Raw genomic sequence first — 72089 nt, forward strand, 5'->3', positions numbered from 1 at the left:
TATCTTGTGCTCTTGGGACTGTTGCCCCTACCAGAAGGATCTGATCAATTTGTTGAGGTCATGCAGTAATTGTTTTGGCAGCTTGAAAATTCCCATGCAATAGGAGGGGATTGATTGGATCACAGCCTTGACAAAGATCTCCTTCCTTGCTTGTGATAGTAGCTTGGTTTTCCAGCTACTTAGTTTGGCCTGCACTTTAGCTAATACCTCTTTGAGATAGTAGGGATCTGCCAATAAGGGCTGGTAAACCCAAGTATTTCTCACATGAATTGGTCCCTCTAATTCCAGCAATGCTTGTTACTATCTCTTTAGTTTCCTCTCTAGTGTTCCTGCTGAAAAAGATTGAGGTTTTTTCCTTGTTCAGTCTTTGCCTTGATGCTTTCTCATATGTGTCCAGCTGGTGGTAAAGATGAATCCATTCAATCGAGTTGGCCTTGCAGAAAAGTAGAGAGTCATCTGCAAAAGATAGATGATTAATGTGCAAATGGTTCTTTCTAATGGATAAGCCTGTGATGAAACCATTACATTCTGCCCTATTAAAGAGGTAGCTAAGAGTTTCACCACACAAGATGAAAAGGTAAGGAGATAGAGGGTCCCCTTGCCTAAGGCCCTGAGAGGGGCAGAAAAAAGCTTGGGACACCCCATTTACTATGAGTGAATAAGTAACTGAGGTAACACATTTCATGATTAAACCAATCCAAGAGTCTGAAAAGCCCATCTTGTGCATAACAGAAGCCAAGAATTCCCACTCAATCATGTCGTAAGCTTTACTCATGTCCAGTTTTAAGGCCATAAAACCATCCTTCCCCTTCAACCTGGCTTTCATGGTGTGCAGGGATTCAAAAGCCACAATGATGTTGTCGGTTATAAGCCTCCCTTGGACAAAAGTTGTTTGTGTAGGGGAAATGATCTCAGTCAAGACAGTTTTGAGTCTATTTGCAATGGTTTTAGCAATGATTTTGTAGAATACATTACACAGACTTATTGGCCTGAAGTCTGTGACTTGAGTTGGGTTAGTCTTCTTTGGGATGAGTGCTATGAAAGTCTCATTTAGTTTGCCTTCCCACTTGCCTCCATTTAGTGCCTCCAAAGCTGCCTTACAGACTCGAATGCCTACTATATCCCAGTATTCCTGGAAAAACTTTGTTGGGAAACCATCAGGCCCAAGGTAGCCTAATGGATTCATACTGAATATGGTTGCTTTAATCTCTTCAATTGTAAAAGGTTTGGATAGGGTCGAGTTCATGTCCTCTGTAACTACTTGTTCCATTGCTGCAATACAGTCCCCTATACCCACTGGTTGAGAGGTTGAATATAAGTTAGAGAAAAACTGTTGGAATGCATTGCATATTTCCTGAGGATCATTTGTTTCCTGACCTGAGCTAGATTGAATCTTGCTTATGGTATTGGTTTGTTTCATCTGACTTGCACACTTATGAAAGAACTTGGTGTTTCGATCCCCATCCTTTAGCCAGGCCTGTTTAGCTCTTTGTTGCCATTTGAGATTTTCTGCATCCATAATACCATTCAACTCTTTCTGCACCAACTTTATCTCAGCACTTAAATGACCTTGATTCATATTCTTCAGGTGGTTTAACTCATCAGTTTTTGCTTTGAGATACTACCCTTTATTCTTATGATCATTTCTATTCCATAGTTTTAAATCCTCCTGACAGAACCTGAGCCCTTGAAGAGTTCTTTGAATGGCCCTTGGTTTATGAGCTGAGGATTCCCAGGCCCTTTTGATAATGCTCTCATAGTCCTCCAAGTTGCTTCATACCTGAAGATCCTGCTTCTTTTTTTAACAGTATCTTGTCCCTTTGATTGAATCAGGATAGGTTTGTGGTCTGATTGGGTACTTTCCAAATGAGATACTGCATGGGTGGCAAATTTGTCTATCCAAAAATTGTTACCATAGACCCTATCAAGTCTTTCTTTAGTGTATTGGTCCCCCTCCTTATTGTTTGCCCAAGTAAATCTATCACCATGGAAACCTAAATCATACAGGTCACATGAAGACAATGCCTCCCTGAAGTTAGCCATCTGTCTATGAGGTCTAAGGGAGGCCCCAACTTTTTCTTTTTGATGGGTGATCTCGTTAAAATCTCCAAAACAAAGCCAATGAGTAATATCACCAGGTTTTAGAGCCTTTAACGGGTTCTAGCTCTCATGTCTTTTTATAGTCATGGGATAGCTATAGAAGCCAGTAATTAGCCACTAGGAATTTTCTGAGATGGGCTTTAACATTGCAGAAATATGTTAGTTAGTGTATGTGAAGAGGTCAACTTCAATAGATGAATTCCAAAGTAAGGCTAGACCACCACTCCTTCCTCTACTGTCCACACAAAAGCAGCTATCAAATCACAGTCTAATTCTTAACTTTTCCATTCTATCACGGGTGCACTTAGTTTCCATAAGAAAAACCAAGTTGGGGCACTTTGTTTTCACCAAGAGGTGAAGTTCCTGAATTGTTCGAGAGTTCTCAAGCCCTCGACAGTTCCAACTTAAGCAGTTCATTGGGATTGGTGGGGCTGCAAAGCAGCCTCCACCAAACTGTTCTGAGTTTTGCACCTTGCAGAGATGAGCCTTAGCTTAGATTTCTTATAGTACGAATGCCACCCAAGTTAATACCCACATATATACCTGAATGTATTCTGGTGATCACCAGGTCTCCCGGTTTTGGATCCACCTTGCGGCATAGCCAGAGCTCCCATCCGTCCAAAGTAGGGTTGCCTAAAAATTTGAAAATCTGACTTTGTATTATTGGAGTCAAAGCTCTGGTAATTGGAATCGGATTTAATGTCTGGCCGATTCAGACTAATGTGACATTACCTCCATCTCCGAATCTAACTTTTACTTTCAACTCCGGCCTTAATAAAAATATATATTATTTATCATATATACTCATATAAAAAATCTAAAATTCATATAGTTAAATTCAAGAATATTAATAGACTTGTAAAATAATAATCAATATGATATTTGTTAAAAAATATTATTAATAAACTAATAATTAATTACATGTACAAACTACACATCATAGTATCACCATGATAAATATTACATATACTAGGATAGATGACATTTGACTAATTAATAGTGGGTTATGTACCATGTATAATGTATATATTGTAAGACTATTAATTTATTACCTAGGTTCTAATTTAGTAGGATGTAACTAGTTTCTAATACAACTGCAGATGCAAAAATTTGACTAGGACTAGGTGGCTTAGTTGATAAGTTTGGATATGATTAGATGACTAAAATGATAGAGTTTATCCTACCATTAACTTGGTAATTTTGGATGGATGTAAATTATTTATTGACTTTATCTATAACAATAATACGTTTACCTAGGAGGTATTTGAGATTGTTTAGATAAGTTATAAGTGAAAAAATCGAATCACAAGGAATCTGCACTTATCCAGAAAAGAGGTTGATCTGAAATATATTATTGCAATGAAAAGTTATCGCGAAATGTCAGCATTCCGTCAGGAGACGACTTTGCGGTCGTTAGCAGAGTCCTACTAAAATAAAAACTGCTTTCAGATTGTTTATTTAAGGGATCCTATTGGTTAGGATCTGTAGAGATTCAGGTCTAGATATTTTCTAGAGTACTTTCCAATGCATATTTTGGTGAAAAAATTTCTTGGATAATTTTTATACTGTTTCTCTCAGAGAGTGGTACATGTGTGTGAGAAAAGTGTTTTGTTTCTCTTTTTGAGTACGTGCATACTCCGTATCGGAGTTAAGGTGATTAAGTTCAGCCACTGGAGTTTTATGAGAAAAGTCAATGTTTGAAGATCGTCAGAGGTTCTGACTGCTACTGTGGTAGAAGAAAATGGTCATTTGTCTGGTTAAGTAAGAGTGTCAATTGACAAAAGTTTTGTAATTGAATTTTACTTGTAATTTATTTTTAAATAATAAAATTGACTTTTTTGGGATTGGTTGCCTCGTAGGGTTTTACATTTAAAGAGTTCTTTAAAAGGTTTCCATTTGATACCAATCTTGATGTTATGCAATTTGTTTACTTTATGTTATTATTTAATTATTAAATAATTACAAGATTAATGACTAACCAATTTGTTGTGTGAATTGGTAGATATTTTCGTTGTGTTACGATACATGGGTACTTGGGTAATTTCAACAATATTTTACTTATATTTGAGTTGTCTTTCCTATTTATAATTTGTTCAACAATGAATGATTGGATGATAGACATTGTCATTGGACCATGATGCTCCTGATTGCTGTTACTTGTTAATTGTTATCTAGGGCTTTGGGTGTTGGCTTCATCCTTGACTAGATAGTTGAACAATTATTTTATTATTTTTAGTTGATTTGAGAGTTTGGGACACTAATATGAAATTATGAATGAAAGTATATCAAGAATAATATAAAAGACCTAATGTATAGTTTTAATTAAGTAAAAAAAGTCTAAATCGAACTATGTTATGATGAATTGAAGTCGGAGTCAGAGTCAAATTTCGAATGACTCCAACTCAGTCGTTGCTCGACCCTAGTCCAAATTGTACTAACACTAGCACATCATTAGGCACATGCGTGTTCTTCAAGAACTACCACTTCTAATTGTATCTACACTTCATGGAGATCCATATTCAACCCTTTTTATATCATACTGCTATTAGATTTTCCTTCTGCAAATGAAACCAATATTCACGTGCAACAAAAATGGTAGTTTTGCATGATCTAGTTCGTTTTATTTGTTTCTTTGTGGAACTAATAAAATGGTAGGTTCAATTGAAAAGATTCATATGATTTATAACATAGAAATCTCCCTTTTAAACTTAAATAGTGTGAAAAGAAATAGTCATTGAAATATATAAGATGTCCTGTCAAGACATGTACTTGGTTGTTGGGCTCGTTTCTGAGCAAACCCAGCAGTACCCTAGAGGTGATCCTAGCTAAACTTAAATTCACAAAAAGGTAAAGCATCATTAAATTATAAAAAGCCATGACCTTGGTCGTTACCTTCGTTGATTCACGAATGCAACATATTTTTACTTGATTCTTTTTAGTCATCCTATATGTATTAATTATGCCACTGCTGAACGATTTTTAATTTGAAAATGCTATTTTGACATCTTATTTTGACACTTCCTATATTTTATTTTATTTTTTAATATCTTTTTATTTAATACCTATATTTTATTTTATTTTTTAATATCTTTTTATTTAATAGATAAGGAAGTAATTTTTTATATTTTTTAAAAAAGTTTAAAAATGATAAAAAAAAATGTGAATAAAAAATATTAAAAAAAATAAAAAGATAAATTTGTGCTAGGTAGCACCCCCAACGGTCAATGTTGGCGTCAACCTACCACTACTCTTTTTAATTTCCTTTTTTGAAAACAAGACGATATTATCATATTACTGCAAATTCAAAGGGATTTAGAGATGAAATAAGTTAGTTTTAGATTAAAAATGAAAGTTGAAAAAAATATCGTTAGAATATTATTTTTTAATATTATTATTGTTTTGAGATTTAAAAAAGTTAAATTGAGATTTGAAAAAATTGAATTGTTTATTTTATTTTGTATAAAAATTTGAAAAAGTTGTAATGATGAAGTGAGATGAGATGAGATGAAATACTTTTTGAATTCAAATAGAGCAAATAGGCATGTGGAGTCAAAAACACTATGTCTATCACTATTAAAAAATAATAATGTTAAATATAACTTTAAGTTGTGTAAATCTCGTATGTACATTCCTTTTAAACAAAAAGTATTCCGTTCGAGTGGTATATATGGAAAAAAATAAAAGGAATTCTCAAATTTGAATAAGGATATCAGACAAGTTTCCCTTTGGCCGGCTGAACATCAACCATCTTTCTCTGCTATCTTTTTGCCTCCTTGTGATCTCTTCCGTTTCCTGCTCCTGCTTCTCACAGAATTTTCGCTATCTTTCTTTGCCTGTATTGATAATTTGAAACTCCACTTAACAGCACGCCAAGATACATAAAATATCAAGAAGGTAGCATTTTACTTCAGCACAGAACAATTAAATTGTATGATCATTTTACTCAAGCCTCTCTTAACTGTAGTTAACAAAAATTACAGATTTTGAACATAAAAAATTTATAACGAAAAGGAAAATATTGGGTACGTTTAGTTATTAAACTTATCTTAACTCATCTCAACTTATCATTATAATTTTTTTAAATTTTAATATAAAATATAATAAACAATTTAACTTTTTTAAATTTTAAAATAATAATAATATTAAAAAATAATATTTTATCATCTCAACTCTATTTTAAAACAAAATACATAGAATTACAAATACCGCATTGAAAAGATCACCTTCTCCAGATTCAATTTTGGTTTTTCATGGCTCTTTTTCCTACATGAAAATGGGTTTGGGCCCTACACAGTTTCAAACCATGAGCAATATCGTACACTCACTTTTTAAAGGGACACGACGACGTTTGAATGGCTCCCAATGAAGAAACAACAGGTGTCGCTAAGGAGGTAATACCAACAAATTCCAAGATCTGCGCTACGCAATGGGATGTGAGAGATGAAACGCCCAAGCCATCCCAAACATGGGAAAGAGTGTCTACAAGGAAATGGCTGCTAATAGGGTAAAAGCAAGCACGAGGTAGTAAAGTGGTACGGATGAAGTGGAACTTCCCATCACATCGGAATTCGCGGGATAACAAACATCCCCTCCTGGCAAATGGGCTGAACCCCCACGCCGTGCAAGCCCATGGACCTAAGATCATTGACCCATCTAGCTAATAATCGGGGTCCTCAGACGTATTTGCATGGAACTCTAGTCTAACCACCATTAATAACGAATTGATAAGATGACTGTAAAACACTTCCAGCAAGATGAAGTTTCGAATTGCTCGCCCAAGATAACAGCCCTACCCTACACAGTAGTGGGATCAAAGTGCTAACAACCCACAACCCAAACTGGATTGGAAGGATTAAGCCGTTAAGCAGGACCTATCATATAAATGCTCAGTTTATATATACAAGAGGGAAGCATACACCCAAGGTAAATCTTAACTATTCCTTTCCTGGAGATAAAAGGTTGTACGTGTGTTATTCTGACTTAGAAATCGGAGGTGTAGCCTTTCTTTGGTTTAGTGGTGCAGGTCCTTAGACGCTGTTGGCAAGAGTATGAAGCACATTCGTAATAACCTACTCAAATAGAAATACATTAAACTTTTTTATTCAAGAAAAAGAAACAAAAGCATGTAGTATTTATATATAAGAGAAGTACTTTTTTGTAAAACAGATACTGATAAATAAATCCTTGGCTGGGTCGATGGGCCTCTATGAGCTACCAGTAGCATGAACCATGCTTGATTTATTCTGAAGTTTGTCTTCTATTGCCTACGATCTTTGTTTTATGTTGGGGAAATCAGCACAGCGGAAGGGATAAAAACGGTAATAAAAAAGTACACTCTACGCACTCAGTGACACCAAGAATTTAACGTGGTTCGGCAACTGCCTACATCCACAGAAAAGAGCTTCACTATTAAATAGTGGTACACAAGAAAATATTACAGAGGAGGAGGATTACACTCCACTCAACTCAACTCTCTTTTTTTTCTCTCCGAACTCTCTAGGCTCTCTCTCTTTTCTCTTCTCTTCCTTGGGTGTCTCAGAAGCTCTCGCATGGAGCTTCAATTTATAAGCGAAGCATTACCGTGTGAATGCATTTAATATGCATTCAATAGACAGTTGGGCGCTAGGCGCTGGGCGCTGGACGCTGGACGCTGGAGGTTGAGAAGCAAGCAGTCATTGTTGACTGCTTGCTTGGGGCAGGGACTTCAACAATTCTCCCCCTCCATGCCCACTTACTTAGATGCTATCCATCCCAGCTATGTCTCTACATAGCTCAAGCTTCTCACTTGTAACCACCTTCGTCAGCATGTCCGCTGGATTCTCTTTCGTATGGATCTTCACAAGCTTCAATAGCTGTTGTTCCATCGCTTCGCGTATCCAATGATAGCGGATATCAATATGCTTGGTGCGGGAGTGGTACATTGAATTCTTGCTCAAATCTAGAGCACTTTGACTATCACAATGTACCGTGTAGTCTTCTTGACTAACCCCTAGTTCTTGGAGGAAACGCTTCATCCACAACATTTCTTTTCCAGCTTCTGCTGCGGCAATGTACTCTGCCTCAGTTGTAGATAAAGCAACACACTTCTGCAATTTGGACTGCCAAGAGACAGCTCCTCCTGCAAAAGTGAAGAGAAATCCCGAAGTAGATTTCCTGCTATCCAGATCTCCTGCCATATCTGAATCTGTATAGCCTTCCAGAACTGGTTTAGCTCCCCCAAAACACAAGCACATCTTAGATGTACCTTTTAGGTACCTGAGAATCCACTTGACTGCTTCCCAATGATCCTTTCCTGGATTTGAAAGGAATCTGCTAACCATGCCTACAGCATGAGCAATATCTGGTCTGGTACAAACCATTGCATACATCAGGCTTCCTACTGCTGAAGAGTAGGGAATTACTTTCATTTCTTCAATCTCTTTCTTTGAAGAAGGACACGAGCTCTTGCTCAACTTGAAGTGGTTAGCAAGTGGAGTAGTGACTGGCTTAGCATCTCCCATGTTGAAACGTCTGATGACCCGTTCAACATATTTTTGTTGTGATAGCCACACCCTTTTGACATTCCTATCACGAACAATCTTCATGCCCAAAAGTTGCTGTGCTGGGCCTAAGTCCTTCATGTCAAAGGACTTGGATAGTTCCTTCTTTAGTTTGTTAATCTTGGACCTATCCTCACCAACGATTAACATATCATCAACATAAAGAAGGAGTATGACAAACTTGGCATCCTGGAACCTTCGAACATAGACACACTGATCTGCAACAAGTCTCTTGTAACCATGACTCATCATGAATGAGTCGAACTTCTTGTACCATTGCCTCGGCGCTTGCTTGAGGCCATAGAGACTCTTCTTTAGCTTGCAGACTAAGTGATCTTTCCCTGGAGCTTCAAACCCTTCTGGTTGCTCCATATAGATTTCCTCCTCCAAATCTCCATGGAGAAAGGCTGTCTTCACATCCATCTGTTCGAGTTCCAAATTCAAGCTGGCTACCAATCCGAGTATGACTCGGATTGACATCATTTTCACCACCGGGGAAAATATCTCGTCAAAGTCGATTCCCTTCTTCTGTTGGAATCCTTTGACAACCAATCTGGCCTTGTGCTTTATCAGCTTTCCTTGGCCATTTTTCTTCAGCTTGAACACCCATTTGCTCTTTAGGGCTTTCTTTCCTTCAGGAAGTTTCACCAACTCATAGGTCTGATTTTTCTGCAAAGAACTCATCTCTTCTTGCATTGCCTGCACCCATAGGCTTCTATCAGCATGAGTTTGAACTTCCTGGAAGCTCTCCGGCTCCCCCTCATCAGTAAGCAGAATATAGTCTGATTCCGGATATCTCATCGACGGAATCAATAGGCGGCCTCTTGCCGATCTTCTTGGTTGAGCTTCATCAACCAAAGGAGGTTCATCACCATCTAACCCTTGTGGTGGTACACCAGCTGCTGGTGGAGAGGGTTCTTGCTCCCCCTGCTCAACACCCTGAGCTTCTTCTTCTGCTTCTGGATCTCGATCCTGCATATCCTCATTATCTGTGGCGAACTGTAATGGTGCAGGATGTGTATAGGAACTAAGCTCTACTGACATCGAGGAAGCTTCAGTTCCTATATGCTGGTTTTCATGGAACACAACGTCCCTACTTCTGACAATTCTCTTTGTCACTGGATCCCATAATTTGTATCCGAATTCTTCATCTCCATATCCAACAAAGATACATGGAGTTGACTTGACATCGAGCTTCTGTCTCAGCTCCTTGGATACGTGTGCAAAGGCTTTGCACCCAAACACTCTCAGGTGAGAGTAAGAGACATCTTTTCCAGACCAAACCTTTTCAGGAACTTCAAATTCCAGTGGTGCGGAAGGTGATCTGTTGATCAGGTAACAGGCAGCACGAACAGCTTCACCCCAGAATGGCTTTGGTAACTTAGCCATACTGAGCATGCATCTTGTTCTTTCAATGATGGTCCGATTCATTCTTTCGGCTACACCATTGTGCTGAGGGGTATATGGGACCGTCTTCTCATGTCGAATACCGCGATCAGCGCAGTATGTAGCGAACCTTTTGGAAATATATTCTCCTCCATTGTCCGTTCGCAGGCACTTCAACTTCTTTCCCGTCTCTCTTTCCACTAGGGTGTGGAAATTCTTAAAGTGCTCGAAGACCTGATCCTTTGACTTCAAAACATATACCCAGACCTTTCGTGAAGCATCATCAATGAATGTCACGAAATATCTGTTACCTCCCAATGACTCTTCTTCCATGGGACCACATACATCAGAGTGTACCAGACTCAACAACTCTGATCTTCTCTTCGTAGAGGAATTGAACGAGACTCTGCGTTGTTTGCCAAACAAACAGTACTCACAAGGGTTTAACGCTATTCCTTTGGCAACCTTGATGAGTGCCTTCTTCACAAGCGTATCCAACCCTTTCTCACCCATGTGTCCGAGTCTCTTGTGCCACAGATTCGGTGATGCCTCGTCTTCAGCTGCATTGAGGCTATCAGTATCAATCTTCACATGGGTCTTGTATAACGTACCGCAAATATGTCCTCGGGCGACAACCATGGCACCTTGTGACAGCTTCCAAGTGCCATTGCTGAAGTAGCTGTCATAGCCCTGTCGATCAAGGGCTGTTCCCGAAATCAGGTTGAGCCGAAGGTCAGGAATGTGTCGAACATCTTTCAACACCATGGTACAACCAACGTTGGTTTTTATCTGCACTTCGCCAACTCCCACGATCTTTGAGGAACTAGCGTTTCCCATCCTTACCGTACCAAAGTCTCCTGCTTTGTACGTAGTGAAAAATTCACTATGGGAAGTGGCATGGTATGATGCTGCTGTGTCTACCACCCATTCAACATCATGGCTTGCAACGTGCAGACACGTCTCGTCACTGGTGGAGAGTATTGCCACATCTCCCGAAAGAGTGACAAGGGTTTCACCATCTTCTTTCTTCAGCTTACTGCTTTGACCTTGCTCCCTTAAAAACTTGCGGCAGTTTTTCCTTATGTGGCCTTCTTTGCCACAATGGTAACATTTCATGTTACCCGTCTGCTGGTTCCTGCTATTGCTGGACCTTCTACGTGGTTGAGACTTCCCTCTGTTTCTGCCTCCACTTCTTCCTTTATCATCACCTCGAGGCCTTTCTCTACTCTCGGTGACAAGGACATGAGTTTGATTCATGCTTGTCTCTTTTCGTCTGGCCTCCTCATTAAATAGGGCATCCTTAACCATCGTCATGGTAAGTTTGCCATCTGGAGTAGAGTTATTGAGGGAGACCACCAGCGTCTCCCAACTATCTGGTAATGAACTAAGAAGTAGCAGGGCTTGTTCTTCATCGCCAAGATTCAGGTTGACGGATCCGAGCTGGTTAACTAGGTTTTGAAACTCGCTAGTGTGCTCGGCAACAGAGGTGTCGCTCTTCAACTTCAAGTTAACAAGCCGTCTCATCAAGAGGGCCTTGTTTCGAGCAGTCTTAGCTTGATACATATCCTCCAACTTTTTCCAGAGGCTATATGCATCTGTCTCCTGGGCCACGTGGTGAAAAACACTATGGTCAATCCATTGTCTGATCTGACCGATAGTCTTCTTGTGCATCTTTCTCCACACTTGATCCGTAACTTCATCTGGCTTCTTCCCCTCATCTTCCAAAGGGTCAGACAGATCTTTACAGTTCAATAGATCCTCCATCCGAGGCCTCCAAAGACTGTAGTTTGAGGCAGTTAGCTTTATCATCGCGCCTGATGCTGAATCCTCCATGGATTTAGACTGATTCTAAATATAAAATGCAAGTATAGGATCTTTGAAGTAGAATATCGCAAAACGGACAGCACCGTTGTGTCCGGAACGCTTGATTTTGTTGGAAACGAGTCTTGTTTCGTCAAAATCGGACTCAGATAGCACAAGGAATGAGCAAAAGAACCAAAACAGGAACACTGTCGCGCGTGCAGCACGTGGCGCGGCTAACAGCGCGTAGGCGCGTGTTCTTCACGCGCCAGAACCTCACTGGAGCGCGTGTAACGCGTAGGCGCGTGTAATTCACGCGCTCCTCTGGGTCAATAAGAACGTCAGGCGCGTGAACTTCACGCGCAAGGGCCTCTCTGTAGCGCGTGCTGCGCGTGCCGAGAGTGGGTCTCACGCGCTCGTGCCTCACCTGGGCGCGTGTAGCGCGTGTAGCGCGTGTCGAGAGTGGGAAATCAGCACAGCGGAAGGGATAAAAACGGTAATAAAAAAGTACACTCTACGCACTCAGTGACACCAAGAATTTAACGTGGTTCGGCAACTGCCTACATCCACAGAAAAGAGCTTCACTATTAAATAGTGGTACACAAGAAAATATTACAGAGGAGGAAGATTACACTCCACTCAACTCAACTCTCTTTTTTTTCTCTCCGAGCTCTCTAGGCTCTCTCTCTTTTCTCTTCTCTTCCTTGGGTGTCTCAGAAGCTCTCGCATGAAGCTTCAATTTATAAGCGAAGCATTACCGTGTGAATGCATTTAATATGCATTCAATAGACAGTTGGGCGCTAGGCGCTGGGCGCTGGACGCTGGAGGTTGAGAAGCAAGCAGTCATTGTTGACTGCTTGCTTGGGGCAGGGACTTCAACATTTTATACCATGATGAGATTCAACATGATCTTAAAGAATTTATCAAGTCTACCTGTGTAAGACTCGAAAGCATAAAGCTTAGAATTAAGAACTTTAAATATGATTGAGCTCGTAAAACACATCTAGATTTAACATTATGGAGATTTATGGTTAAAAATTATACCTAAGTTAGGATATGAGATGTCACATCCTGACCTGAGGATCGGAAGGTCGAATGATGATCCTCAAAGTTGGCTCAAAACGAGTCATTTTAAGCTTTAAGACGTGTAATAATTGGATAAGTAGGGTATCCCGTCCAAATGTTGATCCCTAGATAGGTTTCATGTTGCAGACGGTGGCATGGTGCAATAAGGCCCATGGTAAGGTTGGGTGCCATGAGAAACTTCGAGGTACTGTAGGATGAAAATTTGCAACTTCACAGAACGTACATGTCTTGATGCCCCTAATTACTTCCGTCTGGATGTTAGGTCGTGATCTTTTCTATTACTACCACATGACTCAGTCATTTTTACACTAAGTTCTCTCTCCTTTTTCCCCATAAATTATTCGAAACCCTACCCAAGTGGTTAGTAAGCATTTCTTAAGAGTTCTAATGCAGAAAAGGAGCTTCATTTCCCCAAGGAGGAACTTAGAAGGAGTGGTTTTCAAGGGTGAGTGTTCCTAAGCCAATACTCTGTCCATTTATGTTCAGTGTTCAATATAGGGAAGGGATATATACTATGGGTGCGGCTACTATGCCGCCCCATCTACCCGCCCAGCGTAAATTTTTTTTTTCTTTTTTTTCTTTCCACATTTTTTAACATATTTAAATACATTTAAAAAATAAAAAAAATATATCAATATACTTAAAATCACTTCCTTAATCACTAAATAAAAATAAAAAATAAAAAAAATAAAATTTGATCAGCGGTCAAATGAAAGTGTCAAGATGGAACGGTATAGTAGACTTTCTCATGTACTATATATCTATTCTACAATAAAAGAGCTATTGTCTATGATAGTGATTTTGTACTCAATGTCTACATTACATTTTTATCATTGAAATTGATGATGGGTTAGGCTTTATAGCTTGTATGACTGTCCATGAACAGTTATTTGTGTTTGATAGCCACATTACATTTTTACCCATGAGCTTTATGATGGGTAGAATTTATAGTCTGTATGGCGTGGGAAGTTAATTTCTTTTAGTTGTGTTTTTTGTCATTTGATTGTCTGGTCTAAATTATCCTAGCATTCTTTAGAAATTGGTTCTTGTCATCTAAATTAGGTTGTATTTTGGGGGGAAACGTCGGTATCCCTATGACTAATGTGTGTCTGTTTTGCTTTGTCTAATGTTATTACCAATCTTGGCTTCACTCTGCATGTTGGTCTAAATTGCTCATCATCTTTATAAGATCTTTTCCTTTGTGTGTGGTAATATCGGTTTGATTGAGGAGAGCATAATGGTATCCTTGATACCACGTGTATGATGCTACTAGCATATTTGAAATTGCATGATTATCCCTACCGAATGTGAAAAAACACGTGGTTTTTGCCTAAAATATCGTTGGTTGTGCAGTGGGAGATGTGCTTATGAGGCCCTTTTTGGTCCTTGCCCTATGTTCGAGGATCTTGGTGCTTTCTTTCTGACGTCTTTACACTGCTTTTCGCTTTTCCTTCCAGGATCATCTATTCCACTATTCTCTTCTTCTTCTTCTTCTTCTTCTTCTTCTTCTTCTTCTTCTTCTTTTTTTTTTTTTTTTTTTTTTTTTTTGGTTCTATAAAATTCTTAGTTCTCCCAACTATGAGGTGCTTCCTTCCCACAGGATTCCAAATTATTCTCACACAAAAAAATTTGAAGCTCAATTCTTTGACTAACAATTTTCTATATTCAAATTGCAAAGAGAACTGTTAAGAGGACCTTTGTGTTTAAAACAAAGCCATTGTTTACTTTTCCATTCATTTTTTTTCACAGGTGTGAGCGTGAGTTTCTTGGTTTTCTTTAAAGGGGCAAACACCACCACAACAACACGAATACTACCAGGTCTAGTTGCATATCTTACTCCTCGAACTCCGAAACTCAAGAAAGTATTAGAAGAACAGCTCCGGTGATGAAAAAGTTGTTGGAATCTCTATCAATCGGTTATGGATAGGTCAACATGCATGTTTGATAGGTGCTCACCCTGGGCTACCATTGTTGCTCTTCAAGGTACTCACTTGCCCAGGGGTGTGAGCAATATTTGCTCACCAAGAGGCGAGCTTCACACTCCTCTCATAATGCTCGCTTTTGGTTGTGAGCATTATTTGCTTGCCTCAGTGCAAGTTGTTGTTTCTTGACCAAGGGCGAGCACTTTTTGCTCATTTCGGGTGCTAGCACTTATTCTCGCCTCAAGCGTAATTTTTCTCTCTACCGTGGGGGAGCACTTTTCCTTTCCTCTTTGCTCACCCCAAGAGTGAGCTTCACACTCCTCTTGTAGTGCTCACCCCAAGTTGCAAGAGAACTCTTTGCTTGCCCTAGTGAAAGATGTTGTTGCTCATCTGATCGCCCCAGTGCAAGCAATCTATGCACAATAATGCATAAAAATATTTGATAAAATGTAGTAGTACTTTTAACCGGACATACATGCCTTGCATGTAGAATCCTTACTAGTGCTCTCCATATGTATAAACAGCAACACTCTTGCTAATTATTTACCCCAAAAAAATGCTTTTTTGTAAATGACAAAAATATACGTAGAAACAAGAAATTTATACCTAAAATTGGTCATAATTGTGAAGAAAATTTAACTTGGGTTGATGTAGATTTCTAAAGGATGTCAAAACTGAGACCTGAATGAAAGTTTTATAGTAACTTGCTCGGAAGTCCGATGCCCATCATATTTGTCGAAATATTACCCAAAAAACTTAGAAAAATTCATTTGAACAGAGCGTGATCTAAACAAAGCATGATCCGAGATTGGTCTAATAAGACTAACTCCGAAATGAACAAAAACAATATTTTTTAGGGGAAAAAGACCCTTGAAAGCCCAGTATGATACTAATTAAGGAGTCTTAAAATATAGAACTAATAAAAAACACATGTAGATATTTTAGCAAACTCAATAGATGACTGGCTAACGAGAAATGAAAGCCATGGGTGAGTGATTACTTAGTAACTAGCTAGTTCCAGCTAGAGGGGGTGGGAGATTCAGCTCCTTCCCCCCTCCCTCCCCCTATACTCGTCTGTTTCCTCATGTGTAGTATTTTGGTTTTGTTTTTGTGTTTTTTCAGGCCAAATAAAGAGAGAATCGCCGATCGAGACTTTCCGACACCCTTTAGCCAATACACGCCCTAATTGGAGGTTGCCCAGCCGCCAATTTTCAAAACTACCAAACGCGGCGCCAATCAGAATGTAGCGTACACGCGCGGGTTGAAGATTCGGAGCTCGTCGGCGCGTGGCCCTCACGCGTCATCAAGGAGCCCTTTGCCACTACAACGCTAGGTTGTTCTAGAACCTGTGACTCCGGATCTTCCAAAATTAACCGTATATTTTCCTCCCAAAATAGCATGCGCCACAATAACGTTTTTGTGCACTATTTTTTCCTTTTTATAGTGTTTTCACAATGTAATTTCTTTTGTGTCCTGTCTTTAATTTTTTAAAAAATAAAAATCCAAAAATATAGTGCCTTCGGACCTTAGTCCGAATGGAGTGGCCCCCCCTCCGCTTAGGCGGTGCTTATGGTTGGGTTGGTGCCCTATACTCCACTTAGTTAGGGAATGGGATTTTGTCACCCAGTTACTGTTAGTTCTGTAATGGATAGAGTTGTGCTATCTCTTAGACTTAGGTCTTTAGAGATTTGTCGTCTGGACTAAACTATGTCAGTCACGAAAGTGTGCTGAAAAGCTATTAACGTTTGTAACTGACTTGTTTTTAAGTCAACTTTGTATGTCCTTTATTAATGAATGAAATGTGGTCCGTTATTATAAAAAAAAATTAAAAAAAAAAAAGAAGAAAAAACTAGATCAAAATGCTTTTCTCTTGTGATATATAAAAATATGCTTTCTTTTTCATGTTTATAACTTGCCTTTGATTTTGAAAGCATATGTCCCTATTATAGTACTATCTTCGCAGCTTTTACAACAGTTTGAGATGAGTTCCGTAGTTTCTAGACCATTCACATACAGATTCGGGCTTTTCAATTATCTGGGTATCTTTTAAAGTACTTTGATTCAGATAACTTTATCATCCTTAAACAATGTAGTTCATATGCATCTTAAATTAACCAAATATAGCGTAGGAGAGATTATTGGCCTATACTATATGGCCACATTAGCCTCATTATTGGTTTGAGCGTCCCAAAACCATCCAGGCCACAGGCTACAACTTCATAAATTACTTAGTTCATATAAAAATAGTATAAAAATAGTATGTTGGTACATTTTTATGAAAACATTTTGTCCAATTGAGTTGAAAATATATTGGGTAGAGTCTAGTTTGCAATTAGAATAAAAACAAATGCAAAGATTGCAAAACCTGATGAAATCAACGTAGTTAGAGTAAATCAGTCACAACTTTGGATCCTTACATCAGATTGAGGTGATATTTGTGGAGTTTGAAAGTTAATGCAATTATCTACAAATTTATGTTCCCAAAGAGCATCATATTCCATCGTTTACTAGGTCAAAATAGTTCGACAATATTAGAATCGAAAACTAGACAAAAAGTTTACTCGACAATTGGCTCAAACAAAAATTCTGAGAATCACTCTTTCACTAGGGTTTAGACTCTCTAAGTAGGAGTGTAACTGGTCCGGTCCGGTCCAGTTTTAGACAAAATTTAGGACCGAATCGGTATGTATCGGTTTTGCATTTTCAAAAATCGATTACGCACCGGTTACCCCCCTAAACCGGTACTTCCGGTTTTACCGGTTCCAGTCCGGTTCGGTCCGGTTTTCCGGTTTTAATCATCTACCATAAAAAAAATTCTGCCATAACAAAAACTACACTCCTATGTAAAAAATCTGCTACCATAAAAAATGTGCCATAAAAAAATCTGCTATAACAAAAAAACTTACTATAGAAAAATCTGCTATAAAAATATAAAATCTGATATTAAAAAAAAAAAAAAACTGTAACAACAAAATAAACCTTAAATCAGAAGCTCATTAAAGTTTTTACAATATGCAGTTATGCATGTATTGATGCCAATTCATAAAAAATACACCAAAAAAAAAAAAGGATCAACCAAAACTGACTTTTTTTTTTAAGTGTTCAATGGACACCAAATAAATTGATATAAAGAAATCTCAAGTACATAAACTGCAACGACAAGCCAAAAGGGCAGAGTACCCTGCCTCTCGTTACATGGCATAACAAAAAAAGCTTCTGAGTTCCTTGTATCAATACACACAGAATAAAGATTAATAGAGAAAGAAAAGTCATCAATGTAATAGTAGAAAATTTAAATAGAGAATACACACAATGCAAGAAAACATTGTAATGATTCAAGACAAAATAGAACACACAAGAAACCAAATCAGTAGAATCACTGATTGACATCCATGCAACCCAAAAAAATTTATCAGGTTCAAATCTATTAACAGATATATATGAACAAACAAACAAAAAGGAAAGAAATCAAGCTATTTTCAACTGGATGGGAAACTATACATGTTCATCCTCGATGGGGAGCTATACAACATATATAAACCCTAAATCCTAAAATATAAAACTATACCTTCCGCAATTATAAAATACAGATTCAGCTTGATGGCTATACAAAAAAACTATAAATATAAACCCTAATCAGATTTCGAAATCAGTAAAAAATCCTAAATCTCAAATCTGTAAATTCGATAAAAAAACCCTAAATGAAATGAAGCAATTAGCAATGAATTGAAACATTGCAATGACTCATAAAGTGAATGTAAGATTTCGAAAATTAAAAAGCATATATATGTTCACATACCGATTAGCTTGCCGAGAAAGGGGAAAACAATATCTGTGATTATGTAGCCTCGAGAACAACTGGAAGCGGAGGAGAATAGAACGGACCAACAATGTCTACGATAAGGGGCTGTTGACGGCGTGAGAGAGGGGCTGAGTGTGAGAGACGGTTGCGGCAACTCAGGGATTCGAGAGGCAGAGCAGAGATGGTCGAGCGGGGAGAGAGAGGAAAGGGGTGGGTGGGGGGAACGTAATATATATAACCCTATTAAACGATGCCGTTTGACCTTTGGGACTAAAATTTTGTCTATATTCATAATATATATAATATATAGTATAGTATATATTATATATATTAATTTTATATATAATATATATAGTGATATTAATATATAGTATACTATATTATATATTATAATACTAACTATATATTATACTATTATAGTGATACTATCATAATAATACTATATACTATACTAATACTAATACTATATATAGTTATATATATTTTGTTATAGTGATTTAACCTGTTAAAAAAAATTATAGTGATTTATATCTAATAATATAGTATAGTATTAGTTATAGTGATTTAGTATAACTATATTAGTATAAGTATAACTATAGTCTATATAACAATATATATATTAATATATATATATAGTGATATTAATATATAGTATACTATATTATATATTATAATACTAACTATATATTATACTATTATAGTGATACTATCATAATAATACTATATACTATACTAATACTAATACTATATATAGTTATATATATTTTGTTATAGTGATTTAACCTATTAAAAAAAATTATAGTGATTTATATCATATACTATAGTATAATATTAGTTATAGTGATTTAGTATAACTATATTAGTACAAGTATAACTATAGTTTATATTAAACTATTAGTATTAGTATATATATTAGTATTAGTTATAGCTATAATATATATTAGATTATATAATGGTATTAATATTAGACTATTAGTATAGCTATATATTAGTATTAGTTATAGTGATTTAGTATAATTGTATTAGTATAAGTATAACTATAGTCTATATTAGACTATTAATATTAGTTATATATTGGTATTAGTTATAGCTATATAATATATTAGACTATATAATAGTATTAATATTAGACTATTAGTATAGCTATATATTAGTATTAGTTATATATTAGTATTAGTTTTAGTGATTTAGTATAACTATATTAGTATAAGTATAACTATAGTTTATATTAGATTTTTAGTATTAGTTAGACTATATAATAGTATTAATATTATACTATTAGTATAGCTATATATTAGTAAAGATATATAATATAAGTATAACTATAGCTATAGTGAGTTTGTTAATTGTTATAGTGAGTTTAATTTATTATAACTATATTATTGATAGTATTATCATGATAGTATTAGTATAGTAATTTATTATAGTGATAGTATTAGTATAGTAATTTAGTATTAGTAATTAGTATTAATTTAGTATTAGTAATTAGTATTAATTAATTACTATATCATTATTTTATATGTGATTATTTAGTATAGTGATTATTTAGCTATATATAATATATCAGTATAATTAGTTATATATTAGTATAGCTATAAATAAAATGTTATTAATAATTTAAATATATATTTTATGTTTAAAGCATATGATAAATTAAATTTTTGCATTTAAGATTAAACTTTATTTTATAAATTATAATAACATTATCCTATATATAATTATATTAATAACATATGATCAAACAAATTACAAATATTCATATTTAATATTAACATAAAATGTTATAATTTTTAAATTATAATATGAAATTATTTCATATATAATTATATATTATATATAAAACTTATATATAAAAAATATTTTGTATAATATTAATTTTGTATAAAACTTATATATATATATAATTTTTATTTTTTTATTTTTTTTTCCAACTGGTCCAGTCCGGTCTTGGAAACCATGGAACTGAAACCGGATCGGGTCCAGCCGGTTTTATGGTTACAAGAACCGGTCTCGGACCGGTTCAAAACCGGTCCGGTCCGGTCCGATTTTCGGTTCAAGTTTACACCCCTATCTCTAAGTGGTTTGGACTTCTAGGGTGTAGAGAGAGGCAATGGTTGTTGTATTCATTATAGATTGGATAGAAAACCCTAAAGAGATCTATTGGGCATTCAAGATCGAATCTCTCTTGATAAACAAACTTTTATCAAATTGTGCTTGTGTTCGAGTGTTGCTGAGTCCATTGATGTGGACATATTCTTTGGTTGTAAGGATTTTTGGAGCTGATGTTGATGCAGAAATTGAGTTGGTGCTCATGGTGAAACTATAAAAAGGCCGGTGGTCCGAAACTACCAGAATGTAGAGATCGAGTGGAATACTTATGATGTTGCAAGCCAGATTTAATTATATACTTAAGCCTCTTGCAAGTATTTGTAAATTGGTTGTAACGAACTAAATTTTTATAGTATATTTTAAATGGTGACTTACACCTGGAGTAGTTTTAAATTTTAAAAATATTTTTCAAATGAATTTTTAGTTCGTTATCAAAATTGATATATTGATTATTTCTTGTGATCTAATTTGATTAACTGATTGTTAATTTAAATATTCCAATAAATTTGAAAAACACCTATTCACACCCTCTAGGTGTATTCGTGTGAATCCCTGATTTTTCATGTTTTAACTATGAACTCGAGATATTCACTTATAACTGACTTATGCTAGATCACGGGCTATGCGCCAAAAGCACAGAGATTCTAATTCTCAAATACCAATGCTTTATTGATTACTTGGGACCTAAAACGTTGAAACGAAAGTCATATTAGTTCATAACTTTCTAAAGTTAAAATTTATCTCTCCATATTTCATTCTCGTCTTGAATTGAGAAGCCTTAACTACTATGTAAAGCACTTATATAGGTGTTGTTCCTACAGTATCATTGCCCTGGGGATCCGGCCTTGATGCGTCGTGGTTTTGTGTGTGACAATAACATACTATGATGAGATATGATACCCAAGCTAGATAATGTGCAGATTTTATTTGTCAGAGGAGGTAAGATACTTGCTACTTCCCTGGTTTCACCTGCCTCTGTGAGCAGGTTTTGAGGTCCTTGCTTTGACAACACTGAAATAATCATCCTGGAGGGGATATTTGGATCCTCCGGGCCACCAAGCCCACGACTAAGAGACCGGCCCAAAGCCTTAGTTTCGAGTTGAAAGGGCTACGAATGGACAGCCCATAATCATAGCCGTGTAGTGGATAGCTCCCAAGAAGTTGGAGAACTGATCCACAATTACAGTGATTATTATAGAAACTCAGCTTCTTGTCACCCTTATTTTCATCTTGCAATAGACATTACACATACACATAAGAACCATTCTGAGCACAAAAATGCAACTAGAGAGAGCTGTACTTCCACCACCCAAATTTTCACAGCCACATGATAAGAACCATAATTCTAAACCTGTGCTGATTTATCCTGAGGTGGAGACGGGGCTTGGAATGGAGGTGCTGGAGGCCCATAATGCGGAACTCTTGCTGCTAGGCTTCGGCCCTGTGCCCTTCCAAGAAGGTAAAATGCTAATGCTACAATCAAGATGAACAGTATCACAGGCAGTGATATCACCACAATGTAACCCATTTTCAGGCTTCTTTAGGCTCTTATGATTCTGCATATAGCATCAATACAAATTTGATCAGTTTAAAGTTCTGTCAAACCAAATATTTCAAACACAAACCTGTTTAAAGTTCTGTCAAACTCACACAAACCCCTCTCTCTCTCTCTCTCTCTCTCTCTCTCTGCGTTGATGCTAAGCAATTTGTTTCATCTACTGGTTTGGTGATACTCGAACATAATTTTTACAGCGCCTGCTCAATCAATGGAAATTGCGTCTCCAGGATTAGTTCACCTTCTTTTTCACTCTGATTTTTGTTTAAGGTTGCCTTTGAGTAGTGAGGTAATCTCAGATCTTCTGTAAATAATAGTAAAAAAATAATGATAGAATATTGAATAGTAGTGAATAATAGTAATGAAAGAGTAATGCTAGGCTGCCGCCCAATAGTGACCACTAGGCAAAACTCATGTATTTTATTTTTTTCATTTTTTCTTTTCACATTTTTTTAAAATCTTTAAACATTTTTAAAAAATAAAAAGATATCAATATACTAATAGTCACTTCCTTAATCAGTAAGTAAAAAAATTTTTAAAAAAAAATTAAATATATAAGCGGTCTAAATGAGAGGATAAAGTAGCATTATTCATACTGAAAAGTAGATAAAAAATAATAATAAAATAATAAATAGTAATAGAGTATTCTGAATTCACTACCCAAACTAGCCCTAATTCTCTTCCACTCTTGTATCGATAAAAAATTATTGGACCTTCAGAAAGCATATACAAAAGCATTTATATACTTTTTTTTTTTTTTGGTTGAACTTTTAATAAAGGCAAGAACTCTTCTAGTAATATGGAATCCATTTACCATCTTTCTATAGTCAACCGGAATATTACAATTTCTTTCTCTTATTACCTTAAATAACTTCTCCTTTTCAAGCGGTATTACCATTCACCAGCTTCCTATACTCAACTTGGAGTACTGCAAAACTTCTTTGATCAGGTCAAATCCTACAGGCTATATTCTCACAAATCCTTTGTTAGCTAAGCCTCAAATCGGGTACATATCCTTTGAAAAGCCTACATATACAACTCCGACTGAAAACAATCTAGGAAAAAAATAAACTGATGAGGTTCTGAATTGAAAATTCCAACCTCAAGCAGCTGCCAAGGATTAGCGAAGCACATAAATAATTAAATAGGAAACAAAATAAACTAGAAAATGAAAACAGAGCTTTAAATCAGTTACTATATACTGAACTAATTCTTTGTACTTACTTATGTCACCCTGAGCTCTGCAACAGAACCCGAACAAGGCTACGAGAGGAGAGGAGAGGAGAGGAGAGGGGAGAGAGCCTAATCACAACTACAGAATATGAAGAGTGGAGAGGAGGTTCTTGTGGTAGCTTGTTCAAATGACGAAGTCCTCCTCCACGCGTATTCTTGATGCATAAGACGCGTCATATCCTTATCCAGTTTACTTGCTACCACCTTCCATTAGTTTTGAGTCAACTTTTTCATTTTTTTTGTTCAGTTTGTTGGGTAGATGAAGAAAAATGCTACTCTGTCGCCCCAAACGTACAGCTCGATTTGACCGTCTGGTATTTTTTTTTTTTTATTGAACGATGATAGAAATGATTTTAAGTGTATTGGTGTATTTGTTTTATTTTTTAAAAATATTTAAATAGATTAAAAAAATGTGAATAGAAAAATAAAAAAAAAAGTTACTTTTGCAACTAACGGTAACACCGAGAGGTGCTACTAGGGCGGCAGAGTAGCACCGCTCGTAGATGAAACTGCTACTCTTGTTTAGCTTTTGAGCGAGGATACCCGCTCTGCCTTTTACCATCGTCGTCTTGTTATATCACAACTAGTATCCGTTTGGATAGTGAGACGAAATGATGGTTTTAAATAAAAGTTAAAAGTTAAATAAAATATTATTTTTTTAATAATATTATTATTATTATAGGATTTAAAAAGATTAAATTGTTTATTATATTTTATGGCAAATTTTGAAAAAGTTGTAATGATAAGATGAAATAAGATGAAACTATTTTTAGATTCAAACGATGCCTTAATATTAAAACATGAATTAATTTGATTTATAATTTCAAAATTTTAAAGTTTATTTTTTAAATTAAATTATATCATGTATAAGGTATGTGGTTTAAACAACTTCTAATAGAATTATATTTAAGTAGGTTATTTGTTACCTTTCATTTCTGAATTTATTATTAATTAATTTAAGCCACATGTAAATAATAATAAAAATGACAATAAATAAAAATTTCTTTACATTTTCTCTTGCTTCTAAATATATTTAGCAAGTATATAAATATATTGTTTATTGTGGATAACATTATTAGGAATGACTGATAATAGCGAATTGTGCATAATTTTTATATTTTAAATAAAGTATTATCATAATTATATAATTTTAATTTTTTTTATTTGTTTTAAAATATTTATTTTTTTATCAAAATAAAAAAAAAAATTTTCGACCTAAACGTAAAAGAAAAATAGAAGCAAGCTGGCGGAAGGAAATGCGGCTGGCTATACACACACGGAAAAAGGAAGCTCCTACACGGAAAAACTGAACTGAAATATAGGAAAAATAAAAATAAAGAAAATAAAAAGAGAGAGAAGGCATTGGAAAAGGATACGGAATTGAGGGCTTTCGAGATTTATTAATAAATAAACCAAATTCCTACACGTACCGGACACAGAGAAAAAGGTGCACGGGAAACCAAAGAAAGGAAAGGAACTAAGCGCCGCAGCTAGAAGAAAGAAAGAAAGAAAGTAAAAAATAAAATGGAGTTATTCCTCCAGTTTTATAATTATATTTATGTTTTGAGAGCATTGTAATTTTTATTTTTTAATTTCTTTTAAATATTACGTTAATATTTATTTATGTTCATATTTTAGAGTTTAGTAATATTATCTATAAGATTGATTTTTTTCTAAGTATTTGTGCATTCAACGATCTATTATTCTTGCTTTATATAATTGAGAGAGATATAATTGTTTATATACGTTCAATCATTTTTTCTTATGATTTAGAATAATCTTAACCAGTTAAGAGTCTGATCCGTAATTTTTTTAAAAATAAAATCTAACATCTTTTGTGATTTGTTTTAACAAATATAAGTGATGATTGAATTTTATATTTTTTAGTGAATAAGAACATACTTTAGAAATTTCCTTTTTTTTAAAAAAAAAAAAAAAAATAGGTTTCAATGATAATATTTTCCATGATAGGAAGATTTATTTCTAGATTATCATTAAGGCGTTTTGAAAAAAAAATCAATTATCATAAATATATTAATATGAAGTTTTGAGACGGATTTCAAAACCTTAGTTCATTCTTCATTAGTAGTTTATTGGTTGTTTAGATTAATTTGTATCTTTAGAATTTATTGCTAAACTATACATCGGTACGGTTCATACAATTGCGAGTATAATTAAAATTTTACAATAAGTTTTTGACGTCATTGTCGGGGACTTGGTTAGGAAAACACATTGAATATTGACTAGATTTGTTCTTCTACTAGTTGTAGTTAGTCAATTGAAAATTTTAAAATAAAAAAGAATTTTGCAAGATTGTGTGATGTATGAAAATGTGGGTACATGATCATACACATCGTCTTACTAGTCTGGGTTTTGATTATTTGTCTACAATGGAGGATGCAACAATTCTTAGAGAGTTGTTTTCACCCATTACTATTGCGGCAAACTTTGAGTTGAAAGCATAAATAATTTAACTACTTCCTATTTTTCATGGTTTTGAGAGAGAAGATCCTTACAAGCATGTAAATGATTTTCTTGAAATTTGTACTATATTTAGGTTCCAGAACTTCACTGATGAGTCAATTCGCCTACACTTGTTTCCTTTTTATTTGAAGGATAAGGCAGATGCATGGCTTAACTCTCTGCTTTCTAGATCTATCATTTCTTAGGATATTCTTGTCACAAAAGTTTTCACTAAATTTTTTCAATATCAAAAACCAATGCTTTGAGGAAAGAGATTAATGATTTATATCAAGAAGACAATGAAAAATTTATGAGAGTTGGGAGAGATTTAAAGACTTGATTATGAAGTGTCTAAGTAGAACTGTGAATACTGTTAGTCAAGTTCAAGATGAAGTTCTCTCTATAGTCCCATGCATACAACACAAATGTGTCCTTCCACATAAGCCTACTTAGAGTGTTAGGTTGAGCAAGCAAATGCTCTAAATAATTTTTCGAAGTCATTTGCTAGTCCTTTTTCAAAGACATTCAATTCTAATTAGCATAATCATCCTAATTTTTCCTGGAGTCAAGATCAATTTCCCATGAATTTAGGTGGACCTTAGATGCAGCAACAAAGTTAATTTCGTCAACCTAACCCAATTTATCCTCATTTTCCTCAATCTACTCCTCCATTTGTGGCACCACCACAACAACAATCATCATTGGAGGAGTCTCTTAAAACATTCATGCACTATACTAACCAGGCCATTCAGGAGATGAAAAATTTCACTTAGATGAATACTCAAGTAATTTCAAAATTAAAGAGTTAAGTTGGCCAGTTAGCACCCCATGTTGGTGAGAGGGAGAGAGGGAGAGAGGAAGGTTTCCAAGTCAGCCTATATTCAGTCCAAAAGAGTAATTGCCTTTAATAATACATTCAGTTCTATCCAGGGACATGAGCATGCTAAGTTCATTACCACCCTTAGGTCGAGTAAACAGGTTGATAATTAAGTTAAAGTACTAGAAGATGAGGAGTTGGACTCCACAGAGAAAAAGAATATCAACCCAATGTCCCTCAAAGTTCATGATTCTAGTCCTTCTAAGCCTGTTGAGAAATTGTTCCTAGAGCCCTATTTCATCATAGGTTGGAAAATACTCAGAAAAATGCTAAATTTGATGATATTTTGGAGGTGTTTAAGAAAATACAAATTAATATACCATTCATTGATGCAATTAAGCAAGTAGCTGCTTCTACGTGATTTCTGAAGGATCTTGTTAAAGTAAAGAGGAAAACTAATGTTGCAAAAAAAGCATTTTTTATTGAGCAGGCTAGTTCTGTCATTCAAAATAAATATCCAGTCAAATACAAGGATCCTAGATCTCCTACAATTTCATGTAAGATTGAGAATCATCACATTGAGAAAGGTTTGTTAGATTTAGAGGTGACTGTGAACTTACCACCTTATTTTGTATATTTGCGGTTAGGATTAGGGGAGCTAAAACTAACTCAAATGGCACTTCAGTTAGTTGATAAGTCTATTAAGATCCCTAGAGGTATTGTCAAGGATGTTTTGATCAGAGTCGACTCATTCTATTTTCTAGTAGATTTTGTGGTATTAGACACTGAGCCCACTCAAAATGTTAGTACACAAATCCATGTTATTTAGGGACGTCCTTTCTTAGCCACATCAAATGCTTTAATTAATTGCCGAAGTGGTGTGATAAAAATCTCTTTTAGAAACATGACCGTTCAGCTTAATATTTTTCATATATGCAAGCAAATATTGGATGATGAAGATGTATGCGAGGTTAATATGATTGAGAGTCTTGTCCAAGACACTTTGATGCAAGCAAGTTGTGAGAACTCCCTAGAAGCTCGTCTAACTTATTTTGGGTGCAATTTTGATATTGAGAAATCATATAAAGAACAAATGAAAATGGTTCATGCTCGAAACATATTGAGAAAATCATTTGAACCTGGTCAAGAAGTCCTTGGTAATTCTCATTCACATCCTTTCCCAGGAAAACTACAATATAAAGGGTCTATGTTGTTCATAGTGCACATAGTGCATCCAAATGGTGCAGTTGGGATTGAAAATTCTAAAATAGTGATATTTTTAAAGTTAATGGTCAACGTTTCAAACTATATTTAAAAATTGAGAGCCTAGAAATTGAAAAAGTGCCACTAGAGGATCTTGCTTATCAGGATCTTTATTTTGGTATCTAGTGTTTTCTTTGTTCTTTTTAGATAATATTTTGCAGGATATAGTTTGTCAATTATGAGCTTGATCATTAATTCTCTCCTCCCCCACTTCTATCGTTTTGAATTCTCATGTTCCTACTATATTTTAGTTTTGTATATTGAAAACATCTATTTGAACATATGATTTTCACATTGAGGAAAATGTTCAGTTTAGGTTGGGGAAGTTGTTCGGTCTTAAAGTTATTATCAATTGCCAATTTGTTGGTTATATTTATTTTCTTTATTTATTGTCGTCATTCTTTTTGTCTTAAAAAAAACCTGTTTATATATATGTTTATGGTATGATTCAAGCATGTTAGGTTTTTATGAAAGAGTTTTGCATGACTTCAAAGCGTTAGAAATCGATTGGCTTAAAATAGATTTTTGAGTGTTTTAGTTTGTGATTTTGATTCTAGGAACTTGATCCTATGGCTTTGAAATCTAGAGACTCTCGGGTTTGATGCTTTGTTTAGATGCAATGTATACTATGACATGCTAGATTTGATTCTTAGATCTAATTAGAACTTGAATGTGAAGTATATGGTTGTATTCGTTCAAGAATTATTGCATAAAAATCAATGATCTAGTCACTTTGTTTCAAGTCCATAAGCATGCTTACTCAGTTTCATAGTTTGCATGCAAACCAATTGTGTTAGGTTATGCTTTGTGAATTTTGATTGATTACTCAAGCAGCTTGAATGATGAACATGTTAGAGAAGTTATTTATGGAATACTGGAGTCCTTGGAGTTGATATGAATGTGTTAGACTAAGAACATCAAGAGTTTGTCTTATTTGACCTAATCTTGATATTTTGCCTCTTTTTTTTTTTAAGTAGTGCATCCGAGTTTTCATGAAATGTGTGATTTGGTGTTCTAACATGATCTTGTAACTAAGGCTATGGTTTTTTAGAGATGTCATTTTCGATTTAAGCATGTTAGAGTGTTAGATGACCAAGTTGAAACAAAACATAATTTTTAGCCCATGACATGAATCAGCCAAGAGGTGTTTCACATAGTTAGGATTAATTTTTGGATGAAATTTACATGAGAAATATAAATTTTGGTATGTTTTGGAGTCCACTTGCAAAATCCTTATTTAGGATCAAATTTATAATTTTTCACAAGTAGATGGGTAACTTTACAAATTTAGCCCTAAGTTAGTGAGTTTTATTTTTATGAGGTTTAACTGAGATATCCTAACCTTAGAAAATATCTCATTTCAGCTTACACATTTTTACACTTGGCTTAACGTTATGCTACACTTCTATAAGTTATCTTCTAATTTACTCTCGGTATTTTCATGTATGCACGGTGGTAAGAATTATATTATTTATATTCATGTCACTTGTGCTTATTGTAATTGTTATACTGTACCATGTCATGTCAACGATTATTTGTTATACGAATATCATGTCATCTATTATTGTTACACGTTCATCTGTTACATGCATGTCATGTTATTGTCACATGTCACGAATGTCATGTCATCTGTTATATGTCATGAATGTCATGTCATCTGTTACATGTTATTCTGTCACATGTCACGAATGCCATATCATTAGTTACATGAGTATGTCATGAAAACATTTAAGTCATGCATGAGTCTTTTTATTCTATCACGACCTGAAATGCTAAGATAGAGAATTATTCTAGTGGAACTCCTCTATCCAATTTATAGTCAACATGCTTTGCATGGGACTTAAGTAACTGGTTACTAGAGCGAAGTCAAGAACCCAACGCTGATGGTGCCAACTACACTTTTACAAGTTCAATTATCATAACATACGCACAGCTGGCACAGATGCCTGTGATGTGATACCAACAGGAGCACACGACCATTGGGGAGTCATGGAGCATCCATAGTTCACATAAACAAACATTTATATATAACAAAGTCATGATCATGTCAAGTCAGGTCATGTTCATGACAATTCATGTCACGTTCAAGTCAAGTCATGTTATATTCACATATAGCCATGTTACTTTCAAGTTATGTCACACATGTTCAAATCTATGTCATGATGCATACATGTCATTTTACTATCATGCACCCATATTTATATTGTTGATAGTTTAAGAGTTGCACTTGTTGGGTTTTGTAAAATCTCACTTGGTAGTCCAACTACCATTTCCCTAAGAATGGTAGATGATGTGTCAGGATATCAGGGATCAGGACTTAACCACCTGGACGAGGTTGACTAGGCCGCAGCAAACGCTCGAGGAGCTCATGGAGTCGGTGCTCCAACTTTTGGATTCCATTTTGGCACTTATAGCTTAGCTGTGTGAGCGACTTGGTATTTAGTGCAGTAGTTTGATTTCATGTCTATACTTATGGAGCGCTGTCTCCAATATTTATTTTTATTCAGACTGATGTTATGACTTTTAGATATGTGAATATTATGGAAATATATTTATGTTTTGGGATATAACATTATGGTACTTGTGTATTGCTAAAAAAAAATTATTTGTTGTGAATATTGCATACTGTTATATGCATGCTAGGTGCATCGTATCTTATGAACAGGGGTATGTGACATTATGTTACATGTCCCGACGTTCAAACTCCGTCAAATCCTAAACGGAGTTTCGGGGGCGTCACATTTGTGTTCAATGAGACCCACAATGTCTCAAAAGTCAGATCTAGACCCACGGCTGCACCTTGAGGTCTCATATTTGAGTTCACTTAAGACCCACGGTGCAAACGTGAGTCTCATATTTGTGCTTTGTGCCGTAGGTCTCATATCTGTGTTCAGTGTGACCCACAACATTTCAGAAGTAAGATCTCTCTCTCAAAAGTTAGAAAAGTATCAACCTCACCGAAATATTGCTAGAGGCGCCGAGATATGTATTTTATGTATTTCTTTTTATCTATTTTTGTGATTTTTTAAGACTCTGAATGGCAAGTCTGTTTGTATATTCGAATCTATATAAATTATTTGAGTATTTTTGTATATCAATATGTACTTTTTGCAGATCATTTGACTTTTTGCAATTTTTTTCTTTTTTGAAATTGTTAAACCTCCTCCAGATTATAGGTAGATGGATATGAGGGAAAATCTGTCCGTCCATTTAATGGATATGAACTAGGGCTGTACACCGATGGGTTCAGCGTCGGTTTCGGTGTCAAACTGAGACCCCACCAACGTCTGCCATGAGAGATCAGAACCATCCGAAACTGATCGATTGGGGAGACGATTGGGGAGAGAAAATAGATCATATCGGTCTCGACATACGTCGGTGTAGTCTTCGATCTACCGTCGGCGTCTTCTGTGAAGGAGGAGAGGAGTGGCATCCTGGGAAGAAGACCTGAGAAGAAGACGAAACCCTAAAATAGTAAAACATGAAGAAGAATGAGGAAGAAGATGACGGGAAGAAGAGTGGGGCGTGTTCAATTAACCCACTTTGAAACGATGCCGTTTCATATATTGTTTTTAACAAATATCATAAGGAAAGCGATGTCGTTTCACTCATTTAAGTGAAACGACGCCGTTTTATTTAACATATATTCAAATATATATATATATATATAAGGGTCGGCCAGTTCAGCGGTTTTTAAAGGGTTCAAACCTGCGCCAAACCGATCGACATCGGTTTCTAGTTTCGGTCGGTTCCGTACTCCGGCGGCCAATCTAATTGGTTTCTGGCCAGTTTGGAAGCCGATCAGACGAATGGGTAGGGGGCTAAGACAGGAATAAGGATTAGGGGAATTTTGCCACCCCACCCAAGTGCGGTGCAGGAAGGGAAACTATCCAGCCATATAGTCTCTTCAATCTTGAAAGAGGGCTACAACACAAACCAAATACTTCATATTTGGGCTGTACAGGAACCGTCCAAACTGGCTGGAAACCAATCAGACCAGCTGTCGAAGAAAGGAACCGACAGGGAACCGGTCGGCAAGCAACACAAAATGCTAGAAACAGATGTCGGCTGGTTGGACGCCAATTTGAACCCATTAAAAACCGTTGAACTAGCCCACCCTTATATATATATATATATATATATATATATATATATTGAATATATGTTAAATAAAATGGCGCCGTTTCAGTTAAAAGAGTGAAACGGCGTCGTTTTCCTTATAATATTTGTTAAAAAAAATATATGAAACAGCACGCTGTTTCAAAGTGGGTTAATTAAACACGCCCCCCTTCTTCTTTCCGTCATCTTCTTCTTCTTCACGTTTTATTGTTTTAGGGTTTCGTCTTCTTCCCACGACGCCGCTCCTCTCCTCCTTCACAGAAGACACCGACGGTAGACCGAAGACCGCACCGACACACGTTGAGACCGATATGTTCGGTTTTCTCTCCCCAATCGACCGGTTTCGGCCGATTCTGATCTCTCATGGCAGATGTCAGTGGGGTCTCAGTTTGGCACCGAAACTGACGCCAAACCCATCGGTGTACAGCCCTACATCATATTAGGTGGAGCTAATTATTTAAGAATGTGCATGATAGCTGTGTGATAGAATACCTCTAAGTTGATTCGAAAGAATTAAGCTAGTTTCTTACAAGTAATTTATTTCCTTTTTTTCTATTAGAGTAAGTCATTTATGGCTTAAAAGCTTTGAATTACAGGTTCATAAGTTTGACTGGAGTTTACATTATTTAAGATTGTTTTAGATTAATTTTCAGAGTTGTATTTTATTTTAAATTTATACTATGATAGCCTATATATATAAAGGAAGTCAAGGGTCATGATTTTGGAGAGGATTGATTGATCATTATTTGGAATTCTCAATCTCTATGAACAAAATCAAAGAAGTTGAGCTTGGATCCCATGATCAACTGAATTATCATTCTATATCGGGTGCAGTCTAGAAATGTGCAAATCCCACAAATTCTTTTAAAAAAAGTGAAACACATGTGGGTACCACATTAAAACTCACGTGAGTGTATAGAACATGCAAATTTCACGTACTCTATTTTTAATCCATCTCACAAGATCAGTTGCAATGGTCAAACTCCACAACGAAAACCATTAATACAGATAACAGTGACCATTCTCTAAAAATTAATTAATCAGTCTCTGAGTAAAGCAATTGTAGATGATTAGCTTAAATGAACAAAGTGCCTCACAACTGCTTTTTTTTTTCTTCTTTGATTTCATAAACATGCATGAGTTGCCTTTTCTCACCAGCAACACTTTCCCTTCACTTGCATTGCCTGCAATTACCTTTGTCCTTGCAATTCTCTCTAATACCATTGTATGCTCCGTGAAAGTCCCACAAAATAACATTAACCAATCCTATTACAAGTGTGGTTAGGATACTTTTGGTTAGGGACAAGTGGTATCTGAGCTTATTAACATCATATCGCTCTTCAACAATGTGTGAAGAAGATTGTAATACTTCATATCATGCTTGGTTATGAAATATTTTGAGAATTTTAAATGCTTTTAAGATTTGAGTTTTGAAAATAGAGGTAAGAAAATTACCAGTTTTTTTTTTTTTAAATAATTATTATATTAAAGTATGTGAAAGTTAATAGAAAAAGTTGAAAATTTATTTGAATTTAGTTTTTTAAGAGTATTTTTGTTTTGAAATTTGTAGAAGTTTCATTGATTTGTGTTAAATAATGATCCCCGGTATTGATTGGATAAAAATTTCAAAAGCTTAAATAGACAAATCGAGATTTAAAGATATTTGTTTCGATTTAAAATTTAAAAAAAAAATTGAAAAATTTTGAAAAACCAAACGTGCCTCATCATGTTGCACGGAAAAGTCTTGACTCTCAATACCATATTTTATTAACTGGTTCTTTTTAGTATATAGCAGAGATCAATGAGCAGCTTCATCATGATTTGATTGATTAGTTCTTTTAGAGAATAGCATAGACCAATGAGCACATTTTCCATGATTGTACCACTAGACACTAGCAATAACAAACCTTGCAGCAACATTTGTTAGGCCTTCTTGGCTCCACCAAACGCACTTGCACCAGTTGCTCACCTACAGCAGCAATGTCTTTGGTAGCTCTTTGGTGCCTTATTATTTGGTAAATGCAGAGATACCAAGAGCACATGTATCAAATCAACACTACCTTTTGTCAGGAACCCTAGCTGGTAGATGGATCGTCTATCAAGGATGTCCAAGTCTGAGTTCTTGATCAATGACTAATGACTTTGTTCCAATAACCCTTTTCTTGACCTTTAGCCAAGGAAGCCACTGGACAAGAAAGAAAAAATACTGGTAACTAGCAAAGGCAACACTGGCGTTTTGGAGCATTTGCGGCTTCAATTCGTTTGTGAAAGTGACAAGTAGCCAACAACAAAATTGCAATAACCAATTTCCCACCTTTCTTCTAACCATTTTGACTAATTCTGCTGCAATTACACATCCAGCAATTCTTATCCTATGTATATATAACACACATGGGAATAAAATTTGCAGCACTGATACACAGAGAGAGAGAGAGAGAGAGAGAGAGAGAGTCCTCAAACAACTGAGGACAACTGATCCAGACCATGAGCTGCTGTCCAAAATCAAGCAGCCCCACAATCACTGAACCACTAGAAGCCAACCAAGGGTAAAAATCTATGAGCTATATGGAGCAGATGCCAGAACTTTGCGTGGCCCAGAACTGTCATGAGCACCAACAGGTTTGTTGGATAATCGACGCTTGTAGCGTTTGAGGACAGATGCCAGATTTTCTTTTCCTTTAGGGAAAGCCACATCACCAGCTGCAGTTCCCGTTCTGCCCTTTCGGCAAGAAATTGCAATCTCTACATCCTTGATCATATCTAGGAGCATCCCTGCAGTGGTGCATTTCCCCCTGCCTGGTTTTGAAGCAGGGGGCAGCATTCCATTTGAAACAGGCGGGATTGTCTTCTGTGGGAATGCCGCAGGGATTTGAAGGCAGAAGCACGGGACCATTGGAGAACGAGGTTTGGTAAATGCAAGATCTATGATCCCCTATTTGTAAAAACATGTCATTGTCAAGATTAACAAGCTAAGAAGATTTTTTTTTTTTAAAAAAAAATCACTAGACATTTCAAGATCATTTTGTGTTTTAGTAGAGCACTGTATGCTTCTTGCACTCACTGATTGAAACAATGGGTGAAAACCCCCTATGACAGATGAATTTAACGAGATATCCCTAAAAGTGCAGCAGGTATTCATCAAGCAGAGATACCGGATAAAGCCACGAATGGTAAAACCTACCCGAACCCAACTAACGTTAAGCAGCAAAAATATGTTTACTGCTTGGTGAAAAAAGGGGCTAACAAGATACCGATCATAGTGCAGAGATCGTGATTACCACAAACATGCGATGCTAAACATATAGTAACAGCATCAACTAGCATATAAACATTTACCTGAAGACGGTTGAGTACGTAAGTATATTTCCCCCACAGCTCTGGCCGGCTTTCCATGAGTGATAGGTCAAGAATCCGGTGGATGCACCACACCCCAAAGCTTACTATCAAATCTGATCTCCAAACACAGCCCTCCCCACAATGAGGAACAGACGAAATCAAAAAGTTATTGAAACTCGCCTCATTAATCCTCATTGCAGTACCAGACTTTCTCTCAGAAGACAAATACTGAGGCTCACCCCCATGAATTACCCGGTTTATCTCTCTAGTTTCAGCTTCATATAAAAATCTCTCCCTAGCAGCCACACGGTCTATTAGATCCTCATCAGCCCCATCATTTTGACTAAACAACCAATCAGATCCTTCCAATTTCAGTAGCTTTACAATGCAATGTCTGAAACCCTGGAGAAGTTTGGCCTCGGAATCCACAATAGAAGTAGCTTCTTGAGTTATTGAACCTAACCTACTTCCAAGTCCTTCGCTACCAACAGTACGAATTTTGTCAGCTACGCCAAACTGTTCATAAGGTTGTCTAGACCAGAGGGATCCAGTATCTATACTAGGATTCAATTGTGAGGTAAAACCAGCTCTGTAAACTTTTGATGGAGAGAGTTCATCAAATGCCAAAGGAGGTCCTGCCCTTGATCCCGAATTTGGATAACCAGTTCTACCAACAGAGGATCCATATCCAATGGGACTGTCCCATTGAGTACTCTTATCAGGTACATACAAATCCCGAGGTGGGACAGAGAATCCTGACATGTCTGGCAAGCTATGGTACTTCTTCGTGTTGGCTGAACTTACCACACTCTCGGCCGGTCCAGAAGAACAAAGATCATAATACGGTCTTTCTGAATGCAATGGACTTTCTCTGGATATTGCCAGGCTCTGGTAACCAGAAGCCTGATCAGAGCTTAATCCATTTTGCATCTTTTGCCCCAATGCATATGTAATCGAGTCTCTGTAGCTTGAAACACCCAAGGATGCCGCCTCCATCTGGTTATTCGGGTGATCAGAGTTTCTGTCTTTAGCCATTCGATAGGATGCAATCTGATAACCATGTACTGTAGCTGGCTGATTATCCAAGCTTTCAAAAGATGGTATATTGCGCACACTAGAATAGCGTCTCTCACCAAAGTCAACATTGCGGCTTGAATTCTGCACATATGCATCCAACAATTGCATGTGGTTGGACCACAATGAGGAAGTTCCCCTTTGAACCCTATATGATGACTCTAAACTCCTTTGCATGTTCTGCTGCTTGGGAGAACCATATAAGCTTGAGTTAATTAGATTATCAGATCCCCCACCTCCCATAGATGGGAAGCATCCAGAAAACTCCCTTGCAGTGGTATCCACTTTTAGAGATGAAGAGGCAGACTTAGAATCTACTCTCAGCAACACATCCAGTTTCTTAGACTTTGCTTCTTGAGTAGCCTGGCCATGGAAATCATACAGCTGTCCCCAAAACTCATCAAGAACTGCCGCTAGTTGACGCCTTGCAGCACGCCCCAATCCTGCTAATCTTGAAAGACTTAAAGCACCACTGCCACCTTCATCACCTTTCCCACTGAGACTTCTAAAAGATCCTGGACCCTCGGATGTCAAAGATGGGGTGCCCCCAGAAACCCCTTTAGATGCTTCGGGCTCCCAGGTGTCTCCCTCATCATCATCTTTTTCAGTTTGTAGCTCTCCCTCAACACCGAGAGTCTTCTCCAGAGGGTCCATTAATCCACTTTTGGAAGTCCCATCGTCCAGCAACTTAATATCAGAAACCTCTTCAGAAAATGTTGAAACTGCGACTGACTCTACCAGGGTTGCTGATTCCTCCAGAGCCAATACAGGGGAGCTCAAAAGCATTGTACTAGAGCGATTTTCCTCGACATTAGTCAAAAGAAGCTCTTGATCAGGCTCCATAATAGTTTCAGGCAAATCAAGATCAAAATTTGCAACTGGCATATCTGAATGACTCTTCCCATGTGCTGAAAATGGTTCTTGCTTCAGAACAGGAGCCTCTCCATGATATCCAGTTTCAGTTAAATCAGTTTCCTCTCTGTCTGTGGACATATCAAGTATAGCCTCCGGTGTAACCCAGTTGGAGATCTGAGCATCTAATGCAGCATTTGCAGACTTTAATGGAGTAGCTAATAGCCAGAGCATCAAACAAAGGGATGCAAAAGCAGTGACAAGAAAAACTACACAAGTAAAAGATAAACCACCCCCCACGTTCCACCTCAAATTACCTGCCCAGTCACTATTCCCCAATATCATTTCTACCATAAACATAACCTTCAATCCTAGCATCCCAATAAATGTGATGATTGCTAGAAACTCAACAAAATGAGAAATTTTGTAGACACCCATTATCGGTCTTGATGCAGCAACACGGAACAGGGGGATCACAGAAGATGGAAGCAGTAGAGCTACCATCACCTGTGTGAATATAAGCAATTCATAGATCCCTTCAGCTCCTGAACTCCAAACACAGTAAAGGGCTGGAACAACAGCAATAAGTCTGATTGTGGCACAATGAAGCCAACCAGGAATGTCTAGCCTTAAGAAATCATGCAAAACTACTAGCCCACATTGACTCCAGGTTAATGATGTGATTAGATTAGAGAAAAACAGAACCAATAGATAGGCAGCGGGAGCTAGAGGAGTTGCAAAAACCTGCATTGAAAATATACAGAAATTTATCTGATCAGTATCTATCGAGATACTGAACATTATCATAGTTGGCAGTCAGCAAGAAAAGAAAATATAGGAAAAAATCAAACCTGTTCCATTAGTGACATGGCGTCCTGAAAAGTGAGCAAGACGTCACTGTCTAACACATTTGCTGCTGAGACCATCAGCACATAATTCACCAGATAAATACAACTGAAGATGCTGAAGATGGCAACAAAATGCTTATGACACAAGGCATCCTTGGAAATGTTTGGCGATGACATAGGTTGCTGCAAGAATATTATGACAGACAGCAAATATCAGAATTTATTTTGACAAGCACATGTCTGAAACAACGTATATCAACACCATTCTACCCAGACAATTTGTTTTGCCGGGGGGAAAGGTGGACACCATTCTACCCAGCACAGGTCATGAAGTACTCTTTTAAGAATCTAAGAAAAGTTTTTTGCAAGTCACAAAAAATTAAGTGGGAGAAAGAGAGCATAGTTCAAGTGTTTAATGCACTGTGACAGAGAACATGCCATAGTGTAGATCATTTTGTTTAGGCTATCACATGATCAAATGACTAAAGAATATCAACAAGCATGCACTAAATGGAAAGTAAACCAAGAAAACAAGATGTAACAATTAAGAAGGCATTTATGCTACAATAAGTGCAAAAGACCATAAAATAGAGCAGCCAATGCACCAGAAGAAACCACACCAATGACTTATTTAAAATGGCTAATTTGTAGACATAGAACCGATCAGTGTTTTTAATTTCGTACCGTACCATCCGGTACAGGTATCATATGTGTTTCGTACCGGCCCAAATACCAGCATGTATTTCGGACTGTACTGGCCTGTATTTCAGTTTTTAACTTTTTTTTTTCATTTTTTCAAACTACAAGCTTATTTTTTGACCCCCAATTCAGACTAGGCTATTTATAATTTATATATATGTATTTATATATAATTTATTCATATATAGACTATTATTTTAGAATATAATTTTTATATATTTATATATATAATTTATTCATATATCGACTATCCTGAAACGGTACCGGTACCGAAATATTTTGTTCCAGTGCCTTGACCGGTACGGCATCCGGTATGGTATTTAAAACATTGGAACCGATAGTGTCATATAACATGTATTCAACATTGATCTCCAAAAATCATTGATACATGTTTAAAAATATTTTTGGGAGTCTTGGGGACAATGGTGCTCGAATGTGGTACGTGGACCATATGGGGTGGGTTTGTGGAAACACATTCGGAAAAGGTGGGACACTTTCCTGAGCCATGCACGTATTGAAGTAGGTGATGGCTCTTGAGTCAAATTTTGGCACGACAAATAGTGTGGTGAACAAAGCCTCAAATAAACATTCCCTGACGTTTTTTACCTTGTCTGGGCAAAGGATACTTCAGTAGCTAATCTCTCGTTCTTCTCTCATGGCTCCCCTCAATAGAATGTAGATTTCATTAGAATAGCACAAGATTGGGAGTTAAGAGGTTATCACCGAGTTCTTTGCCTTAATATATTCCACCAGGGTGACTGAGGGCACCATAGATAAGATCAGCTGCCGCCCCTCCAAGAAAGGTAGATTCACAGTTAGATCGTCTACCAAATTCTAACTAGCCAAGGCATGACACCTTTTCCATGGAGGAATACATGGAAGACGAAAGCCAAAGCAGCTTTTTTTTGTTTGGACAGCCTCCCTAGACAAGATTCTTATTCGGACAATATGAGGAAACGTCGAGTAATGACATTGGACTAGTGCTACGTGTAAGAAGAATGGAAAATTAGTAGATCACCAGCTTCTACATTGTGAGGTGGGGTCATGCCTCGTAGACTAGTGGATTTTCAAGCAAGCTGGAATGGACTCCAAGGCAATCCTCAAGCGGCAACAATATGGAAGATGACCCCTATATGTATATTTATGTGTTGGTGCATTTGGCGGGAGTGAAATGATAGAAGCTTCGAGGATCGCGAGAGGACAATGAATCAGCTTAAAGTTCTCTTCTTTAAAACCTTGTTCTTATGGGACCCTAGTCCTTAATCATAATGGTCTAAATAACCTTGATTTTCTACTTTCGGTTGTAAACCCTAGTTAGGTACTTTCTCATGTATACTTCTTGTGCACTTAGGCTATATTGTCTGTTCTTATGAATAAAATTCTTGATTACCTATCAAAAAAAATATTCTATCTAAAAGTGGTGTCCATAAGAGTTTTATGTCCAAATACACAAGGAGAACCTCCAAAATTATCAATGGTTGCGATGAAAGAAGCTTATACATCATCCTCCACGATCTTTAGCCATTTATATATGTTTCAAGAAATTCTTTCAACAAGAAGATCCAGTGCCACGCCAAAATTCAATGAGCCAACATTCTGCAGGCATGGATTATGCAGAGGCACCAGCATTACTAACAACAGACCTGTAAAAGCTAAGGATTGTGAAATGTGGCAGAAAATTATTCCACCTACAGAAAATTTAAAATACACAGAGATCAACTACCACAGCTTTAACCATTAGATTCTTATGCTTCTGCAGTTATTTCTGAGGCTTCACATTCCATTGAACTCGTTATATTCCTAGATCAAATCTTTTACAGGTCAAATTCAAAAATAGAAAGAAAGCACCAAACTAAAGTGCACATGCCTGCATGCGAACAACTCCAAGAATACCATTATTGACACTAGAAAAACTTTATAGAGAAAGGCCAAAACTCAAGATTCTATGTTGATACAGAGCAGCAACAAGGAATCCCTAACATAAGAATTATTGCAACACAATTTACAAAAATAAACATTGTGAATTTTCAACACCAGCCACAATGACAGTGCAATTTAAAGGAAATATATAATTCCAGATTCATTCATGTACCTTTCAGAAACTAAAATAAAAATAAATAGGTGCAGACAAAGTACATAGTTACAGGCAGATAACAGGAATAGAAGACAAAGATACCTGTACAATAGAAGAATGGAGAAAAAAGTTATGAGGCATGATGCTTGCCCCAAGAAGACTCATCAATGCGAATGCATTCTCCCCACATAACTTTGTTACCGTCAAATTCATGGACAGTGAGACTTCTGATTGACTGATGAGTACTCCAAGGACGACAGAAAGCAAAATAAAGCCTGATAGGCATATACATAGGAACTTTGCCTTGCTGTTTTCCTGTAAAATTAATTAACAGCATTACAATAAAAATGCAAAATTAGACTTCCAAAAAGAATGCACATGAGCACACTTACCAGGAGGATGGTAAAAAGTGGAAATAAAACAGCACTGATAGCAGTCAAAAAGACACAAGAGAACAAGTCCCAGCCAAAAAGAAGATTAAGTCCATGTGCAAGGCCCAAGATCTAGTAAAATCAATGTAATAAGGGTTAAAACAAAACTGGTATTAAATGATGAAAATTATAGATTAAAGTTCATATCCAATTCCATCATAACAAAGAGCAAACATAAAAATACTTTTTTTCAAAACGGACAGCTAGAAAAAGGATGAACAGTATTGTGATGGTTAATGAGAAATTACCATGGTAAGGTCCAATGCAATCACAGAAAGCTCTGCTTGGACTCCCAAGAATAAGCATGTGAACTTATCGTACTCATCCCAGCAAATCTTTGGCATAAAAATTTGGAAAGAAAACAAATTAGAAATTTACAACCATACTCGCATAGTTAGCAGAAACTGTGAGCATTTTTTGTGATTATGGGCCTTGACGGCAGAGTGGAACAAGCAGGGGAATCAATGGCCAACCACTTCATTGGATAATCAACTAAATCACCATAACTAAGTGAAATAAATTGTAATGACCTAAGGAAGGCCCAAGCCAAATCTGGAGCCATACTCCAAAAACTAGTCAAACGGCACAATTGGAGCCCCTTGTAATCATTATAAAGGGCAAAATCTTACTTCTCCCTCCCGAGGAATGGGGGATCCCATTTATAACCTATACTCACTCATATGGGATATCACATAAATATACAAATAATAAGGTAGCCGCATGCATACACAGCTAACTACCAATCTACCTAGGGACCTAAAAAAATAGAATACAGGTTGTAACATCAGTACTCAACCTTCTCCACATTGCTATTAATGAATCATGTTGACCACAGCAAAACAGACAAAATAGATTCATACTAAAATACACCAGTTATTCTCATTTAAATTTCCATTTTGCAGGGTGAAAGGGCAAAGGGTGACACAAAGAATCAGAAATTGACAGTACTTCACAACAACGAGAAATATAACAATAAATCCAAGCCAAATTAAGACCCTAAAGATAAAGAAACAAATACCTGAGCAAGATCTCTTCCAGTGACCAAGCCAATCCGTGCTGATAGGTATTGACAGAAAATAGCAGAGAGATTAAAAACAAGCATCAATGCTACCAAATCGAACTCAAAATGGGCACCACCTTCAATAGTTGCTGCCCACTTTCCAGGGTCAACATATCCAATCGAAATCAGAAGCATAGGTGCAACTGCAGGAAGTAGCTGATTGAGACTACCCAGAATTTTGTTAGAAGTAGAACTCTCAGATTCCATGTTATTCATCGGTACTCCAAACAAAACAGAGGTACCAGTCCACTACTATATTTAAATAACACTTATGAGCAACAGAAGGGACCTCCAGTTGAGTGTAAACTTATAAATCACATGGCTTCCAATCTTGTTTGTGAGATGGAACGTACAACCTTCAAAATTCAATCACTGAGACATTGCAATTTCTGGGATCAACAATGCTTAACCACAGTAAACCACAAGTCTAATCCAACATATCCAAAAAACTTCAATAAAAGGTTATAGCATTCCTTATCAAAAAAATGTTATAGCATCCAATGATGACCTAGGTGAGTTTAAGTCTTTCAGGCCCTATAATGCAACTCACTTGAGTCAAACAAAATAGCTTAAAAGTGCAGCTGTGATGATAATAAATTTCCAATACTCGCCACAGTCTTTAGATACCAAACTGATGCTTTTAACAAAATCCACTTGGATGCCAACCAAGACAATCTCAACACCCAACTGACTTCCACAGGGCAAACTCTGTCAAATGGAATTGCCTTTCTTCATGCGCCTTGATTAGGTCTAATCCTGATTCAATAAATCAAATCAGTTTACTACCAAAAAGATGAGAAAAAGCTCAAATTCGAATGAAATGTAATAAAACTTTTGACAATACTTTTGAAGAAACTTGTTATATGAGCACAATCTGTAACTGAAATCACGACCAAATCAAAATGAAAATGCTAACATAAAAACCATGCGCAATCAAGTTATAAAACTAGGCTTTTCTTTGATAAGTTCAAAAAAAGATATGCTGTTTTATATGAGAACAATAGCTTCTGCTATTGAAAAGAAAATTTGAAAGCAGTTACAATTTAAAACAACGTGAAGTCACAGTAACTAAAATTCTTGATAATTAAATGTAGAAAATCGCAGAGAAGAACCTTAGTCCACACACTATTGCCACTGACTCAGTATGGTTTGACTAATAAAATTCTGAGGTACTGTCCATTAAAAAAAACAAAACTTGTTGCGGTTCTGACTATGAAAGGCCTGTCTTCTATAATCTCTTTGTTAGAGAAAGCTCAAAGGGTTAATGGTGAGCTTAAGTTTACTTCTCAACCTCTTTGATCGAAAGGCGCGTGGGGTAACCCCCTGCGTGAGATTCCACTCACAATGGTGCACCGACACAGAGGCCCAACATATGTAAATTCCAAAAAGGGAAATTCCAAATCAAAATGGTCTATACAACGGTCCCGCAATTCCTCTTTGTATGCTCCAAATTTTGTCGAGAGTTCCAAATTCATTGTTAGTACGACATCATGCTCAATTATATATCAGCACAACACAGATGAGAATACCAAAAGGAAGGGCCGAAGTAAGTTTAAATAAAAAGCACAAAACAGAGCAAATCCAAATTAGTGTGTATACTTACCGGAAAAATACTCACTCGGTTCTAAATAACAAGAAGGAAAATGAGTATAGCTTTAACTATAGCCACCACAACAAGAATATTAAGCACGTGAAATCAAGAAGAAGAATCTATTACAACCCCATTAAAATTTAAACCACAAACATCAACAAAATGCAAAGGCCCAGCTCAAAACCCATATCAGATCTTCATAAAGCAACACTAAAACAAGAGCAACAACAAAAACAACCGAAAAGAGACTCAAAAGCAGAGGCGTCCAAAACAAACAAAAAATCGGAAGCCCAACGCCCTAGAATTTAAAAAAAAAAAAAAAAAAAAAAAAAAAAAAAAAAAACACAGAAACGGCCGCCATGGATCTGTGGCAAGGAGAAAATGAGTGTCAAAGGAACCAGCTTGCACAAATACCGAGGTTGATGATGATATATAAATATCTATGCAGTTGGGTCTCAATCAGAACCAAACAGATGGCCGTATGGTTAGGGTTTTTGGGAAAATGGTTTTACCTTCTTCTTCTACTGTGCGTGCGTGCTCTCGCTTTTCCTTTGTCTGCCAATCCCCATCTGATCTAGTCCTACTAGTAGATCTCAGACGCTCTTATACGACCCCACGGTTTGGTTATTTAATTCATATATTTTGCATACAAAGAGAGAGAAGCTCAACTCTCTGGGGAGAGTGACTTGAGAGAGAGAGGGGAGAAGAGGAAAAAGAAAAGAAAAAATGGGTGGGCTTTCAAGGCCAACTTGAAGAGAGCGAAAGCGCAGAGAGAGAGAGAGTGTGTGAAGTGGGCAAAAGTTTCAACAAAATATGGTAAAAGCTAGAAAGCTCCAAAAGACAGTTAACGTTTCCTCTACTTTTTTTCATTTATAGCCGAGAGTTTTTCTTTTTTTTTTCTTTTTTTTTTTCTTTCCTCCTCGTCTTCTTCAAGCCTTTTTTCTCACTCTGTAACAATCTCTCTCTTTGCTGAGTTAAGATGATGGCAGTTCAGAAGCGTTCGTGTATTCTGTGCTCGCTTTGTCAGATGGAGTTAAAAAGATGGAATCACCTGCCACTTGTACGGTTACAAAAAATCCATGTTCCCAAGGTTTTTCTAGGTCTCCACCAAAATAATGTCACATACCTCACTTCCAAGGTCTACTTGCTTCCTTCCACTTTTTCAAACAAAAACAAAACATTTAGGACGGCTCATCTAATTTAATTTTAATTAATAATTTTATTATTATTTATAAATCATTTCAATTTATTTAATTATTATAAATTTTTTAAAATTTTATGTAAAATTAAATAAAAAATTCAATTTTGTTAAATTTTAAAATAAAAATAATATTAAAAATATATATTCTAATAATATTTTATTCAACTTTTAATTTTAATCATAATTCATATCATCTCATTTGTAAAAACAAACGAAGATAACTGAAAGCAAAATAAAGTCCTCAAAGTCTATATTTTTTGAAAATGTCATTATTAAGAATAATTAGAAATTGATAAGGTTATCTAGGTGTTATGAGACCAAACTTTGATTTATTTATAATCGTTGTAGAATTATTTATCCTTTGATATGATTTTTCACAAATACTTTTTTTTTTTTTTGTATTATTAGTAAAATAATAAATCCGCATCTTAATAATGGACAAGAGTCTTAATATTATAATATTTCATGTACCTAAGGACTAATGATTTTGATTCCATGACGTAAACAAGAAGGGCAACAGTAAGAGCAATTGCAATGGTTTATGCATTTTTACGTTCTTCTTTATATTTATATAATATCTCTTCAAAATGATGTTGTATCTTTAATTTTAATTAAATTTAAAGAAATACTGTTTACTCTTTAAATATTATTTTATTATTATTTTTCTTTTTATCTCTCTCGACAGCAATGGAAACTCTGTCTCGTTGTTCTCTCTCTCTACACCATAAATGAATCCAAAAAACCCCACATCCCGACACCAACTTCGAAACTTCTGGATTTTTTCTTTGCTGGTTGCTCATGAACAACAAGCCATCAAGCTCTGCAAGCCATTCGTCATCGTGCTTATGGGGTTGATTTTTGGGCCTCTCTCTCTCTAAAGAATAAATAATAATATTTTATGTTTATTTAGCTAAAAAATACATAATTTAATGTGAGACTTTTTTTTATATGCAAAATTAATCTCTAAAGAATATAATTTTACATATACATATAGAGAAATCAATACTAATGTAATACGCGTAAAATCTTCTCGTATGGATACAATTTATGTGACTAAAAATATTTGGTGATGTTTTCATGTAAATTGTGTAAAGTATGATATCATTCTAGTTTAGGTATTTCTCAGAAGAGTCCTCTCTTTAAATAAATAAAAAAATATATAGAATTCGTATATTTATTATATGTTTGGGATATGGGATGAGACACAAAATTCTCATCTCATTTTACAAATAAAGTTGTTGATCCAATCGCCATGAGTGACTTGTACGTGCTAAAGATAAAAAGGGATGTACATTTTTAATATATTACCGTAAGATTGTAAGCCATTTGGCAAATTAAAAAAGAAGTATGGTTACGATCATAAAATAAATCTCAAGTCCTAATATCTTCTATTTTTGAAAGACAAAATAAAAGAAAATGAATGGATGGACTCAAGTTGACTTTCTTTAGCAAAACATGATCGTAAATATGTTACTTAATCATTGGAAGATAAGATTATTAGGCGGTCTAAGATGAGCCTATCCAAGAGTTTTGGATCATAATCTTTAGAGTTTTTGTCCGTACTTTAAAATTGGTGTCTGAAATTTTTGGAAGTGTTTCATCTCTCATTTTATCTCATCTCATTTTATTATTATAATTTTTTTAAATTTCTACACAAAATATAATAAACAATTTAACTTTTTTAAATCTCAATTCAAGTTTTTCAAATTTTAAAATAATAATAATATTAAAAAATATTTTTCTAATAATATTTTATTCAACTTTTACCTTTTATCCAAAATTATCTCATCTCATATCTGAGTCCAGACCAGCCTTAAATCCTAGAGTTGGAAAGCAATCGATCTGATTGTAAAGTCTATCACATTAACTGAGTATTAATATTATCTGAATGATCCATGCGGAGAAAATAATATGAAACACAAATTCTTAGATACGTTCCCTAATGAACACAAATTCTTAATACCCTAATTTGACAAATTATACATACATACATATATGCATACATACATACATATATATATAGACACACACACTAACCATGATTCAACACCTATATATAGTATGTACTACAACAAAGATAAAAACATTTGACGGTATAGTTTTTTTTTTTTTTTTAAGGAATTTATAACTTTATTCAATCAAACTCTATATCATAGTAGCAATATAGTTCAAAATTTCCTCTAGCTCAATAAGAACATTATCAATCTCAAGAGCTTTCTTAGCAAGACAGCTCAATAAGAACATTATCTCAAGAGCTTTCTTAGCAAGACAATGTGATATCATATTATTAGCCCTCTTAGTGTGTTGTACAGACCAATACTCAAACCTGCTCAGAATCTTCTTCACGTATGTGATGATCAAACTATTTTGGCCCCAATTATCTCCTTTCTCCTTAATATCATTCACAACCATAAAAGCAATCACATTCAAGCACTATCTTTTTTAACCAATATTTGATGCCAATATTGCAAACTGAAGAGCAGCATATGCTTCTGCCAAGTAAAGTCAGGAAATAGTGATCTTTTCATTCTCATTGTAGCAATTAAACTTACCCTCCCAGTCTCGGATGACAATACCTATGCCAATTTTGCACTGTTGTTTGTCTACTGCAGCATCCCAATTGATCTTATGATAATTGTTGGGGGGAGCTTCCCATTGGACCAAAGTTGCAGAGTCTGTCAATGGGATATCAGGGCTCTTATGGTGCAGCAACCTTAATTCCTTCAATTTTTGTGTGGTCTGTTTCAATAGAGAGTTAGGACTAATGAATTCTTATTGAAAGACAACCTCATTTCTTCGCTTCCAATTTCTCCAAGCCACCACAACCATCTTTGCCAATACCTCCTCATCCAATTCATCAAGCATTTTCATCATAAGCTAGGTAGAACATTGGCTCCATACATCTCTCACATATTCACATTTCCATAAAGTGTGTTTAACACTTTCTTCATGCTGTTAACAAATAGGGCAACTAGAGTATGCTACAACCTTCTTTTTAAGAAAATTAGTATTTGTAGGCAGTCCATTATTACAAGCTTTCCACAAGAAAAGCTTCTCACCATTAGGAACTGGAAACTTCCACAATCTATTCCATCTTTCCTTCTATCCTGTAAGGTTAGAGGGTTGGCCTTAAGCCTTCTCTTGGATCTTGAGTTGCAAGTGGTAAGCACTTCTCACAGAGAATATGCCATTTGTTGAACACCTCCAAGAAATCATATTAGAACTGTTGTAAAGAATAAAATAAATTTGACTAATAGTGGTAGTTCTTTTTTAGAGAAAGTTTCACTGATTAAATCCATCCTCTATGAACTTGTAATTAAGGGCGAATTCAGTCTGGTCCAGTCAATCCATAGGGTTTTTTGGGACCGGACCGGACCGGACCCCTTCGGTTCAGGATTTTCCCACCCTACACCGGAGCGAACAACCCTTGGAACTGGACCGAACTAGTCCCTTTCAGCCCGGTGGGTCTGGCCTAATACCAAATGGGTCAATCTTAATATCTTGTGCTTTTCGGCCCAACAATGAAAATTCTAGTCAGTTTTCGGCCCACTAACATTTTATCCAATTTTAAGCAAAAAAAATACCAAAAAAGAACTTGAAAGGAAAATAAAAATAATCATAAAAGAAAAATTGTCTATATCCATCCAAACAACTTACACAAGGTTATAATTCATAGTATGTCAATGTATCATGATAATTGTCAATATATTAAACTTTTTAGTTTTAAATTTTGTATATGATTAATAAATAATTGTCATTGACCAGAGGTATTTTACATTTTATATTTACTTGCAACTTAGGTAGTTTACAAAAAAATTATCTAATAAATTAGAACTTTAATTAGATTATAAATGTAGATGTTAGCAATTAGTTAATGATGAATTGATGACAAATTAGTTAATTGATATTCATATCATACATTAGTTAATTACATTAATATTTGTAATTGCTTTATACTCACTTATAACTTAGGTAGTTTACAGAAAAATTATCTAATAAATTAGAAATTTAGAACTTTAATTAGATCATAGATATAGATGTTAGTAACTAGTTAAAGGTGAATTGATGATAGGTTAGTTAATTGATATTCATATCATACATTAGTTAATTACATTAATATTTGTAATTGCTCTATACTCACTTGCAATTTGCAACTTAGGTATTTTACAAAAAAATTTATCTAATAAATTAGAACTTTAATTAGATCATAGTCTATAGATGTAGATGTTAGTAATTAGTTAATGATGAATTCGTGATAGGTTAGTTAATTGATGAAATATTAATTTGTAATTACATATTTAAAATTTTATATTGTAAATAGTGATAGGTTAGGTAATTTATAATTAATTATAAGATTATTATATAACTAATATATAAAAAATATATTTAATATATTTATTTTCCTATTTGGTAGGTTTGATCCGATCCGAGGTGGAAAACCCCCCCTCCAACATCGGACCGAAAATCGAAATTTTTATATTCCATGGATTGAGACGGACCGGTCTCAATCTCGGTTTGGTCCGGACCTGACCGAACCATTCGGTTCAGTTGGTTTTTCTTGTTCAAACCAACCACCTTACAATCCTAGTACTTATAACTGGATCAATAAGAGCATCTACAGTTGCTTCTGGTTCAAGATTTTTCATTGGACTTTGAACTATAAAGAATGTTCGACATGGCAACCACTTGTCATGCTATATCTTAATACTGCAGCTACTCCCAATACGTTAAAATAAACCCTCATCAAGTAAAAGGCCTAGTAGCCATAATACTTATCCAAATGAGAAAAAAGATTTTGTTAAAACTAGCCTCTAAGAAATTGCCATCGGGAAAGTACTTTATCGAGAGAACTTGATTCCATTTAAGAAGATTTTTTGTTTTTTTGGGAGAAGAATCTCGAGTCCTACTCTAGTAACCTAGTTAGTCTTCATTCCGTGTATATCCCTCCACGTGGGACAGGCCTTGCAATCTACAAATTAAACGTGGCTTTCCATTGACAAAGCACAACAGAGGGCTGAGTACTCCAATGCCGCAAAGAAGAAGGGTGTTGGGTTTTTATTAGAATAATCTACAGCTACAATCCTTTTTCTCCTTCTATTTTAGATTTAGGGAAATTTTATTATACATGTTGATAAAATAGTTACGAGAGCATCGTTATTTTATATAACTAAATGTATTTATTTAAAACATCATTCTAAAAGAAATTGAATCTATATCATTTGCGTTTAATTGAAGTGGACGAAGCTATTCTATTTGCAATTTTGCAGTAAGCGACGAAGAAGACAAAACTCCTTATGATTGGCAAATGTATTTTTTGCGAGGGACATTGCTACGTCCAGAATATTTCTACCGAAATCTTTTACTGAATACTACAATTTTTTTTTTTATCTTTTTTTTCATTATTTTTTTAAACTGTTTAAATATTTAAAAAAATCAAATATTCATTTAAAAATGCTTACTTAATCATTAAGTAAAAATAAATGATAAATAAATAAATAAAATTTCGGTAAAGAATTTTGGTGGTTTTTTTAATGTGGACATAGTGTTTTCCTTTTGCAAGTTGATTCTACGCCCATTTCTAGGTTTTTTCTGCCGCATCTCATGCCTGTAATATTGGGGTTTTGATAATTAGAGGTGAAAAAAAAACCGATAAACCGGACCGGTGGGTTTGATCTAGTCTGGTATCAGTTTCATTTTTCTTGAAACTAATTGAAATCGGTCTAGTTCTAGTTTTTTTTTTTTAACATCGAACCGAACCGGACCTGGTAGGTTCATATATATATATATTTTAATTTTTTATATTGAGTAAATTTTTTTTATATTATATATAAGTTATATATAATATATTTAATTATATATAAAATAATTTTGTATTATATGATAAATTACTAATTAATATAGCATTAAAATTTAAAATCTTATATAAATAACTATATATTATCATTATGGTCTATGATATTAGAATAACTATTAATATTATACTACAATATATTATTAATATATTATTTTATATTATATTTATATATATAATATACCGAAAAGAGGGACCGAGCCGAATGACAACCAAAAATCAAACAATGACAGAGCAGCCTGTGATGGATTGATTAACGTCTAAGACTTCATTTCTTTTAATAGGTTCTATCCTATCTTGATTTAAACTTCGAGTAAGAAGGTGTCCCAGTTGTCTCCCGAAACAACCGTAATAACATATAGCTAGCCAAAGAGAAATATTCCGGATACAATCTATTCTAATCCGGGCTAAGTTGCGATTCATAAGTAAAGAGCACGTAACTTTGAAGAGAGAGGGTTTGTAGTGTCCTTCATATGAGCTGCAACCTTAAGAATGTGGAGATTTATTGATCTGGCTTGGTTGAATGTAACAATCTATTTTCGTGATTTGGAAGAATGTAGAATCCTACTGATCTATTTTATCTATTTTTTTATATAATCAAACATGCATTAAAATAAATAGAGATATAGGAGAAGAAGGTGACTGTGATCCCATACAAAAATCTCATTATAGTAAATATATTGTTCCTTGACTTAGCCAAGGAGGAAGTGCCAAGGCGGTTTGCTTTAATCTAATAAGTAGATCATTGGTTATGGCTTGAAACTCCAATCAGACCGACCAGTAGAAAGACACTGGATGAGTTTGTTCTTGTGAGGGAGGATCTATCCTGGGACCGGGCTATGGAGCCCCAGGCCCAAAGAAGGAAGTTGGGAACCCTGAGCCTGGGAATCCCGAGCCAGAGGATCAGTACTAAGCATACTATAAGGGAGAACCCATTGAGGGTAAGCTCTAGGCTCTCCGCAGATGGGGGGTACCCCCAACATGCCTGAATGGGGACTCCCCTTTAGGATATTCCCAGTTCAGGCTCGACAAGAAGAAGAACTTGCGGAACCATTCCTTTATGCTCGAGTGACGACCCTCGAGCGAAGCGATCTTTCGGCTCGAAGACCGGGCCTGGAAGCTGACGATGTTACCCAGTTGGTAGACAAGCCGATATGCATAAAAGAACTCCCGAGGTTTCAGGTTTGGATATTCTTCGGGGGTCTTGCATAGTACCATCTGGTAGATGATACAACTATAGATCAGGAGGGGCCACACATTACGATGGAGCTGCGACGGGCTAGTCTGAGGTAATGTAAAACTTCTCTAACTGGACGACAAAATTGGAGGCGAAAACCGTTGGCGAACATTAACTGGAAGAGAGCCACCCTTGTTGCGGTACCGTCGGGTTCACTGCATGCTCGCCCCGAGGCATCTCCAAAACCACGAAGGGGGAATCATGTACTTGGAGCAGAACGTCCGGAGGTTAGAGCCGGACACAGAGGAAACCCTGCGTTTCCCACCGAAGTGTGGAAGAGCAAGGTCAACTTTTGGTGCCATCGTAACAGTGAGAAAGCAGTGAGAAAAATGATGTGAACTCGAAGGAAAGAGAGCATTGTCGGAAGAGGGGTGGTCGAAGGAACACGGTGGCTAGAGAAACAAAAAGAACTCCAAGGGGGAAAGAGCGTTGTCTAAAGAGGGGTGGTCAAAGAAACACGGTGATTGGAGAAGTGGAGGAACTCGAAGGAAATTGTAAGAAACTCGAAGGAAGACTATAAGGGAGGAAGAAGAGGGAGGAATGGGCTTTAAATAGTAGGGGAAGGTTGGGCGGCACATGAGAAACGAAGCGACACTAACAAAGATGACTCTAGCATGGGCCACGTGAATAATAGTAGCCGAGGCTGAAAGGTAGCAGTCACGATAGGCGTGTGGGGGGCACGAAGACCACGGGGCGTGAAGAGAAAGGCAAACGACACGTCCAATCAACCGTCTGGAGGTGGAGCGATCGCAGGAAATGAGGAGAAGAATTTATTGAGCATGTGAGTGGCCTTGGAAAGTCCAATCAATAGGAATCGAATTGGCAGAAACCAAAAGGGGGGGGGGGAGGGGGAGCCACGAGAAGCTTGAAGCTGAACGGGCGAAGCCGTGATGGAGGAGGTATGAATTTCCACCCCATGACTGTGATAGGAATTCGCGGGGTACTGTGAGGGAAGGCCCATCCCGGAAGGGCTCGAGCCCAAGAAGATCGAGTTGAGGAGCCCTAGGCCCAAGGAAGGAACTTGGGGACACCAGACCAGAGGATTAGTACCAAGCGTGAGCCAACCTAGGATGGCCTACCGACGCCAAGTTTAGAGGTGCCAAGGGAACGTCCCGGGGCTCGGCAACTTGCCAAATCCTATCACAAAGCACCAGACAAGACGCTCAACTGCACGCGGACGGTAGCACGTGCCTGGTCGTGGATTCGATAGACCCAGAGAGCCCCATGAGTAGTGCCTATGTCAGGAGTCTCGGCACGTAATGGCTCAACCCCCCCTCCCCCGGTACAAAGGATGGCTCACTCGTGACTTGACACATTGTCCTGGCAGGTAGGTGGCTGTAGGACAAACCCAACATGGCTGACATGGCAAGATCTCTTACTAGGTCGTGGGCTGACACACTGGGGTGACAAAAACGTAGGTGGTGGCAGGTCTGACACCTGACGCACCACGATCTCTCTTGACAGTGGAACCAAGATCAGGTATAAATAAAGGAGATCCCTTCGACGAGGGTCTCTCGCTCTCTGTCTAATAACCCTTACCATCATTCTGTATTTTCTTCATAGAATTCTCCACTGACTGAGGCATCGAAGTGATCCCAGGATTCACTGAAGCCTCTTCTCCCTTTTAGTTGTAGGTGACTTGGAGCTTAGGCATCACGGTACTACTCGGGTTGCGAAGCACAACATCAACAGTTCTGGTGCATTTCATAAGAGAAACACACTTTTACTATCTTCATGTTCTCATTCGGTAAAAGCAAGAATATATATATATATGTGTGTGTGTGTGTGTGTGTGTGTGGATATTTAGAGACGAAAAAAATCAATCCTAGATTGCACAAAATGACTGAATACTTTACCAACGAACGAGGCTCACAAGTGAAAGGGTTTGATGGAAACCACCACAGTACAGAAAATAATTACAAATCAAATGACATCAAAACTAATTACAGAATAAATGGAAAGAATGAGTAAATTGATACAATGTAATCTTCCTAGAATTAAGGGTCAAATATGTCACATATGGTAAGCCGTAGAGTAAGGCTAAGTATCCTCGACAACATGCAGGAGGGAATGGGATGGAGTTTTCCATATTTTGAAGTTCTGGAGCTAGAGTTTGTCGTATTGTGTGTGTATTAGTTAGAGTTGCAATACCACAACAACATAGGCAGCACGTGAGCTACATGCATTGGCCAAACAACAACAATTCTTAGCCCGTCTTTAGATTAGTGCCTAGGGAGTGCAATGGGATGGCATGTGGGGGGATTTTTCCCTTTTAGTGGGCCTGCGAGGAGCAACTAAGAAAAGAATACCTAACCCAAAACAACTAGGCCCCTCGCCCCGGCTCGCTGGTAGACTCCGTTGGACGCAAGCCCCATAAGGGAGCAGATTGCAGGGGATGAGACTCGCCATCCTGGAGATCCTTCGAACATCATCCAGCCTTTGAGTATCTGCCCACATGAACGAGCGGGATCAGGGGGACCCTCGATCCTCTGACAAGGTGACATCAACAGACCATCAAAAACACTAGCATAATAAGGCAAATTGGGAAATCACGTCCCATTAATGACATCCCTACCCGTGCAACACACCACATTAATGACGCCATTGCAGAGGCATGCTGCATTAAATGACTCTGACAAAAGGAACAGTAAAAAGGACATGGGCTCCACGAGAGCATGCACGATTAGTCCCCCAGACTCCTGGTATAAATAACAATTTCAGGTACTAAAAAGCTTCAGACTCTCTCATTATTTACAAACTCTCAAAAATACTCTACTGACTTTAGCATCGGAGACTCTTCGGCCCTAAAGCCGCCCTGTCCTAACTTCTTTCTTCTTTGTTTTGTAGGTCTAGCTTTGAAAATCCGAGTTTCTAGAACCTAAACATGACGTTAATAGCATGTGTGAACATTTTGTGGCTAGGCTAAACATTTTAATTTCAACCTAGTAGAAATAAAAGAAAAACTCAAAAAATTAAAAAAAAACTATATAGACAAGACAAATGACAAAGGGAAAGGGAGATAAGGGATGAAGGAGGGCCCTCTCTTTATTTTAGAAAGAAAGCATAGAGAAACTTTTTAGAGAGGAAAAACCAGTCTAGAAAAAAGAAGAATGCTACTTATTATCCTTGTACTATATAGTTTATATCAACATGTGATTTGTCATTTATATCTTTTTATTTAAACACATATATTTAAAGATAAAAATGTTAAATCACATATTGATATATAGTATAAAGGATGATAAGTAGATTTTTATTTTTTTTATTTTTTAAATAAAGGTTTCCTTGAGTAGTCCTACATGGGTCTACGTTCTACAAATATGTACAGGCAAATGATGACCAACAATATTGACTGAAATTGAATTGTGACATAATCTTTTTTTTTTCTTCACTCTAGTCTGAATAAAAAATTATTTTTTATAATTGATTCTTCATTAAAAAGAATTAAAAAATAAATAAATAAAAACAAGTCAGTCACATTTAAGTTCTGTTAGTCCAAATAGCAATGTACATATCTACTATATATATAAGTGAGAATCGAGATAAATAATATTTTTGTCTAACAATTTTTTTCCTATTTTGCCCCTACTTCTATTTACAAATTTTCGTTTTGCCCCTGATCTTCTCCCACGCACGAGCCCCTCCTCCTCTATCCCCTGTCCGTTTCTTTGTCTCCTGCAGTGCGCCGCCGCACACCGATGTGGCCAACACCATCTTGTCCATTCTCTTCCCCTCCGGCTGGCGTCCCTCCCCTTCCAATCTCAGTCCCTCTCGTTCTGCAATTAATTGTCACGAGGGAATCCAAGCCACGGCCCATTAATTTCTTTGTCCCCTCCAGTGCGCTGCCGCACGCTGGCGTGGCCAATACCACCCAACCCATTCTCTTCTCCTCCAACCGGCGTCCCTCCCCTTCCAATATTAGTAACTCTCGTGCCGCTGTTAACTACCATGAGGGAATTCAAGTCGTGGCCATTTTTCGTTCCAGCACAACCGTCGCATTGCTGTTAGCCACCATCTCTTCACCACACCACCATCAACCCTCCAGCTATCTAAACCACCCAACCTCAGCTCTGATCCGCCACCGTTGAAGACCCTCTAGCTCATTTTTCTATTTGGGTATTTTGGCCTCCAACCGCCACCCACGCTACCACCCGTGGCCAACCATCCCCACCATTTACTTCACCAACACCGTTCAACCATTCCCTAGCCATCCTAAGTTTTAGTTTGTTCCTATTCAAAATTTGGCCTTTTGAGACCCATGACCATAGTCCAAAATACACTGTTACGTTATTGTATTGTGTCGTCACCTCTTACACCTCATTGATTTTTTAAAAATTATATTTAATCACTGTAAGTAATTTTTCAAAGAATTTTGTGAGATTTGAATATATTTTGGCACTAACAAATTTTCTATAGTCTAGCTAGTTGTGCCAAACTTTGAGTCCGAGGAGTGTGGCAGTCGGTTGGATGTGAGAATGTGTTGTTTATTTAATTGAATTATGCTTGCATGTATTTATGTTGTGTTTGGCATCATGACATTTATTGTATCATTTCATTCATGCTCATGTGTCGTGAATGAAAATTGAGTTTTAATGTGAGAGATGATTTTTGGGTATATTTGAAATGAATGAATTGAAAGGAATGAGAGAAAGGAAAATGAAATGTAGGGATGGTGGTAAGTAGGGACGCCTATGATTCCCGCCTACGGTGCACTCGGTAGGGATGGTGGTAAATCCCGCCTGTGTTTCCTGCCTACAGTGCAAGCGGTAGGAATGGTGGTAAATCCCGCCTGTGATTCTCGCCAGCGGTAGGAATGGTGGTAAGTAGAGATGGTGGTAATCTCGTTTGTGATTCCCGTCTACAGTGATTGATAAATGAATATGTTAGGGCATTTTTTGGGAAAATGGCAGTTTGTGGTTTAATGGGAATGAGCACCATTTTCTAGGAAAATGGTCGATTTATACTTGGACTGTTTTCTGGAAAAAATAGCGAATGGTATTTAATGGCATATTTTGGATCAAATAAATTAATGAATATTAAATAATATTCTTAAAATAATAAAGTCATTTAAATAAATTAATTTTTTAAAATTATATTATTTTCGGAACTCCAAAATATAAAAAAGTTTTCTTAAAAATTAGTCTTTGTTCAATAACACTACAAATACCTCATTTAAAATGATTTTGGTAAAATATTTAGAAGATTTTAAAATACTTGACTCAATTTAAAAATTATCGACTAGATTTAAAATAAATATATTAGATTTAAAATTATTTTTTTAAAGAAATGCTATTCACCATCTCCACACCACACATCAATATGTGATTTTTTTTTCTTGATGTGTAAATACACATATTTAAACATTAATATATATATGTTTAAATTAAATAGTAAAAATGAGAAATTATATGTTACTGTATAATAATAGAGGAGATGATGAACTGAATTTTTTTTTTATAATTTATTATTTCTACTCTTTAAAATAATTTATTTGCTTAGAAACAAAAAATTATGTAAAATAAAACCGAACATACGAATAGGGCACGTTGTCCTTTCATACTAAAGTATAAACTGTTAGTGTCAATATTGAAGAAGCACGAGAGATTCCAGTACACCAGCGCCGCATAGCAGAGAAGGCGTTGGATTGGAAGAGTTACGGCTTGAGCTGAGAGCCACGCTATAGATTCATTGTCTCTTTATTTTCACAACTTTTTACAATACATATATTTCATTTAATTTAATTATTACAAATTTTTTAAATTTTTATATAAAATAAAATAAATAATTTAATTTTTTTAAATTTTAAAATAAAAATAATATTAAAAAAATATTTTATTTAATTTCTAATTTTAATCTCAACTCATTTAATTTATAAAAATAAACGAGGTTCTTCGTAAAAAACCGCAGCCTTACAAGAGATTTGAGGGTATTTTTCCTCTTTTCCTTCAGTAGTTCACGGCTTCAAGGTATTGGAAAAAATTTTATGATTTTTTTTCCTAGAAAACCTCAAATGAATGAGATTTGAGGGTATTTGACTTTTGGGTTTGAGTATTTTTCATTACCTTTATTATGTACTCCAATTATATGTTGAAAAATTATAAATAGAAGTCTTACACTATATATATTCACATGTTAGTTAGGTGAATATGTGTGGTATAAGACTTTATTATAAAATAACTCTTTTTTGTTAATATGTCTTTCTAATCCTCTTTGTAAGAGGATATAGGCTTTCAAGCTAGATCACTTTATTTATTTATTTTAGTGATATTAAAATATCCATTTGGGACAACAAAAGCTTATGTGTTCTAAAATTAAGTTGTACATAAATTGAAATTAGAGAAGTACTGGTATTTGTCATTCTTTTTGCTCTAATGTGACATTAAATGATTGAAATACTATTTATAATTTATTATTTACCATCCAATCATTTAATCTTGAATAAGCAGATCATGAGAGGATGACGATTAAAATGATGATGAATAGAATTTTTTATTGACAATGTTGTCAAGCCCATATTATCCATTTGTTTTATTTTATTTTTAATTTCTTCTTTGAGGGCAGGAGAGTTGACCCCCTTTACATTAAAATAATTAAATCAGTGAGAGAGACGTCCATTTTAAATTTAGGTTAAGGTTTGATGACAAGGTACTTGGAATACTTGGGTAAGAGCCTTGGAAAAAGATAGTTTAAGAAAACTTGATATCAACTAATAATGTAAGATTAATTGACAATGCAATCAAACCTCGATTAATGTTCATAGTGAGAATTGAACTCGATTCCCTTTCTTAATTATTTTTGGCTAATTGTGTGCGCAAGTGCTTTAATTAGACGCATTTAATTAGGCTCTGTTTAGATTCAGAAACATGCACTCTTAATTCATTTCATCTCATCTCATCTTAAAATTACAATATTTTTAAATTACTATATAAAATATCATAAACAATTTAACTTTTTTAAATCTCAAAATAATAATAATATTAAAAAAATAATATTTTATTCAACTCATCTAAAATCATCTCATCTCATCATCCAAATGAGCCCAAATAAATATCTCTAATTAAGTGACTAGCTATTAATAAATTATAAGATGAACGCTAGCTGGCTATTGATTAATAAATATTGCATTAATTGGTTATGTGTATGAAATAAATCCATACCTTTTGAAAGCTCACTTGTTCTTATAGTTCAACCAAGTTTATGAACACCTATGGAATACTTTCGGGGAGTGTTGCATGCCAGACAGCAAAGGGAGTAAATATGGTGAGATTCCGAAAGTATCGATAGGGTGAAAACGATCCCTCCATTGACGTTAGTCCAAGAGAATACTGAAATCCATGGGATAATATGCATACAGTACCCATGTTTCCCACATAATTCTTTTGTAAGTAGGAGACCTCTTGAGAGTTGCTATATGCTTGCATGCCTTCAAGGACCATTAACGTGGGTGATAATACATTAATTTTGTCCTCTAGTTCGAAATTCCGCTTTCACAAGTGATTGGGTTGGTGTGTTACACTTACATGCACAACCACATGAGTGTATAAACAGTGCACGGAAATTGCACATTTCCTGTGTACTTTTCGTGTCATCCAGTCTATCATCATCATCATCATTCCATGCACTACTGTAGGTTAATCAGTCGTGTGGATGATTTATTAATTGACGTATCAAGTGAGTGAAAAGTTACCTTCTGCATTTTAGCTGGGAATGCAACTAATTGACTCATCAGACCTTGCTGTATTCTTAGGGAACTTTCCATCGAGTTAGGGTACTATATATGTTTGGGTGTTGAGTTGATTTCAATACTCTATCGTAAACCAATCATTGATAGAGTTCGTTATTTATTCAATTTTTTTTATAAAAAGTTAACATATGATCTCAACCCACTTCATACATTGAAACATATTTTTAATAGAACTCACAAAATAATATTACTCACAGATCAATTTAGATCATTTGAAATCATGTCATCACACCCAAATGCAAACTTAATTTGTTTGTTTGACTGATTTGAAATATTTGCTTAAAAAGAATCTTGAATATGATGTATGGTGATGTCAGTTCATCATCACATGACATAAGAAAAAATAAAGTCAAGCTGAAAAAAAAATAGCTAGTCCATATATATAATCAATATAATTTTTTAGCAAGATTCCATTTTAATTTTCGGTAATATTTATAATGATTTGATTAATATAAAACATGACACTTTGAAACAGACGTGACAATGTTTGGTCAATCTCCAGCTCATATATATATTATATAGGAATTAAGCTCATTCACTCTTATAACTCTTGGGCGTCCTAAATGTACAATCTCAAAATATTATCATTACTGTACTTACTCTTGTACGTTCTTGTTAGAGACCTGAAATGTACGTATTTGTTAATTTAATTTGTTATGAGGTAAGGATAAAATTAGGACATGCCAAACTATATACGTGTACTTCACGTGAGTGATAAAGAAATGGAGAGGGATAAATTATAAATTATGTGATTTTCTATATATATATTGTGTTTCCAGGGACTACAACACAATTTGTCTTTTGTGATAGAAAAAATCGTTACAAAAAATAATCAAAACGTCACTAAAAATATTTGGTGACGGTTTGAAACTATCACCACGACCGTCACCTAATGTGCATCACAAAAAATAATTTTTAGTGATGGTTTGGGAACTGTCACAATTTCTCAACCGTCACTAAAAAGCAATTATGTTGTAGTGTAGGGAAGTACCATATATATAATATATAAGATGTTGTAGTATAATTTGGACAAACCTGTAAGACTCTATTTGGATACAATAAGTGTTTCATCTCGTCTCATTTATCTTATTATTATAACTTTTTCAAATTTCTACATAAAATATAATAAATAATTCAACCTTTTCAAATCTCAAAACAATAATAATATTAAAAAAATAATATTCTAACAATATTTTATTCAACTTTTTACTTTCATCTCAATTTGTCTCATCTCAACTCACTAGAAAAAAGGCACCAAGTCTTAAGAGAGCAACGTCATCCATACCACAGATTAGAGTTCCCTCAAATTCTATTTTGCATTTGTGCGTTTCAAGTGGGAGAGAGATAGACGTATGGAGTGAGCTAGCTAGCTTCTATAATATTTATTGTTCATTTAATGTTAATTTGAGATCCTATAAATCCTACTTCATGTGTATCTCTCTCCCACTTGATATTCTCAAATTTGAACAAAATTTTGAGATCCTCGTGAAGGTCCGACAAGAAATTGAGAGAATTTTTTCCACAAACCATGAGACTAGTCCCTCTTGCATTCATGTCATTAAATGAGACCTTTCTAATATTTTCTAACATTGTAATGGATGATATTTCTAGAATAGTACCATTATTGAAAGTAGTTAGCTAGCCAAATGAATTTAAAGAAAGTAAAAAGGTAAAAGAGAAACTCTCCAATTAATTCGGAAACAGATATAGCGTGCGCAGAGATCTTACAAACAAGATGACCTCGCATAGATCATCAAATTTAATAATATGTCATTCTCTGTCCTAATTGGATTGATGTATTCATTACAGTGAGTGCATGGGAAAGCATTAATGTAGCAAGCTGCTGGGTGATCAGAAAGAAAAGAAAAGCTTGCCATTATAAGTTTCTCTCTCTCTTTCTCTCAACAGATCAGTTGTCAGCAATGCAATGCATCAAACAAATTCTCCAATCTATAAGCTTATTTTTTAATGTTCATTAATAACATAGGAAGCTATATTCTAATACATAAAATATAAACGCGCCAATCGAAGCAAGATGGTTTTGAGTGAGTTGAACATGTTCGTTGAACTTTGATAATACGAGCTAGCTAGCGTTCTAAAAACGAATATTATTGAAATAACTAAACAATAATACAGTTATATATATATATATATATATATATATATATATATATATGCAGTTAACGTAGACAAGATTCCCATATGGCAAACATGGCACAGATCATTATATATATATATATGCTGCAGCCAAGAATCAAGTTTTTCGTACTTTTGTTTACTAGATTATTGAGATTTTTGGGGCTTTGAGGCGCAAGCTTTTAATTAATATGACTCATGTTTTGGTTAGTGTTCCGGGAGTTCATGATTCATTGCATCTCATTACAAGAAAAGGGTTGTATATATGTGTCTTTGGGTTTAAAATCTTGTACTTTTATTTAATTTTTTTTATATCAACTTAATTTAGAGCATGTTATTAATTAATAATACTCAATGATTATGATCTCTAATCTACGATATGTCCAACCTGCAAAGTGCTGATCAATTTCATTTGTTTTAGGTTGACTTAATGGTACACGTACGTAGCTATATATTTCTTATAACTTAATTTGACCTATACAAAATGTGCAACCGATCCAATACTCTCTCCCTCGAGATGAAGTGTAAAAGATTAATAATTATTATATATACCGCCATCTTTCTAAGAAGGAAATGAAAGTTTGCAACTCCAAGTACTGGCTTACAGAAAGATATCGCACAGCTGATGTTGAGTTTCATGAGTATGGAAAGTGACAAAGAGAAGTGCAGAAGGAGTTCAGGAGTCTATTATATTCATGCTACCCAGTTCTAGGTATAAGATGCCAGGGTGCAATTAATAAATGACGCGGGCCGGGGTTCATAAAACGGGCAAACCTTCTAGTGTACTTAATTCATTGAAGCTGAGTTCGACGTAACGTGCACTTGTAGCCACCATAATATACCATAATTGATAGGTGGAGGGTTAAGAGGTGAGTCTCTGTCACTAAAAATCAATAATCAAATAGTAATATAAACTTCAGATAACAATGAAATAATGCTGATCCACTACAACATAATATGATTTTTGTGGCAGAAATTTTTCCCGCATTGTATGCGTTAGACGCAAAAAGCATGTGGAGTCCATTTTCTTACGGCGACCAATATAATGATGCTATAGATAAACTTTTGCGGCAAAAATGGAGATGACGCTTAACTTCTGACTGCCAATATTTTATTTTTTTCTTATTATTATTATTTTTTACAGCGGGTTTTGTGCTTATTACGGCTATGTTTAGTTGACGCAACAAAAGTCGCTACAACACATTCTGTTGCAGCGGATGTTCCGTAAAAACATGGGAAATATATAATCCCATGTTTTCCTTCTCTCCCAACCTGATGTCCTACACGTTTGTGTTCCAAAACACAAAGGTCCCCCACGCTGACCCTTCCCATGCTGTTGCGTCACCGCCTCACCTAGTAAGTAACTCTCGTTCTCTCTCTCTCTCTCTCTCCGTAATAGTTTGACCCTCTCGGTCTCTCTCTCTCTCTCTCTCTCAATTTGTAGCACAGGTCAAACAAATTTGGAAAATTGGGAGATTCACCTTGAACTCCGACTGAGATTTTCTCTGACCTATAATCCTGTCGCCACAACAATAAGGTGTGTATATATATATATATGTATATATATATATATATTTCAGCCACTCATCTCTCTAGAATCGATGTTTTACTTTCTCTTTGAGATGTTTTGTGGGATGCCTTCAGTTGGTGAATTTCACCCCTCTCAGTATCTCTTGCCCTACTATTATCTTTGGCGTGGTTCTTGCAGAATATTGTGCTATGTTTGGTTTGAGTTATTTCCATTATATGAATAAACAAATTCCCAACTATTGATTTGTACACTTCGTATGGTTGAAGCAGATATACTTCTCTCGTGATTTTGCTCTCTATTTAATTTTTTTTTTAGCTGAAATTATTGAGCATTTTACTAAAAAACATAACATGGTAAATTAGTGACCATGACCAGTAGATTTAAGCAAACTATATTCACATGTGGCTTGGTGCACATTGAGACCGAACTGTTAATTTGAAATCTTTGTTCAAAGAACACTGAGCTTCAGTACTTGTTTGGTAGATGCCAATTTACATGTTATTGTTGGCTTTAGCAATTGTGTGTTAGATCAAATGTTACAACCAGATATCTTCTTTCATTTATTAAGGTAAATATGCTCCCAAACAACAACATATTCATGATATAAGGTTGTGACCTAAACTAGGGCTGATTTGTGTAGTTCATTGATTTGAGAGTAATTTTGCGAAATTACTCACAACTGCATCCAAAGAAAATCTTGCAGATCAAACATTGTGCCCTCTCAACAAAATCATCCACTGCCACACATTCGATCATACTTAAATATGTCTTTCAATCTTGGATACCAAGTAGGCGGCTGAAAAAGCATTTACTTTTCCAGTGCACATGCGCATACATTACCCCTACATACTTTAAACATCCTTCCCTACCTTCACATTGTGTTTAGGCCCCGATTGACATTACCAATTTAGATCCATGCTAGGAAAATTGTATAAGTGATGGTTAAATTTCATAGAGCTTCAAACATTATGGGAGTTAGCATGCTTCATCCATTCATATATTTCCATACCATATTGCCTTTTTTCAACAAATATGAACCTTTCATATTTCTTCTATTACTTCATCCACCATTCAACTTGGATTCATGATCCCCTATATATTTTGTGCTTGTATCTATATGCTTCGTAGTTATCTATAGAAACTCTAGATAATTATCTAAACAATAAAAAACACCATACTCGAGTTTATAATTTGAATAAGGGAAGCTTTTGACATTTGTAATGATGCAATATCTATTTTTTGCTGAACCAATCCATGTTCCTTTTGATCGGATGTCTATAAAAGTAAAATGTAGTTTTGAAATAAACTATTTTCAGATGGACAAAACTTGGATGCACTAAACCGATAGGTTTAGGTCAAGGGAATATGACGATGGGGTTAGTCAATTCCTTACAATGAGCTCATGCCCAAGGAAATAATAGGGTGAAGTTTCAATGTCGTAGATGTCGTAATAATATGTTTCTACCCATCAGCAAGATAGAACGACATTTATTCATTACGGGTATAGATCCAAACCATACCCATTGGATCTTTCATGGGGAGCCAGAACCCATGAATTTCATGGGCGAGGACAAAGATGATAATGATAATGGTGATGATAGTTATATTGATGATATCGATGATATATTGGGTGACATTTGTACGGCCACCACTGTTGGTGTTGATGAAGACATGGCCCCACATCCTGTGCAAACCAACACAATTGATCTCAAACCAACCACTTTTGAGAAGCTGTTAGAAGATGCTCGGCGTCCACTTTATGATGGTTGCACAATATTTTCTAAACTATCATTCATTGTTAAATTGCTCCACATCAAAGCAGTTGGTGGGGGGAGTGTAAAGTCCTTCCACATCAAAACTATCATGTAGATTTTGGCAAGGCTACTAAGAAGAGAAAACGCACCCCAGAGGAGTTAAATTGGACAAAACGGAGTATCTTATTTGATCTATCGTATTGGTCATCTCTGAAACTTAGACATAATCTCGACGTTATGCACATCGAGAAAAACATTTGTGATAGCGTTCTTAGTACATTGATAAATATTTCAGGTAAAACTAAAGATGATATCAATGCTCGATGAGACTTTGCTAAACTCAGTATAAGGAAATAGTTACATTTAGAAAGGACAGTACTTCATGTTGTATGCCACATTACACAGTGTCATAGCACATATTATAGTTGCCTTCTATTAAATGTCCAAAAAATATTGCTTGAGTGAAGAAAAATTCTAAGTTGCTATACTTGAGCAGATTTTGATTATGTTATTATATGTAATAGAACTTCAGTACATCACTAAGGTGAATGAAGAAATAATACATGTTCTATGGTAGACTTCTGTTCAACACCTTTTTGTGCATTGTTCTATAGATGGCATATTCAGGGTATATATATAGTAGAGTATTGTTAGTTGAAATGCCTATTTCTGTTTTAGAAAGTATGAATAGTAAGTTGTTGTTACTCATGACTAACAACAAATCAGTTTATGCATTTGAGACCTAGATTTTAACTGAAAGTAATATTGTGCCAAGTTTTTATTTAGGATTATGGTCATGACACATCAATTAATGATTTCTAAAATTTAATTGTTTGTAATTATTTAGGTATATGTGGGACAATATTCGGCTTTACTATTTGTAAAAATTAAAATTAATATTGATCATCCTCAATTTCATGAAAATACATTATAGGTTAGTTAATGGAAAATGCCAAAACCTTTCAGTGCATCATCAACAGGACGAAATTCATTCATAACTTGCGCCAATTTGTGACTCGTTCAATTCCAATGCCATAGAATTTTCCTGCGAACATTGTAGTTTCACATGCGAGCATTTTTTTTTTTTTTGCGGTGGGTATGACACTATTTGCGCCTGAAATGTACTTATTTGCTACGAATGTAAAACCATTTGTGACATCATTTGCATCGAGACTGATTGAATTTATGCCTGCCGTAAATGTTTCAATCTTATACACTTATTTGCGTCCAAAGAGAATTCGCCGCAAGTAAATCTGTTATTCCTAGCGAGGAAGGAAATTTTTTGCGACTGAAAATAAATGGTGGAAAATGTGGGATGTAAGTACTTGTGAGGAAAAAATTGCGCTGGTAGTTAGCTGCAGTTTTTCGTCACTAATAAATTGTTACGGCGCCAAATAATAGACATTAATGGACAGTTTTTCTAAACTAAACATGGTTTTTACGTCGATCATCAGTATTATATTGCGGCGACGAAAACTGATGCAATTAGAGCAATTTTTGTGATGCTTAATATGTCCATCGTAAAAAGCTTTTGAGACGGATTACTACAGACCATCTAGTGGCGAAATGGGATCGACGACAAAACATTATAGTGGCGAATTTTTATCTTTTGGCGGCGTAATTTTTTACCGGAAATGGTAGGAAGTCTTGTAGTGTGAGTGCATTAAGACCAGCTACTCCCTCGATTGGTTGTGTGTTGGAGACTTTAATGAAATAATGCAAGCTAATGAGAAATGAGGAGCTGCTGACAGACCTTTTAACTAGATGGAGGAATTTTGTGTAGCAATAAATGATTGTGGCTTAAGTGATTTAGGGTATAAGGGGGGAAAAGTATACGTGGAGTAACAATAGGGAGGGGGCTCAATTTACCAAAGACAGGCTGGATAAAGCATTTGGGAATGTCCATTGATTTGATTACTGGAAATCTTACTCAGTTGAGGTGGAACCTGTTCATTCCTAAGATCTTAAACCTATTCTGTTATCTATGTATATAAAGGACATTGTGGCCTCCAAGAGGGACAGACCTTTCAGGTATGCGGCTAAATGGGCCTCTAGGGAGGAATGCTAAGTGGTGGTTGAGGATGATTGGAAGAGACCTCAGTTGTTCTCTAACAAGCTAGACAAGACAGTGGGTTCTCTAGCTAGCTGCAAGCTAGGATTAAATGAATGGAGCAGAGTTATTTTTGGGAATTCAAATAGAAAGCTTAAAAAAAAACTCAAGCAACTAAGTGCACTGCAAAACTCTAATACAAGGAACCTAAGCAAGGATATTAAAAGAATTCAAGGGAAAATTGACCAATTGTTGGAAGAGGAAGATGTCACTTGGAAACAGAGAGCCAAACAAAAGTGGCTTAAGGATGGGGATAGGAACTCCAAGTTCTTTCATCACTGTGCTAACCAAAAACGGAAAACAAACACTATCAAGTGCATCAAAGATGAAAAAGGGCTGTATCTGTCACTCAGGAGGCAATTGCAAAACAATTTCATGTTTTCTTCCAGGGATTGTTTACTACCTCCTGTCTTGAAGGAATAACAGACTATCTTGGCAATGTAGAAGCTAGAATTACTAGTAATATGAGCTCATTTTTATCCAAGAAATTCACTGAAAAAGAAGTAGAGGAGGCCATCTTCCAAATGAATCCCCTTAGCTCTCCTGGAGCAGATGGATTCCCCCCCAGCCTTTTATCAACAACACTGAAACTCGATAGGAAGGGAGGTATGTGATGTTGTCCTTTTTGTTCTCAATTCAGGAGGTAGTTTACAGAATCTTAATGAGACCTTTATTGCTTTAATTCCTAAAGTAAAGACTCCAAAGTTGGTCACTGATTTTAGGTCCATAAGTCTGTGCAATTTCCATTACAAGATCATCTCCAAATCCATTGCAAACAGACTTAATAAAGTATTGCCTGAGGTCATTTCACCTACACAATATGCTTTTGTACTTGGTAGATTAATCTCAAATAGTGTAATTGTGGCTATTGTGGCTTTTGAGGCTCTTCACTCCATGAACAACAAGTTGCAAGGGAGGATGGGATATATGGCTATGAAGCTCAACATGAGCAAAGCATATGATCGAATTGAATGGGACTTCCTCCAAGCTGTGTTGTCTAATGGGTTTTCCTGGAGCTTGGATCAACCTGATCATGAATTGTGTTGAAAATGTGTTGTAATCTTTGCTAGTAAATGGAACCCTCCAGCAGACCTTTACATCAAGAGGGATTTGTCTCTGTACCTGTTCATCCTTTGTGCTGAAGTGCTAAGCAAAATGTTGAACCAAGCTGAGGCTCGAGGTGACATATATGGTATTCCAATTGCTAGGGGTCAATTGCATATTAACCATCTATTTTTTGCAGATGACAGTCTACACTTTTGCAAGGCTAATGCAATGGAGTGGAGTAGATTGATTGACATCCTGTCCATGTATGAGAAGGCCTCAGGTCAGAGGTTAAACAAAGACAAAACTTCTATCCAATTCAGCAGGAATACCCCTCAACTTGCTCAAGCCTTAATCCTATAGATTGCAGGTGTCAGATCTAGCATCTCCTACGAGTAATATCTTGGCCTTCCTGCCATGGTGGGGAGATCGAAGGTAGGGTCCTTCAGAAGCATTCTTGACAGTATGAAGAAAAGAGTAAGCAGTTTCAAGGTGAAGCCATTGTCTCAAGCTGGCAAAGAAATCTTGTTAAAGGCTGTAGTCCAAGCACTGCCTACTTACTGTATGGGGGTCTTTAAGCGACCTGGATCCCTCATTAGAAAAATGAACTCCATAATGCACAATTTCTAGTGGGGATAGCAAGATAAGGAAATGAGGGTGCATTAGATTTCTGGAGTAAAATGGGAAGAGCCAAGTCAGATGAGGGACTGGGATTTAAAGACATTGAGAGCTTTAACCTTGCTATGTTGGCTAAGCAAGGATGGCGCCTCATTCAGCACCCTCATTCTCTAGATTCTAAGGTTTTAAAACTGAAATATTTCCCCCACTCATCATTCATGGAAGCTAAAGTTGGCTATAGACCTTCCTACATATGGTGGAGTGTTATGGCTACACAACCACTTGTGGAAAAGGGGCTCAATGTGGAGGGTTGGGAATGGCAGAAACATTAAAATATGGGTGGACAAGTGGCTTCCTTAGACTCACTCTAGTAAAGTGTCTAGTGAAAGGCAAGGTAGGGATATTCAAGCTACAGGCAGTAGCTTGATTGATCTGGACACTAAATCTTGGAGCCAGGTTCAGATTGAAGGGATATTTGGAGAAGAGGAAGCAAAGTTAATTACTCAGATCCCCCTAAGCTGTTCAAACCTGCCTGATAAGCTAATATGGAGGAGTGCAACAAATGGTCTTTTCTCTGTTCGATGAGCCTACCACCTCCACAAGGAAATGATTGCTCAGTCTTAAGATTAATCTTCTAATAGTGAGGAGTTCTCAGAGGGGTGGAAGGCCATATGGCAACTCAATGTTACACCAGCTATCAAGAATTTCCTATGGAGAGCCTGTAGAAATGGTCTCCCCACCTTAAGGAATCTGTGTCACAAAAGAATTATTGATGAGCCTTTATGCCTTATCTGTTTGAGGGAGGAGGAATATGTTTTTCACATGGCATGGAGTTATCCTGTAGCTCAGGATGTTTGGGGGTAGTGCTCAAGGCTTCTTCAGAAGAGATACTTTCCCCCTATGTAATTCAGAGAATTATGGAACATGCTATGCCAATCTGCTGATATGAAAGTCCTTGAAAAATTTGCTATTGTTTCAAGGCTTATTTGGCTAAGGAGGAACAATTTTATTTTCTAGAAAGAGTTCTCGCATCCCAGAAGTGTTATTAAGTAGATCCCAAAAGTTTTGCTTGGACTAGAAGCCTGTAGAAACTCTAGAGTACATCAACATAATGGTGGTCAAATTAAAGTAAGGTGGTCTCCCTCTCAAGAGAACTTGCTCAAAATGAATTGTGATGCTGCTATGGATAAAACAAAGTGCAGAATTGGTATATGGGTAATTGTCAGGGATCACAGAGGCCAAATGATTGCTACTTTGAGGAAGAGTAGATCACTATACCCTAATCCTGCATTAGCTGAAGCCTATGGTGCATATAAGGCAACCAAGTTTGGTCTACAACTTGGCCTTTCCCAAATTGTTTTAGAGGGTGATTCATAGTAGGTGGATACTGCACTTGTGTTGAAGGATCAAAATGGGTCTGCTATGGCTATGGTTACTCAGGACACACAACACCAGTATGCGATATGGTCAGTTAAGCATGTTAGACGAGAATCTAATAGAGTGGCTCATGCATTAGCTAGGAAGGCTTTACTTTCATTAGATATTATTGTAGACATTGAGGAATCTCCCTCTTGTATTACTGATTTGCTGAGTAATGAATGAATGAGCTTCAAGCTCCTTTAAAAAAAAAAAAAAAGATAACAATAAAATCCCAGTGGTACTTATAATATCTCCACTATCTCTAAGAAATATGTCATCATTAAACTCTTATATATAATTGAAACTCTAGTAGAATACTATCAATAAATGCACCAAAATGTCAATAAGTACATTGCTACCAACAAAACCTTTAGTCATTAAAATCTACTAGTGGCTCTTGGAATTCTTATTTTCTTCTAATCAAGCTCTTGGCACTTTTTTTTTCTTCCAAATTGAAATACGTGCATTACTCAAGAGGGGGGGGGGGGTTCAAAACACATATAAGGCATTCAAATATAGCAAAATTAAAACTTAGCAGTAAACTAGCTATTACGCACAAAAATGCTTATGGTGGGTCCTTTCCATTGTGCAACTCCAAAAGGCATTGCGGTATTTTGATTCTGAGTATATCTTCAAATAGTAAGTTTGTGGATGCCCATTGCGCAATGGAATGCGCATATCGGTTCTGAGCCCAATGGATTTTGACTGCTTTCCAGCTTTCAAACTTAGTAAGCAGTGTTCTTGCATCTCTTATCAAACCTTCAATGATCAAACCTGAATTCTTGGTTGGATTTATCAACGCTAAAATTACCACCTAGAGTTACCTTTAATGACAATATTTTTCCATTGTTTCTCTACTACTAATCGAATTCCTATGAATGCTACCTGTGCCTCACCACAATTTGAGTTGCAACTTCTTGTGAATTTAGTTTTACAACCTAGGATGTTCCCTGAATGATCCCTACATACTGCTGTAGCTGTACTACTTGAATGACAGACTGCTACATCAAAAGAAACATAGACTTGACCTTTGAGAGGGGGGTTCCATGTGAGACTTTCAATATTATCCTTTCTTTCCCAAGCCCTACTGTGTTCTTGATAACTCTTAAGACCTTTCTCCACAATATGGTTGATAGGAATAGATTGAGATCCATAAATAAGTTGATTCCTATAGAGCCAAAGACTGTCCATTGCTACAACAACAAAGATTTGGAAATTATATAATTCTTTAGAAGAAATGTGCAGCTTAGAACTTGGGTCCAAAAAGGCTTGGACACAATTAGAG

The 72089-nt window shown here is 36.0% G+C and overlaps 2 protein-coding genes and 1 long non-coding RNA gene across 5 annotated transcripts; 1 reads left to right on the forward strand and 2 right to left on the reverse strand.

The window, feature by feature from the left end:
- Nucleotides 1-21951: 21951 nt before the first annotated feature.
- On the reverse strand, nucleotides 21952-23747 carry LOC121263980. The gene is made up of 2 exons (XR_005940426.1): nucleotides 23524-23747; nucleotides 21952-22300 (listed from the first exon to the last, which is right to left on the reverse strand). It is a non-coding gene; the product is annotated as an uncharacterized LOC121263980 (long non-coding RNA).
- Nucleotides 23748-33927: 10180 nt separating this feature from the next.
- On the reverse strand, nucleotides 33928-45016 carry LOC121264674 (ethylene-insensitive protein 2-like). 3 transcript variants are annotated; one of them, XM_041167960.1, is made up of 9 exons: nucleotides 43860-44614; nucleotides 43119-43324; nucleotides 42527-42940; nucleotides 41757-41843; nucleotides 41470-41580; nucleotides 41180-41392; nucleotides 38308-38487; nucleotides 35531-38200; nucleotides 33928-35126 (listed from the first exon to the last, which is right to left on the reverse strand). In XM_041167960.1, the coding sequence occupies exons 3-9, from the start codon at nucleotides 42782-42784 to the stop codon at nucleotides 34749-34751; spliced, it is 3897 nt and encodes a 1298-aa protein (XP_041023894.1). In that variant the 5' UTR covers nucleotides 42785-42940; nucleotides 43119-43324; nucleotides 43860-44614; the 3' UTR covers nucleotides 33928-34748. The 3 variants fall into 3 exon arrangements, with proteins under 3 accessions (XP_041023894.1, XP_041023895.1, XP_041023893.1); XM_041167961.1 differs by having other exon boundaries at nucleotides 42527-42564; nucleotides 42646-43324; XM_041167959.1 differs by lacking the exon at nucleotides 43860-44614 and adding an exon at nucleotides 44672-45016 and having other exon boundaries at nucleotides 42527-43324.
- Nucleotides 45017-65410: 20394 nt separating this feature from the next.
- Nucleotides 65411-69130, forward strand: LOC121265859. The gene is made up of 3 exons (XM_041169531.1): nucleotides 65411-65624; nucleotides 68364-68727; nucleotides 68794-69130. Exons 1-3 carry the CDS (start codon nucleotides 65411-65413, stop codon nucleotides 69128-69130), a joined length of 915 nt encoding a protein of 304 aa, XP_041025465.1.
- Nucleotides 69131-72089: the final 2959 nt, after the last annotated feature.

The sequence above is a fragment of the Juglans microcarpa x Juglans regia genome, chromosome 5D, assembly GCF_004785595.1.
Source record: "Juglans microcarpa x Juglans regia isolate MS1-56 chromosome 5D, Jm3101_v1.0, whole genome shotgun sequence".
NCBI classification, from domain to species: domain Eukaryota; kingdom Viridiplantae; phylum Streptophyta; class Magnoliopsida; order Fagales; family Juglandaceae; genus Juglans; species Juglans microcarpa x Juglans regia.

What these genes read in the sequence shown, in the direction of transcription:
- LOC121264674 (XM_041167959.1), bottom strand. Translation starts at nt 42,784, where the DNA reads ATGAATAACATGGAATCTGAGAGTTCTACTTCTAACAAAATTCTGGGT. An exon ending in CACTTTTTACCATCCTCCTG is followed by an intron (nt 41,393 to 41,469) that starts GTAAGTGTGCTC and finishes TTAATTTTACAG; the next exon opens with GAAAACAGCAAGGCAAAGTT. An exon ending in ACGTACTCAACCGTCTTCAG is followed by an intron (nt 35,127 to 35,530) that starts GTAAATGTTTAT and finishes TTTTACAAATAG; the next exon opens with GGGATCATAGATCTTGCATT.
- LOC121265859 (XM_041169531.1), top strand. Translation starts at nt 65,411, where the DNA reads ATGAATTTCATGGGCGAGGACAAAGATGATAATGATAATGGTGATGAT. An exon ending in TCGGCGTCCACTTTATGATG is followed by an intron (nt 65,625 to 68,363) that starts GTTGCACAATAT and finishes TTCTCAATTCAG; the next exon opens with GAGGTAGTTTACAGAATCTT. An exon ending in CAAGCTGTGTTGTCTAATGG is followed by an intron (nt 68,728 to 68,793) that starts GTTTTCCTGGAG and finishes AATCTTTGCTAG; the next exon opens with TAAATGGAACCCTCCAGCAG.